Here is a 72,089-nt window from a genome sequence, read left to right on the forward strand (position 1 = left end):
ACATCTCAGATAATCCCACTCAATAGCAGATGTCTGGTTAAATAATACTTTTAACCTCTTATTGTTTGGAGAGTTATCTAGTTGTGACTTTTGTATTAGTCTAAAACTTTAAGTTAAGACTAAGTCATCAACATAGCAGACTAGTATTTGAAGTGAAAAATACATGCCAGAGATTAAGTAATCAAAATTAAGATACCATAAAATTTTATGAGGATTAAGAATTCTTGGTTCAAGTCATTCGAATAGACTGAACTAGAGTTCTTTATCTTATTCTCATAATTCTGATAAGTTATACCTATCCATGTGAATGGTTAGATTTGCTTTTCAGTAGTGTTCTTAAGTACCTATCACAAGTGTCAACGTGATGAAGATGGGTATAGAATTTTTAAAAATTCTCCCACTCAATTAAGGTAGTGTGAAACTTTATCAAAGAACTTTTATAGGTATCAAACTTTTACTACAATAGTAAAACAAAATGGAACATACAATCAAGATCAAGGATTTATATTGATAATAGCTAAGTCATTAGATTACTTCCATGTTTAAAGAAGATATGTGTTATATAGGGAATTGTGGAATAGACTCCACCCCTTAGTATATACATATAGGGTATTGTGGATAAACTCCACCCCTAAGTATATAGAGATTATGATCCAACCCTAAAGGTTGTAAAGATCATGATTCTCTAAGTGTGATAGAGTTTATGTGGAGTTGAATACTATCCAGAGTTCATTAAATATAAAAGATCGTTGAACTGCATAGTTTTCTTAACTTTTCTCCACCCCTATCAGATCAAAAGATCCTTTTATTAAACAAATTCTTAATAATTTTAGTAGAATTAACAATTATTAATAAACATAGAATTAGTTTCTAGTGTTTATTTAATATAACTCTATGAAGAGTTGTAAATATTATAGAATTTGCATCAATAATAAAAACACTTACACATACAAACATATAAATATAATGTGGTAATTGTTGATGAAGATAAAATAAATGAAGCTCAATCTCATAAATTGCAATTGGGTTTGAATTCAAAAATTAAAATAAACTTTATTAATAATAAAAAAAATATTGCAACAATATGAGAAAAACAGGGATAAATATCCCTAACTAAATTTTGAAATCCAAATTGTCTTTAAACTAAAACAATTAATTCAAAAAAAATAGATAGAAGAGTTTCATCTTCATCTGGACGATTTCACCCTTGGTCCAGCTTTCCGATCCAACTCATCTGAGTTCAAGTAGCTTGGCCTATAAGAAGAAGAAACAAGTAAACAAAGTTAGTCCAGAATCATAGATCCAAGTGGATAATAATTCACTAAAACTCTTAAAGTTTATAGATAGAAATACCTTGTTTCTTTGTAAGAAGTTTAGGACACTCGGGTTTCCAATGACCTTTCTCATTGCAGTAGAAACACTTTCCTTTGAGTGTAGCATCACCAGAAGCAGCATCCTTTTTATTTTTCATGGCTTTTGCACGCTTCTTGGTGTTCTTCCACTTCTTCTTCGATTTGGGTTTCGAAGCAGAGGCAACATTTGCTTTAGGTTTTACCGTCTCATTACCATTTCTAGGATTGTGAGGTTTACTCCCTTTCTTCTTGGATCCTCCAATCAAATTTTCATAAGTTTGAAGGTCATTGACTAACTCATGAAAGTCTATGTCCTTCTTATTCATGACATAATTTGATGTGTATGGTAGAAATACTGGAGTCAGACTATTCAAGATAAGGCTTACTTGAGTAGTACTATCCATTTTAGCACCATGATCCTGGGCTTCTTGGAAATAACTTGCCATTAGGAGAACATGATCACACACGTTTTGATGGGGTTCTATCCGTGCATTGATGTACTTCTTAGTCGCGTCAAAGCGAGACTGAAGTGATGCCTTACCGAATAGCTCATTTAACTTCGTCATAACTTCAGTAGCCTTTTCGGTTTTAGAAAACTGAGTTTTGAGGGTGTCTACCATGCTGGAAAGCATAAAGTATATAGCTTTGTCATTTGCTTTCTGCCAACGCTCATACTTTTCTTTCACAGCTTTGGATGCATTATCCCCAGGCACTTCAGGCGACGGCTCAGTTAAACAAACAAGGCACTTTCTCCTATGAGAGCAATATTAATGTTCTCATTCCATTTAGGAAAGTTAGATCCATTTAGCTTATTTTCAGTCAACAGTGATAACATGGAATTCATCATGCTTATACAGGATACTACAAAATAATAGAAATCAACAAATAGAAATCAATAATGGTTTAACACAAAATAAATTCAGAAATTATAAGCACATAGCAAGTAGGAATGATATGAGAAAATACTTAAAAAAAATTCAATCCTAAATAATTTCCAAGGTTTTTCAACAAAGTGATATCAGTGTCCCGTTTAGGCGAGAGTCAAAGCTATCATCCATTGAATAGAGTTGTCAGCTCATCTAAAATGTTAAACATTCTAGCAACCTTTTATTCGATCAAGATTGGAATCCAGCGTTGTCCCGTTTAGGCGAGAGTCAAGGCTATTCTATCTTATGAGCTTCTACCATTGTTTCACAATTTGCAAGTCAAATATGGTCGCCTCCATTAGGGTGATCCATACCATATAAAATACTTACAAACTACTTATCTTTCGAGATTAAACAGTGCGAAATTGCTAATGAACATTCCTCCATTAGGGAGGATTACTCACTAAAACAAACGCAATGTAAAACCAACAATGGAGATCGAATATCTTAATAATAATAAAGCTCATTCTTTAAAATGTATTTTCTTTATTATTCTAATAAATATATTCATTAAATATCGAATTTTAGAATTAAAAAAAAATTCAAAAATAAGAATTTAATATAATATTTATAAAATTATACTTTAGATGGTGATTGAAATAAAATGAATTATTTCCATCTTAGTAGTAATTTTAAATATAAATATTAAGGAAATTAATTTAAGTTGTATTAATTTAAATTAATTAGCAACTTATAATTAAAAATTTCAATAAGAATATATTTATTGTATTCGAAAAATAAAGTATAAAAACTATACAAATTTTCGAAAAATAATAAATACTTAGAAAAAATACTTCAAGCAAAAATATCACCTATCTAGATTTTCTTTTGACTAATTAATGCAATTTCTAATAATATATATTTTAAATTTCATTTATTTTAAATTAATCAATAGATGAAAAAATTATTGATTTAAGTTTGTCCAAGAATTAATTAAAATAAATAATTAATTTACAACTCAATTTATTTTTCAAGATAAATTCAAAAATATTGCATAATTAAAATGCAATTTTTTGAAATTGATTAATAAAATAAAGAAAAAATATATTTTGAAAATTATTTAAATTTAAGTTGAAAAATTAAATCTCAACATAAAAAATAATTTTCTATTTAATTAAGTGTCATGAAAAATAAATATTTAAGTATCATGATAAGAAACAACTTAGATATTTAAATTTTTCAATTTAATTAAATGTATTAAATTCAAGAAATAAATAATTAAGTGTAGAGAAGGCTTAATTATTAATTTCTAGTTTAATACTAGGAAAAATATACTTAAATAAAATTGTACCAAAATAAATTATTTAAATAATTAATTTCATAATGTATAATATTTTTCCTATTTAGATATTAGAAATAATAAGTAGTCTAGAAATTAACTATCTAGAAAATATCTTATTTGACTAAGTATCTTTTCAACAAAAATTTGAAAATCTAGAACTTAAATAATTTCAAATTTAGATTTAATTAAATATCAAAAATTAAGTTGTAACCACTTAATTTGAAAATATTCCATTTTAAATTTAAAACTAACTCAAAAAATATCTTAAGAATCTTTAATAACTAATGCCTAGGATTCCTCAACTTAATTTAAAATTTAAATAAAATATTCAAATTTAAGTTAGATAAGAAAAATCAGTTGATACAACTAATTTATGACTTAAATAAGAATATTTAATTAAATAAGCTCCAGAAAGAATCTAGTTAGTTAAAATTCTAAATTTAATTAAATACAAGAAAAATACAAATAGTTTTGTCTAGAAATAATATCTAAAACTAAAGGTGTTTTTCTTAAAATTAACTTTAAAATATTAAAATGAAAATAAATTTTCATATATTTTAAAAGTTAATTATGTTGCTAATTCAATTTTATTAGGTCAAACTAATATAATTAACCTAGTACAGTTATTCAAATCAGGCAAATGGGCCTTCACAATTGGGGTAGTTCATGTGAGGGGGTGCTGGGTTCAGTATGTCGTACCCACTTCTATGGCTCCCAACTCTCACACAAGGCCCAAAAGAGAGGAATTTAACCTTAAAATAAATAACTGTTATTAATTGAATAGGTCCAAAAACTAAATGGACCTGAATAAAATCTATCATGGTGTGACATTTTATTTAGCAACAACCTATATGCATCTATATAATAAAATAAACACATAGGCTCACACAGGCACACATTTGGATGGGTCCTATCATGTTGCTAGGTCATACACAGATGAAAGAAAATTATAAAATTTACCTGTTACAAATTATTAACTTGACCAAGGGAGCCATGAGTTAAAATCAGATCATTGGATCTGTCAACAAGTTAACCATGGCTATTTCCAATCAAGTAATAATAGGTTTTAAAAACTTACAAACAAGCTAAAACCATATACTCCTGCAACAAGGTTAGCTGGATATTTGAAAGTAGGATTTATTTAATTTTAAATAAATAAATTTTGAAAATTAAATAATTAAATAAATGAATCAATAAATAAATATTCATTTATTTTCGAAAATAAAAATAAAATAATATTAATTTAATTTCAAAATTATTTTGAAAAAATTTAAAATTAAACCTACAATTTTGAAAAATTAGGTTTCAACTAACCTAAATATCATTTCAAAATTTGCTAACTAGTTTTAAAAATTAAATGTTATTTTATAAATAAAAAAAATTAAATAAAAAATTAAAAAAGATAAATTAAATATCTTTTTCAGATTTTAAATTTAATTTAAATAAATAAAATAACAAAATTTAAAAAGTTAGAAAAATATCTTACATCTATTTAAAATTACATGATTATAGTTATCTTATTTTAAATTTAAATAAGGTCAAATAATTTAAAAAAAAATTAAATTAAAAAAATTTAATATCTGACCCTAAATTTAAAAATAAGATAAAATATAATCAAATTTAAAAATAAGATAGATAATTAAGCAAAAAGATAGATATTTACTATTTTTGAATTCAAATTACACTAATATCATTAATTAAATTAAAAAAAAATATTAAATAATTTAATTATGATAATTAGAATTGAAATAGGAATAGTAAATGTCTAAATACAAAACTACACAAAAAATCGGAAGTTAAATCCATGAAAAAGCATGAAAAAACGAAGAAAAACGAAAAACGTGCGAGCTGTACGGACGGTATGCATCGCATACACGTCCGCGCGCGCATGGAGGGGAGCCTGCCGAGAAACCTCGACGCTAAAGGGGACTTGCAGCATTTCCGCGCGCGGAGGGGGGTGTCATCAGACACCCGCACGTGTTGCTCGGACAAGATGCTATCCGAACACGCGTGTGACCGAGGTGCACTCGGTTCCACGCGCGCGTGGGTGATGTGCAGCATCCCTATCTTTTTTTGAATCTTCAAAAAAACATAACTAATTCAAATTAAATCGAAATTGAGTTCTGTAAAAAAGTAACTTGCTTAATGTTTTCCATACTATCCAATAAAAATAAATCTAGAAAAAAAATTTCAATTATTTTTCACGAAAATTCATAAACATCAACCAATCATCATATAACACTCAATACAACATGAAACCATCCAAATAACAAATAATCATTTTAAAGTCCAAATTTCTTGCAAGAAAATCAATTACCATGGCTCTGAGGCCAGTTGTTAGATATTATTTTACCAGGATCTTAGATCTGCTCACAAGTATGTTGTTTAACACCCTAAATATGAACTTTCTAAAACGATAAAATAAACACATATAAAGTTAAAAAAAACCTTACATTGATGCAACAGAATTAATGTCTCCTTCCACTTAGATCTCTAACCCTTGTATCCTTTCTGTCGCAGAGTATAATCAAGATCTGAGCCCAAATGTCCTTCTGTTTGAGTTTGATCCTTCACAGTCTTCCAATCTATGATTGAGTGACTACTTGTTGTGTGTGGGCACTTACTCTATCACTAGGGTCTAAATTTAGGAAGAGAAAAGAGAGAGAGGGGTTTCGGCCAAGGTATAGAAAAGGGGAAGGCTCAATTTTTCTGAAGATAGAAATTTCTATAAGAAGATGTTATGAAAGCATGTGATTTGACTGAGCCATCACTTTCGATTTATAGGCAACTACTAGGTTTAGGTTAGGAATTATTTGGCATTAAAATAATGAAAATATCAATTTGAAAAACCTCAATAAGTGGCCGGCCAAGGTGTAAGTAATGGGCCCCACTTGATTTTGCAGTTTTAACAAATTTTATTTCTATTTTCTCAAAAATGCCAATTTTCCAATTCTAACCATTTAAATGCCAAAACTAATTATTTAATAACTAAAATAGATTATTAAATAATATTGTCATTTAATTTAATTATTAACTAGACATATAAAGTCCATTAATAAATAAATAAACCTAGAATCTCTTTTCTTTACAATTTCGCCCCTACTTAGTGAAAATTCACAAATTAGACATAGTCTAACTTTATAATTATAATTGACTAATCACGAATCAATTATTGAGTCTTACAAGCAGTATGTTCTCAACTGGAATGGGGACCGTGGATCTATATGCTGAGCTTCCAATAAGTGAACCGAATTTACCAAGTAAATTCCAACTTATTAATTCTTCGTTGAATCCACTCTTAGAACTTAGAATTGCACTCTCTGACTTATATAGAGCATATTATATGTTCCACGATATAGATATGCTATCTCATTTAACCATTGTTATAATCTTATTGTGATCAAAGATCCTCTATATAGATGATTTACATCGAGATGGGATAATTTTACCGTTCTCACCCCTCAATGTATTTTGCCCCTTAAAACACTTAGCTTCCTGTAAATGGTGTTTAGTGATCTAATAATTAGTCAGTTAAACAAGAGCTCATCCATTTATTTCTATTTGCTAAGCTCGAAGGGAATCATCACTTGACTTCTATACACTAGTAGAAGCTATAGATTCCATATTTATGTTCAGCACTCCCACTCAATCATACTATCATGTTCCCAAAATATACGTATCACCCTGACCCAAAAGTAGGCTTAACTAGTAAATCAAAGAACATGAATAGTACTCCTGAGTTGAGCCTAAGCATATCATGATTTAGATTCTTTTAATCTTAAGATCAACTACTGATATTGACTTAGAAAGATATAACGGTAAGTTTATAATATCTTAACTAAGTTACAGTATCGGTCCAGTCCAATGTATACTCCATACATTCGAAACTAGTATACTTTACTAATGTTCTGGAAAAAACATAACACTTACTCCAAGTGTAAGTACACATCATCGCTGATTATCACATTAGTGTAAATCCCCAAAACTGATGAAACAGGGACTTAGTCTTTTGATTCATATGATCACAATCACATTCCATTGTGTTGACGATACTGTAATTGTGAATAAACATATGATCTGGATTTAACTAATTTTATATATAAATGTAATAAACATATTAAACCATTAGAATGTAAAATTCATGCAAACATAAATCACTTCAAATTTCTTATATTGATAACTAATCAGATTATAAAGGGTTTTATTTAGGGCACAAAACCCAACAGTCACGGCCAAGACTTTGGTAAATGGATCAGCTAGGTTGTCCTCTGTGTCAACTTTCTCAACTAGTACATCCCCTCTTGCCACGTATTCTCTGATAATGTGATACTTCCTTTTAATGTGTTTGCTTCTCTTGTGGCTTCGAGGTTCTTTACTGTTTGCTATTGCTCCATTGTTATCACAAAGTAGGACCAGAGGTTTTTCCATTCCAGGAACGACACCTATACTGGTGAAGAACTTTCTTAGCCAGACAAGTTCTTTAGCAGCTTCGGCTGCAGCTATGTATTCAGCTTCCATAGTCGAGTCCGATATCGCGGTTTGTTTTGCACTTCTCCAAACCACTGCTCCACCCCCAAGAGTAAACACCATCCCAGATGTAGATTTCCTGTCTTCAAGACTTGCCTAGAAATCTGAATCAGTGTAACCTATGGGATTTAAAGCACCACCCTTGTAGACTAACACAAGATTCCTTATACTCTTTAAGTATTTCAGAATATACTTAACTGCATTCCAATGTTCATGTCCTGGATTAGACTGATACCTGCTCACGATTCCAACTGCATAGCAGATGTCAGGTCTAGTGCATAACATTGCATACATTAGACTTCCAACTGCAGAAGCATAAGGAATTTTTGCCATGTCCTCTATCTCTTAAGGATCAGTCGGAGACTGTTCCTTAGATAGACGAATACCATATCTAGAAGGCATGTTTGCCCCATTGGTGTTATTCATGGAGAATCTCTCTAAAACTTTGTCAATGTAGGTTGTTTGAGAGAGAGCAAGATATCTGTTCTTCTGGTTTCTAATAATCTGAATACCAAGAACATAGGCTGCTTCACCCAAATCTTTCATATCGAATTGAGTGTTGAGCCATTCCTTGATGTGAGTCATTTTCTTGACATTGTTCCCAATAATCAAAATGTCATCAACATAAAGGACCATGAATACTACTACTTGGTCTTCCTTGAGTTGGTAAACACAAGGTTCATCTTCATTCTGAAGAAAGCCGTAGGTCTTGATGATTTCATCAAACCTTTTGTTCCATGTGGGAGAAGCTTGCTTAAGTCCATAGATAGACCTATTTAATTTGCAAACTTTCTTTTCCTGCCCTGGAAGAACATAACCTTCTGGTTGCTCCATATAGATGGTTTCTTTAAGTACCCCATTAAGGAAGGCAATCTTGACATCCATTTGCCAGATTTCATAATCGAAAGTAGCAGCTATGGAGAGAAGAATTCGGATGGATTTGAGCATGGCAACAGGACTAAAAGTTTCCTCATAGTCCATGCCTTGTCTTTGGGTATAACCCTTGGCTACAAGTCTAGCTTTAAAAGTTTCGACTTCGCCTCCAGCTCCTCTTTTCTTCTTGTAAACCCACTTGCATCCTATCAGATGATAGTTGTCAGGTGCGTCTACATATTCCCAGACTTTGTTCTTTTTCATGGAATCCATTTTTGAATCCATGCCGGCCGACCATCGTTTCCATTGCGGACTAGCCATTGCCTGTTTATAGGTTAATGCGTCGTCTTCAATACCATCACCAACGACCATATTGATTTCACCATCCAAGCCATAAAGAGCTGGTTTTGTTGAAACCCTCCCACTACGACGAGGTGCGGTGATCTTCTGAACAGAAACTTTATTAGTAGATTTCTCAGTTGGTTCAACTGAGGGAGTGGGATTGTCTTCTTCACGAGTGGAAGAGGACGGAACATTGGAAAGACTTATATCTGAAAGCAATTCCTCTAGAACAATTTTACTTTTCGGTTTGTTGTCTTTAATATGGTTCTCTTCAAGGAAAGTAGCATTTGTAGAAACAATCACTTTGTTATCCTTGTGACTATAAAATAGTCCACCCCTAGTCTCTTTAGAATTTCCGACAAACATGCATACTTCGGTACGTGATTCAAGTTTGCCTTCTTTCTTTCTTAAGACATGAGCAGGGCACCCCCAAATTCTGTAGTGGCGTAAACTAGGTGTACGACCATTCCAAAGTTTGACGGGTGTCTTAGGGACTGCTTTAGATGGAACAACATTTAAAATGTCATTTGCCATCTGTATAGCATATTCCCAGAAGGACGTAGACAGAGTTGAATAACTAAGCATAGACCTAAGCATTTCCAAAAGAGTGCGATTTCTTCTTTCTGCAACTCCATTTTGTTGTGGAGTGCTTGGGGCAGTGTATTGGGATTCAATTCCAAGTTCAATTAAATGATCTTTGAACTGCATATCCATATATTCTCCACCCCTATCAGTTCGCAAGAAATTTAATGATTTACCTAATTGGTTTTGAGCCAAAGCATGAAACTCTTGAAACTTTTCAAACGTTTCAGATTTCTTTTGCATTAGGTAAAGAAAACTGTATCTAGAGAAATCGTCAATGAAAGTGACAAAATACTCATAACCACCTCGGGCTTTTACATTCAAAGGTCCGCAGACATCGGAATGTACTAATTATAGAGGGATTTTTGCACGCTCTCCCTTTGCAGAGAAAGAACATTTAGTCATTTTTTCTTCTAGGCAGGACTCGCATACTGGCAGTTCACCTAAGACGACATTTTTCAATGGACCCCCTTTGGTTAGCCTATTGAGTCTATCAAAGCCTATATGACCTAAACGTAAATGCCATAGATAAGTTTGATCATCATTATCAATCTCTTTTCTTTTGAGGTTTCTAGGTTTAGCTACATTGAAAAGTTCACTGTTTAGTGAGATTTGTGTATTCGGTCCTAAAACATAAAGCCCTTGTTCCATGGTAGCAACACATATTTGAAATTCATTACGAGAAATTGAACAATTTGTACTCGAAAAATTCAATATATAAGATTGTGTTTGCAAACATGAGACACTAATCAAGTTTCTACTAAAGTTTGGAATAAATAAAACATTTTCTTAAATTAAAAAGCTTTGTTGAAACTTGATGAGGGCTTTTCCTCTAGCTTTGACCGACACTAACTCGCCATTGCCAACTTTAAGCTTTAACTCTCCTGGAAGCAGATTTTCCCAAGTTTCAAGCAACTGCAATGAAGAACATACATGGTTAGTAGACCCAGAATCAACAATCCAGACGGATTTGTCGTTCTCTAAAACACATGATTCAAAGACAAAAGCATTACCTTCGTTTGAATTGTTTAGAAGCCTGGGACATTGTTCTTCTTGATGTCCCTTTTCATTACAATTCGAACATAGAAGATTATATCTGATAATTAAACTTGAAGAAGCAGCTTTGTAAGAGCCTTCATACTTAGTCCTTTTCCTCTGATTATGAATTGCAAACCCAGGGGGACCCATTGCAATCAGATTCCGTTCATGGGCTCGTAATTCTGCTTCCAGCTTATCCATGTCGGAGGAGTTGAAATTGTTGATCATATAAGAAATAACAAATTTATTATACTCCGGAGGAAGACTATTAAGAATGAGTTGGACCAATTGTTCTCTTGATAAATCAATTCCTAGTAGATTTGCCTTTTGGAACTTCAGATTCATCATCAACAGGTGCGAGTTTATGCAACTACCAGGATGCATGTTCACACTATAGAGTTCTTTTGCTAAGATATTAACTAGGAGAGGATCGGGGTGAGGGTTGTTCATAAAATCATATACATGATCAGAAAATAACAAATAATCACATATGTTATAGAAATACTAAATCTAACATAGTTTATTTTCCAAGGTCTTTCAACAAACTGATACAGTGTCCCGTTTAGGCGAGAGTCAAAGCATCATCCATTGAATAGAGTTGTCAACTCATCTAAAATGATAATCATTCTAGCAACCTTTTATTCGATCAAGATTGGAATTCAGCGTTGTCCCGTTTAGGCGAGAGTCAAGGCAATTCTATCTTATGAGCTTCCACCATTGTTTCATAATTTGTAAGTCAAGTATGGTCGCCAACATTAGGGTGATCCATACCATACAAAACACTTACAAACTACTTATCTTTCGAGATTAAACGGTGCAAAATTGCTAATGAACGTTCCTCCATTAGGGAGGATTACTCACTAAAACAAACGCGATGTAAAACCAACAATGGAGATCGAATGTCTCTTGATTAAAAGCTCATTATTTAAAAAAAATATATGTATTTTGTATAATCATTTTATTCGATATTATAATAATGAAAAATTACAAATTAAAGTTGGTTTAAATAAAAAATCAACTTTAATTAATTTTCAATTATTATTTAATTCGAAAAATAAATTCGAATAAATATCGAATAAGTTCCATATTATAATAATGAAAAATTACAAATCAAAGTTGGTTTAAATAAAAAAAATCAACTTTAATTAAATTTCAATTATTATTTAAATTCGAAAAAGAAATTCAAATATAATGGAACAAATTTGAAAATATCTTATTTAAGTTGTTTTTAGAAGAATCTAAAAAAAAATCAACTTAAATATCTTTCAAATTAAAATTTAATTAAATTAAAATTAAGTTATAACCACTTAATTTGAAAATACTCCATTTTAAGTTAATATTCGAAAAGATATTAACTTAAAAAATATCTAAAATATTCCATTTTAAGTTAATATTCGAAAAGATATTAACTTGAAAAATATCTAAAGAATCCTAATAACCAATGCCTAAAATTCCTTAACTTAATTCGGAAATTTTAAATCCAATAGATATTCAGATTTAAGCTGGTTAGTTATAGATAACTAAAAATCAACTTAAATAGGAATATTTAATGAAAAACTTAAATTAAGCTTTAGAAAGAATCTAGATGATTATAATTCTATATTTAATTAAATACAAGAAAATACATATAGTTTAGCTTAGAATATAAAATTCTTTAAACTATGGTTTTCTTAAATTAATTTCAAAATAAATGAAATTAATTATGTTGCTAATCAATTTTATTAGGTTATACTAATTTAATTAACCTAGTACAGTTATTCAAATCAGGCAAATGGGCCTTCACAATTGGGGTGGTTCATGTGAGGGGGTGCTGGGTTCAGTATGTCGTACCCACTACTATGGCTCCCAACTCTCACACAAGGCCCAAAAGAGAGGAATTTAACCTTAAAATGAACAACTGTTATTAATTGACTAAGCCCAAAAACTAAATGGGCCTAAATAAAATCTATCAAGAACTATGACATTTTATTTAGCAACAGCAACCTATATGCATCTATAATGAAATTAAACACATAGGCTCACACAGGCACACTTTGGATGGGTCCTATCATGTTACTAGGTCATACACAGATGAAAGAAGATTGTAAATATACTTGTTACAAATTATTTACTTGACCAAGGGAGCCATGAGTTAAAATCAGATCATTGGATCTGTCAACAAGTTAACCATGGCTATTTGCAATCAAGCAATAATAGGTTTTAAAAACTTACAAACAAGCTAAAACACATACTCCTGCATCAAGGTTAGCTGGATAGTTGGATGTAGGATTTATTTAATTTTAAATAAATAATTTCGAAAAATAATTAAATAAATAAAAAATTATTTTCGAAAATTTAAAAAAAAAAATTGAAAAAATTTAAAATTAAACCTACAATTTTTGAAAAATTAGGTTTCAACCAACCTAAATATCATTTTAAAATATGCTAACTACTTTTAAATATTTAATGTTATTTTATAAATAAAATTAAATAAAAAATTAAAAAAGATAAATAAATATCTTTTTCAGATTTTAAATATAATTTAAATAAATAAAATAACAAAATTTAAAAGTTAGCAAAATATGTTACATCTATTTAAAATTACATGATTATAGTTATCTTATTTTAAATTTAAATAAGGTCAAATTATTTTCAATAAATTTAATTTAAAAAAAAAAATAATATCTGACCTTAAATTTAAAAATAAGATAAGATATAATCAAATTTAAAAATAAGATAGATAATTAAGCAAAAAAAGATAGATATTTACTATTTTCAAATTCAAATTACACTAATATCATAAATTAAATTTAAAAAATATTAATTAATTTAATTATGATAATTAGAATTGAATTAGGAATAGTAAATGTATAAATACAGAACTACACAAAAAATCGAAAGTTAAATCCATGAAAAAGCATGAAAAATCGAAGAAAAACAAAAAAATTGTGAGCTGTACGGACGGGATGCTGTGCATATCCGTCTGCGCGCGCAGGTGGGGAGCTAGGCCGAGAAACCTCAGCGGAATGGGTGTCACGCAGGATTTCCGAGCGCGTGGGTGCCCTGCTGCTCAACCCAGATTTTTTTCGAAACTTCAAAAAATCATAACTAATTCAAATTAAATTGAAATTGAGTTCTGTAAAAAAGTAACTTGCTTAATTTTTTCCATACTATCCAATAAAAATAATTCCAGAAACAGATATTCAATTATTTTTCATGAAAATTCACAAACATCAATCAATCATCAAATAACACTCAATACAACATGATACCATCCAAAACATCAAACAATCGTTTTAAAGTCCAAATTTCTTGCACGCAAATAAATTACCATGGCTTTGATACCAGTTGTTGGAAATTATTTTACCAGGATCTTAGATCTACTCACAGGTATGTTGATTAACACCCTAAAAATGAACTTTCTAAAACGATGAAATAAACACATATAAAGTTTAGGAAACCTTACATTGGGTGCAGCGGAATTAAATGACTCCTTCCGTTCAAATCTCTAACCCTTGTATCCTTTCTGTCGCAGAGTATTATCAAGATCTGAACCTGGATCTCTTTCTCTGAATCTTTGATGCTGAAACTCCTTTTGCTGAAAATCTTTCTTCACGATCTTCCTCACTATGATTGAGGTATTCCTCGCTGTGTCTGGGCACTACTCTAATCACTAAGGGTTTCAAAATATTAAGGAAGAAGAGAGAGAGAGAGTGGCGGCCAAAGGTAGAGAGAGAGGCTCAGTTTTTTTTGAATGAGAAGTGTGTTATTTTCCTGAAGCCTTCACTACCTATTTATAGCATTCCACTAGGGTTAGGTTTGAATTATTTGGCATTAAAATAATGAAAATATTAGAGGATAATACCTAAAAAAGTGGCCGGCCATGGCTTATTGGATTTGGGCCTCACGTTTTGCAATTTTGTAGTTTTATCACTTTTGTATCTGATTTTCTCAAAAACGTCAATTTTCTAATTCAACCATTTAAATGCCAATTCTAACTATTTAATAACTATAAATAATTATTAAATAATATTGTCATTTATCATATTTATTAATTGAACCATACAAAGTATCATAATTAACAAATATGCCCCTAATAACTCTTTCTTTACAATTTCGCCCTTAGTGAAAAATTCACAAATAGACATAGTCTAACTTGAGAATTATAATTGATTAATCAAAACCAATTACATGAGTCTTACAAGCAATATTATCTCAACTAGTGGGGGGACCATGGGTCTATATAACCGAGCTTCCAATAAGTAGATCAAGAATTTATTACTAAAATTCACTAACTTATTAATTCTTCGTTGAATCCACGCATAGAACTTAGAATTGCACTCTCAGTATATAGAATGCTCTATATGTTCCACCATATAGACAAATCATTAGTCATCTATTGTTATAATCCTAATTTGATCAATGATCCTCTATATGAATGATCTACACTGTAAAGGGATTAGATTACCTTTACACCCTACTATGTATTTTATCCTTAAAACACTTGACCCCGTATAAATGATATTTCAGCTTATGTGAAATGAGTACTCCACCATTTATGTTCATTTGGTCAAGTTCGAAGGAGATCATCCTTTGCTTACTATTCGCCAGATAGAAGCTATAGATTCCATGTTTATGTTAGCGCTCCCACTCAATTGCACTACCGTGTTCCCAAAATGTACATATCACCCTGACCTAAAAGTAGGCTTAACTAACAAATCAAAGAACACGAATAGCCTCCTGAGATTGAGCCTAATCATAACAAGATTAAGAACATTTGATCTAGGATCAACTAGGCGATATTGACTTGAATAGATTTTACGGTAAGTTTAATAAATCTAAGTCAAAGTTCAATATCGGTCCCTTCCGATGCATACTCCATGCATCCAACCTGAGCTTTACTTTAACCAATATTCTGGAAAGAACATCGCATTTCTCCAAATGCAAGTAAACTCTTGTTGTAGATTATCATATCAGTAAAACCCTGTGTCTGATAAATCTAGGAAACTTTATTCACATAGTCATGTTTACTTTTCAAAGTGTTGACAACACAATAAACAGGATCAAGTATGTGAAAAGGGTTTAAGATGAATTTATAAATCAAATAGACAAGCTATTGATAAAGTGAACCAAAACATACACAAATGAATGAAAAATACTTCTGTTTCTATATTGATGTTGAATAAAATAGATTACATTGAAATGGAGTTTTATTTAGGGCATAAAACCCTACACTTCTTATGTTCCAACAAATGTTACTTAACTATATGTTGGAAAGTTTTTACGATTGTTATTATCCTTTTTTTATAAAATTTAAATGCTCTACAACTCTATACATAAAAGGCTCTATAATTTTATTAACTACAAACTATACATATAAATATAGCGTAAAAAAATAAAAACCATAAACCAGATATCGCATCCCTCTCATCCTTCTGCTTGGCTAGGATGTTGTCAGAGGTTTGCAGGTAAGTTTCTGTTGGCTTGCCGGTATGCCGCTTACACGGGATGTGGCCTAAACCTCCAAGAGTTATTGTGGTGCGCCTTGGCCATGAGTCTCAACATGAGATGACACAAGTAGTCATTCGTGGGCTAGTTTGCATACGCGCGTGGGATGGATGCGCCATGCTGGAAAGAGACAGAGGTCTAACATATGCTACTAGTTTGGTGGCTTATCTTGAAAGCCTGCCAAAATGCGTAGAGGCATGGTGCCTTAAGGATCAGACCATGAACGTATGGGGGTCGTTGGTTGATGAGGGAAACGGTTCAGACAATATTAAATGGGGCATAATTAATAGCGTTGGCACGTCAGCTTAGTGTTGGCATCTTGCCACACATGCTACCTTGGTCACGAGAGACTAGGTGATCGACGGTGTCGAGATTTGATTTATCATAGTAAGAACCTATGGACAGTGCAGGTATCTTGGCTAGAGAGTCTCGATGCATGAATGTACTCATGGATGCTTGCAAGCATCACTCGACGGGAGTTGTTTGAGAGATGGAAGTGTGCACGAGGCACAAAAAAATGAACCAATTATTACTAGGATGGTCGGAAGGTTGACCTTGGCTTAGAGAAGTCAAGGTGCCGCACGGGTATTCCCCTGCCTAAAAAGTTGATCCCGTGACAATCAGTAGTTTCATAAAATATCAAGCCATTATTGATTTGCCATGACCCGATCTATTTCTGAGCAGATTCCATCCTCTTCTTGCTGCTTGTTGCTCCATGTAAGAAAATTGCATGTATACTTTCTATAGCACGTGATTCTACACAATTTGAAAAAGCCACCGAATTTCGATATTGCACTTTTACTCCTATTCTCTCTTCTTTGTTAAGGATATCATTAAAATCTCTTAATACCAACAAATGTATTTGAGTCTTGCAACCTACTAAATCCTTCCACAAAATTGCTCTTCCTTCATCATCATTCATTCCATAAACAAACGTGACATAGAACCCATCTCTATTATCAAATGGTTTAACCAATAGATGCATTAGTTGGCTAGTACATTTGACAATTGAGATTGTAAACATAAAAAGGATTCCAACCAATGATAATTTTGCCACGTTTTATGTCAAGCAATATTGGAGGAAAAACACCAACTTGAAAATAGTTGAACATATAAGGCTTTCAACTTCTGAGCCTTCACCCTCATCTCAAGAAGCCCAACTAAAATAACCTTATGATTATAGATCAAGAGCTTGACCTCATTCTTTTTTGTTGGCTATTGAGCCCCATGACATTGCATGCTAATATTTTATCCATTAAGTAAAGTAGGAGCTCCCCCTCCTTCAATGTTGTCCTCTGTATCTAGTGCCTTTGGGAGACCTTCAGTAGCCTTTTTAACTTTTGAAATTCCCCTTCTATATCAACCAGTATTTGGAAGCTATTTACAACTTTAGTAACTTGTATTTGAGCTTCTCTTTCATTTTTAGGCCTCTGTTTACTGGTTGGAAGCCATCCTTATCCACCTCTTGTTGTTGTCCATTATCGCATTTGGATTCTTTTTCTTCACCACCCATTGCTACTTCATCACCTCTTTTTTTGACACTATAATCTTATGGCCCAAACCCTTACAATGTTTGCAAGCTATTGGCATCCATTCATAGTTTACACTCATTGTAATTTTTTGACCATATTCATTACCAAAATCAATAAGGTATGAAAATTCCTATTCAAAATCAACTTCGATCATAACCCAAGCAAAATTTAGTTTCTCTCGATTTTTAGTAACCAGGTCTACCATTAAAGGTTTCCCCAATTGACTAATAATCTTGGAAAGGGATCGTTCACCCCAATATTTTATTTCTAAATCTTAGAGCTGGGTCCAAATAGGAACTCGAGAAACATTCTCTTTCGCAAAATTCGTGTTAAACTCCCATGGCTTGAGTACCATTGGCTTCCAATAAAAAAATGTATCCTCCCTTCAAAACTTCATCTCGCTCCCTAGTTGTTCCAAATCTAATTATAAAGATCCATGGGGCTATTAATCCAACTCGATCATATACTTTCTAACCCCACGTACGCCGAGCAAAACCTTCTAATATACGTAATGGAGGATTGGTCCCAAAAACATAACAATTGATGAACTTAAAAATTCCACCTCCTCCACTATAACATCCATTTCTATCTTAATTTTCCTCAACTTAGGCTTTCCACTATCTCCAATTGTCTCATCATTGTTATCGAATTTAGCAGAAAATTTTTAAACAATTGAAGCAGATCTTAAAATTGGAATACAGGGATTGGTCATTCTATGGCCTTTTCTGGTGGCAAAGATTCCACAGAGGTGATAGTGGTGCCAGTGCCTTCCTGAAGGGATGCCTAACAAGCCTGACATAGCCATGGACAACCTGCTTTCGAGAACTCCTAACCTTTTGGTTCTGGATGAAGATGGTGTTGGAATTTTATGCCCTAAATAAAAACCATTTCAATCTAATCTGATTTGTTATCAATGAAATATTAGAAGTCATTTATGTTTACATGTAGTTTTCATGTTTATGGTTTAATATATACAGAATCTGGTAAGTCTAAAACATATAGTCATTAACAATTACAGTGATGTTAATACAATGTCATGTGATTGTGATTATATGCTTCAAAAGACAAAGTCCCTGATCCATCAGTGCACTGGATTTACACTGATGTGATAATCAGCGATGAAGTATACTTACACCTTTGATAAGTGTTATGTTCTTTCTAGAACATTGGCAAAGTATGCTAGGTTCGGATGTATGGAGTATACATTGACTGGGACCGATATTGATCTTGGTAAAGATATTATAATCCTACCGTTGTATCTTTCTAAGTCAATATCACTAGTTGATCTTAGATCAAAAGATCTTAATCCTGACATGCTTAGGTTCAATCTCAGGAGTGTTATTCATGTTCTTTGATTTGTTAGTTAAGCTTACTTTTTGGTCAGGGTGATACGTAGATTTTGGGAACATGATAGTATAATTGAGTGGGAGCGCTAAACATAGATATGGAATCTATAGCTTCTATCAGGACATAGAAGTGAAACGATGATTTCCTTCGAGCTTGGCTTAATAGAGATAAATGGAAGAGCTCTTATTTTAGTGATTATATTTGCTCACTGAAATATCATTTATAGGAAGCTAAGTGTTTTAAGGATAAAATACATTGAGGGGTGAAACGGTAAATTTATCCCCACTCAGTGTAAATCATCTATAGAGGATCTTTGATTATTGAGATTAGAACAATGGTTAAATGTTTATAGCGTATCTATATCGTTAAACTGTTGGAAATTATTTTACCAGGATCTTAGATCTACTCACAAGTATGTTGATTAACACCATAAATATGAACTTCTAAAACGATTATGAAATAAACACATATAAAGTATTAGAAACCTTACATTGGGTGCAGCGGAATAATATGACTCCTTCCGTTCAGATCTCTAACCCTTGTATCCTTTCTGTCGCAGAGTATTATCAAGATCTGAACCTGGATCTCTTTCTCTCCTTCTTTAGTGTTGAAACTCCTTCTTGCTGAAAGTCTTTCTTCACGATCTTCCTCACTATGATTGAGGTATCACTTGCTATGTGTGGGCACTACTCTAACACTTAGAAATTTCGAAATTGAAGAGGGAAGAAAGAGAAGGAGGTGGCGGCTAGGTATATAGAGAGAAGGCTCAGGTTTTTCTCAGAAGGAAAAAGTAGAAAATTTAGTGTAAATTTCCTGAAGCATTCACTATCTATTTATAGCATTCCACAAGGGTTAGGTTTGAAATATTTGGCATTAAAATAATGAAAATATAAGTTTGAAAAACCATCCCAAGTGGCCGGCCATGTTGTGTAATGGGCCTTACTTGGATTTTGCAGTTTTCACAAATTTTATTTCTATTTTCTCAAAAATGCCAATTTTTAAATTCAACCATTTAAATGCTAATTCTAACTATTTAATAACTATAAATAATTATTAAATAATATTGTCATTTATCATATTTATTAATTGAACCATACAAAGTATCATATTTAACAAATATGCCCCTAAAACTCTTTCTTTACAATTTTTCCCTTAGTGAAAAATTCACAAATAAACATAGTCTAAATTGAGAATTATAATTGATTAATCAAAACAAATTATATGAGTCTTACAAGCAATGTTATCTCAACTAGTGGGGGGACCATGGGTCTATATAACCGAGCTTCCAATAAGCAGATCAAGAATTTATAACCTAAATTCACTGACTTATTAACTCTTCGTTGAATCCACGCATAGAACTTAGAATTGCACTCTCAGTATATAGAATGCTCTATATGTTCCACCATATAGACACATCATTATTAGTTATCCATTGTTATAATCCTAATTTGATCAATGATCCTCTATATGAATGATGTACATTGTAAAAGGATTAGATTACCGTTACACCCTACAATGTATTTTATGCTTAAAACACTTAACCCCGTATAAATGATATTTCAGCTTATGTGAAATGAGTACTCCACCATTTATTTTCGTTTGGTCAAGCTCGAAGGAGATCATCCTTTACTTACTATTCGCCAGATAGAAGCTATAGATTCCATGTTTATGTTAGCGCTCCCACTCAATTGCACTACCGTGTTCCCAAAATGTACGTATAACCCTCACCCGAAAGTAGGCTTAACTAACAAATCAAAGAACACGAATAGCCTCTTGAGATTGAGCCTAATCATAACAGGATTAAGATCATTTGATCTAGGATTAACTAGGCGATATTGACTTGAATAGATATTACGGTAAGTTTAATAAATCTAAGTCAAAGTTCAATATCGGTCCCTTCTGATGCATACTCCATGCATCCAACCTGAGCTTTACTTTAACCAATGCTCTGGAAAGAACATAGCATTTCTCCAAATTCAAGTAAACTCTGTTGTAGATTATCATATCAGTAAAACCCTATGTCTGATAAATCAAGGAATCGTTATTCACATAGTCATGTTTACTTTCCAATGTGTTGACGACACAATAAACATGATCCAGTATGTGAAAAGGGTTTCAGATGAATTCATACATTATGTACATATAATCATGAAATAAATCATGGGAACCATGCAACATTAAATGTTATTTCTGATCTATATTAAGAAGTAATCTGATTATATTGAAATGAGTTTTATTTAGGGCATAAAACCCAACAAACTCCCACTTACACTAATATAAAACAAAAAGTGCATTTCAAATAATCTCAACACCTTGATATACAAATCAAGTGTAGTAGTAGTAAACTCCTCGTAATAGGATCTGAAAGGTTGAATTAAACACAACCTTTTTTCCACCATTACTCTTCCTTTAATCACAAAATCATTGATAATGTAAAATTCCTCTCTATATGTCTACTCTTTTTGGGATACTGGATTCTATACCTTTGGCAACTACTTTTGGTTAATCAGGAAATAACACTAGTAGTTTAGGCAATTTGGAATGGTGCCAAAAATGTATAGAACTTTTCTTAGACTGAATAAGTACCTTTCCTGCAACTTTAACATTCAGTCCTTTTCTGGTAGACCTAGAGACTTCAGATAGGTTTTTAAACTTCTCCAAAATCACTATTCCAACCCCAGAGTAATCACCATCTTATCAGAAAGATTTTCTAGCACAAAGGAAAATCTCGAAATCTGATGTGGTGTAGTCTAAGAGTTTTAAATACACCCTTATTGACTAACATATAGTTCCTCTTCTTAATCTTAAGATTTACTTGATTGTCTTCCAATGTTTCTCTCCTGGATTAATATGATACTTATGTTAGCCCAAGATATGTTTCCAAGAGGGGGGGTGAATTGGAAATTTAAACTAATTTCGGGAAATTAAAACTTTTAACACAAAGTTATGCAATTAGTCAATTAATCAAGTAAAAGCAAGTAGTATGGCAAGCAATATATTAAGACAAATAATTAAACTTGTAAAGTAAAGAGTTTAAGGATTAGAAAATGCAAACTCTCGATTTTTACAAGGTTCGGTAGAGCCATGCCACCTACGTCCTTGGTCTTCAAAGCTATGGACCTAGCTTTGAGTTCCAATATCGAGCCAAGTTAACGGGCTTGACTAACCCTTACAATCGGGAAATTTTTACCAAGGTATTTCCAAACCTCTTACAATAGTTTCGCACCCCCGAGGACTATTAACCTCTTTCTCGGATTGTTAAAGTGCCAATCTCACTATTTCCGGGTTGTTTACAAAACCGGTGCCAACCTCACCTCAATCACAATATGGAAATGTGTTTGATATACAAGCTAAAATCACTCTAGAAATATGATGATACAATGGAAACCTAGAGTGAAAAGCAAGCACACTTAAGATGAATAAAATCAAATTTTGGCTCAAAGTGTGTGAAATGTGTTGGTTTGGATTTCAAACTTAGAAGCTCCTTAATCTCACTTAGATAGGTTAGATATATGTAATAAATGCTCAACCAACTTGATTTTTTGAGTGAAAAACAAGTTTATATAGTGTAGGAACAAAAACTAGCCGTTTATAGCCGTTAGCACATTTTTCAAAAAGAGTCCTGGGAAAAACGGACTACCTATTTTAAAACGGACTACCTTTCTGCGAAAAACGGACTACCTATTTTGAATAGGTAGGCCGAAAATCAGGCAGGTTCAAAACTTGCATTTTTTGGCACTAAAACGTGCATAACTCTTTACTCGATTATCCGATTTCAAAAATTCCAATTTTGTTCTCTTAGTTAAACAAAATGTGATTTAGAAATTCAATCAAAAAAAATTTTGGACTATCATGTGAGAAAACTTGTTGCACAAGTTAGTGAATGGGCCAAAATTTAAATTTATAAAATTTTGTGTGCTATGCAAATCACTTTAACAAGACTAAAGTAAATTTATACCATTTGATTTTTAGTAGTCTTGATGTAGATGAGCCTCCTAGCTTGATTTGCATGTTTTTGATCCCATGTTGACTTTTCTCGAGAGTTGACTCTTGACTTTGACTTTGACTTTGACTTTCGGGTTGACTTTTGACTTTGGCCTTTTGAAGACCTCTTTTGAATAGGGTCTTGAGTTGTTGATCTCTTGATGAATCTTTTGCTCTTGATATGCTTGTTGAATCCATTTAGGGTTGCTTTAAAAAGTTTGGTAAAAATACCAATTTATTTATTTTCTCTTTTAATTTTGCTACAAAATCAACAAATCATTAATAACAAATAATAATCAAATATTTGTTAATCATCAAAACAAGGAGATATAAAAGTTTGAGTTAACAACTTACTCATTACTCCCACTCAACAGCAGGTGTCTGGTCTAAGGCATACTAAAGTATATCTGAGACCTCTCACTGTTGATATAAGAAATTCTTTCATGGCTTTATCTTTTCTGGAATAGTTGAGACTTTTCCTTAGATAAATAAAATCTATGCCTAGAAGTCGAGAAGCTTCTATAGATTGCCATTAGAAAGAAAATGCTTCAGCATCTTACTAAAGTAAGTTGCTTGCATTAGGGTAACTAATTACCAGGTATACCACAAGCCATAGGTTTAGATTAACTTAAACCTATAATACTAGGAACAGGAAGTTTTGTTAAGTCCATTGAATAGACTTATACATGAAATTTCCTTTTATGTCCTTGTAATAGAAAACTTTAGGTTATTCCATGTGAATGGATCAAACTATAGTTCTCTTGGCTTTCTTCTTAGTTTCTTATCTTGACAATCCATTACTTGTTTAAACTCACAATGGATTTTAATCACTAGTGTCTTCCAAGTCATAAGAAGGTGAGTTCCTAGAAACTCTCCCACTACGACAAGGTACCATGAATTATGTCTAAGAAAACTAAATGGTATTGATCTCTTCGGTTGTGACAAGACAACAGAGGCAGTGGGCTCATCATATGTTAAATAAGATGATAGAACACTTTTGGAATCAAGAAATAGATATCTCCTTTATTTGCTACTTTGTTTTCAGACTTAGTCATTTTCTTAGAAAAGTAGTATTTGTTTAAACAAACACTTTCTTATCTATTGACTATGGGATGGTCCACCCCTAATCACTTAGAATAGCTAACAAACCATGGTTAACAGTTCTAGCTTTTCTTAAGATTTTGATTAGGTCATCCATGAATCTAGTAATGATTTACATTAAGTATACAACCATTGAATCATTCTGAAATTGTATTACCATAGAAGGACTTAGGCAACAACTAGTAACTAATCATCAATATGTGAATCGAATTTCTGGGGAGGTAAGTTTGGATATAATTCAAAAATCAATTTAATGATCTTTGAACTGCATATCTACTAACTATTTCTCCACCCCTATCAGTTCGCAAGATCTTTAACCACTTACCTTAATGGTAGAAATCAGAAATCTTTCAAACATTTCAAATTTCCTTGCTTAAGGTATAATCTAGAGTGATCGTTTTAAGAATACAACGAAAAACTCATATCCACCCCTGAATGTGCATCCATCTGCGAATGAGATGAACTTACTTTCAGTGGATATAGGCATATTAACTCTTTATAGAAATTGATCTTGTCAAAACCACTATGAATAAGATACAAATGCCATAGATTAAAAAAGTGTGGTAGTGTCTTTTGATGACTTAGGTTTAGTTACATCAAAGAGTTATTAGAATAGTGCAAGTGGATCCTAGTCACAGAATACTAAACTCATATTCCATACAGTTTGAATCCATTAATAGAAGATGGATATTAAACACTTGTGAAAGTGTAACTGTATTGTATCCTGAAATTAGAAATATAAGAAAATTTCTGTTTGGATTCTAAAATTAAAGTCAAAGACTTAAATTTATACCAAATATAATGAGTAATTCTTTCTTGGACCACCACTGCTAATTTAAACTCTAAGTCAGATTTTCCCATACAAGTAGGAGATATCTAAGATTGAGGACTTATATCATTGTGGAATAGAATTTCGGGTTATAATCATATGTCATTTAATTTCTTAAGAGAAAATAGAATGACATGAAATGATTTATAGACCATTCATCCAATGATATGTTATTGAGCTAATTCGAAATGAATAAGCTAAGAGGAATTAGGATAATTTCGTTGTTTAAATAAGAATCCAACTATGCTTCAATTAGCGAAAGTCAAAGTAATCTTATTTACACAATCTTCTTGTTTCATATTGTAAAAATACTAGTCTAAGGTGTCATCTATTGATGAACAGCTAGATGTCGCATATACAATATTTATCTTTCGAGATCTAACACTATTATGTATGTCTAATGGTGAAAATCCATTAGGGATTTATCTCATTAGATAAACAAACCAAGTTAGACCAACAATGAAGATTCAAAATTAAACTACAACTTAATAACAGAAAATAACATGGTTCAATATAAATTCATACACAATTAAGAAATTATTAAACATATAGCAAGTAGGAATGACAAGTGAAAATACTAAAAAATACAATCCTAAATAATTTCCAAGGTTTTCGACAAACTGATATCAGTGTCCCGTTTAGGCGAGAGTCAAAGCTACCATTCATTGAATAGAGTTTTCAACTCATCTAAAATGTTAAACATTCTAGCAACCTTTTATTCGATCAAGATTGGAATTCAGCGTTGTCCCGTCTAGGCGAGAGTCAAGGCAATTCTATCTTATGAGCTTCCACCATTGTTTCATATTTTGCAAGTCAAATATGGTCGCCACCATTAGCGTGATCCATATCATATGAAACACTTACAAACTATTATCTTTCGAGATTAAACAGTGCGAAATTGCTAATGAACGTTCCTCCATTAGGGAGGATTACTCACTAAAACAAACGCTATGTAAAACCAACAATGGAGATCGAATATCTTAATAATAAAGCTCATTCTTTTAAATGTATTTTCATTATTATTTATAATAAAATATATTCATTAAATATCAAATTTAGAATTAAAATTCTAAATTAGAATTTAATTTAATATTTATAAAATTATACTTAGATGGTGATTGAAATAAGTTGAATTATTTCCATCTCAGTAGTAATTTTGATATATAAATATTAAAAAAATTATTTAAGTTGTATTAATTTAAATTAATTTGCAACTCAAAATAAATTTTCATGAGAATATATTTATTGTATTTTGAAAAAAGAAAGTATAAAAACTTTATATTTTCGAAATACTTAAATAATAATTACTTAGAAAAATACTTCAAGCAAAAATATCACCTATCTAGATTTTCCTTTGACTAATTAATTCAATTTCTAATAATATACTTTAATTCATTTATTTTAAATTAATCAATAAATGAAAAAATCATTGATTTAAGTTGGTCCAAGAATTAATTAAAATAAATAATTAATTTACAACTTAATCTATTTTTCAAGATAAATTCAAAATCATCTTGCATTATGAAATGCAATTTCAAAAATTGATTAATAAAATAAAGAAAAAATATATTTTGAGAATTATTTAAATTTAGTTAAAAAAAAAAATTTCAACTAAAAAAAAAATTTATTTAATTAAGTGTCATGAAAAAGAAATATTTAAGTATCATGATGAAAATCAACTTAGATATTTAATTTTCAATTTAATTAAATGTATTAAATACAAGAAATAAATAATTAAGTGTAGAGAAGGCTTAATTATTAATTTCTAGTTTAATACTAGGAAAAAAAATATACTTAAAATAAATTGTACCAAAATTAATTATTTAAATAATTAATTTCACAATGTATAATATTTTCTTATTTAATATTAGAAATAATAAGTAGTCTAGAAATAACTATCTAGAAAATATCTTATTTGACTATGTATCTTTTGCACAAAATTTGAAAAAATATCTAATTTAAGTTGTATTAGAAAAAATCTAGAACTTAAATATTTTCAAATTTAAATTTAATTAAATATCAAAAAAATTAAGTTGTAACAACTTAATTTGAAAATATTCCATTTTAAGTTAATATTTGAAAAAATATCAACTTAAAAAATATCTTAAGAATCTTAATAACCAATTCCTAAAATTCCTCAACTTAATTTTGAAATTTGAAATTCAAAAGATATTCAGATTTAAGTTGATTAGTTAGAGATAACTAATTTTCAACTTAAATAGGAATATTTAATGAAAAATTTAAATTAAACTTCAGAAAGAATCTAGATGGTTATAATTCTATATTTAATTAAATACAAGAAAATACATATAGTTTAGCTTAGAATAAAATTCTTTAAACTATGGTTTTCTTAAATTAATTTCAAAATAAATGAAATTAATTATGTTGCTAATCAATTTTATTAGGTTAAACTAATTTAATTAACCTAGTACAGTTATTCAAATCAGGCAAATGAGCCTTCACAATTGGGGCGGTTCATGTAAGGGGGTGCTGGGTTCAGTATGTCGTACCCACTACTATGGCTCCCAACTCTCACACAAGGCCCAAAAGAGAGGAATTTAACCTTAAAATGAACAACTGTTATTAATTGAATAGGCCCAAAAACTAAATGGGCCTAAATAAAATCTATCAAAAACTATGATATTTTATTTACAACAACAACCTATATGCATCTATAACAAAATTAAACATATAGGCTCACACAGGCACACAATTTGGATAGATCCTATCATGTTGCTAGGTCATACACAGATGAAAGAAGATTGTGAAAATTACATGTTACAAATTATTTACTTAACCAAGGGAGCCATGAGTTAAAATCAGATCATTGGATCTGTCAACAAGTTCACCATGGCTATTTGCAATCAAGCAATAATAGGTTTTAAAAACTTACAAACAAGCTAAAACACATACTCCTGCAACAAGGTTAGCTGCATAGTTGGATGTAGGATTTATTTAATTTTAAATAATTAAATTTCGAAAAAAAATTAAATAAAAAAATATTTATTTTCAAAAAAAAATAATAAAATAAAATATATATATATTCGAAAGTCATTAAAATAATATTTAAAATTAAACCTACAATTTTGAAAAATTAGGTTTCAACTAAACTAAATATCATTTCAAAATTTGCTAACTACTTTTAAAAATTTAATGTTATTTTATAAATTAAATATTCAATAAAAATAAAAAAGATAAATAAATATCTTTTTCAGATTTTATGATTTAATTTAAATAAATAAAATAACAAAATTTAAAAGTTAGTAAAATATCTTACTTCTATTTAAAATTACATGATTATAGCTATCTTATTTTAAATTTAAATAAGGTCAAATTATTAAAAAAAAAATATTTAATTTAAAATATAAAATCTGACCTTAAATTTAAAAATAAGATAAGATATAATCAAATTTAAAAATAAGATAGATAATTAAGCAAAAAAGATAGATATTTTCTATTTTCAAATTCAAATTACACTAATATCATGAATTAATTTTAAAAAAAATTAATTAATTTAATTATGATATATAGAATTGAATTAGGAATAGTAAATGTCTAAATACAAAACTACACAAAAAATCGGAAGTTAAATCCATGAAATTGCATGAAAAATCGAAGAAAAATGAAAAAATTGCGAGCTGTACGGACAGTATGCTGAGCATACTATCAGCATACTGTCCGCGCGCGCTCTAAGGGTTGCATGGGCGAGGAAACACGGCGCAAGGAGAGGCTGCATGATTTCCGCACGCGCGCGTGGTGCAGTGACACTATCCCGATATTTTTGAAACTTCAAAAAATCATAACTAATTCAAATTAAATCGAAATTGAGTTCTGTAAAAAGATAAATTGCATACGTTTTTCCATACTATCCAATAAAAATAATTTCAGGAACAGAATTTTAATTATTTTTTATAAAAATTCACAAACATCAATCAATCATCATATAACACTCAACACAACATGATACCATCCAAAACATCAAACAAATCGTTTTAAGTCAAAATTTCTTGCAAGAAAATCAATTACCATAGCTCTGAGGCCAGTTGTTGGAAATTATTTTACCAGGATCTTTGATCTACTCACAAGTATGTTGATTAACCACCTAAATATGAACTTCTAAAACGATTATGAAATAAACACATATAAAGTATTAGAAAACCTTACATTGGGTACATCGGAATAATATGACTCCTTCCGTTCAGATCTCTAACCCTTGTATCCTTTCTGTCGCAGAGTATTATCAAGATCTAAACCTGGATCTCTTTCTCTCCTTCTTTAGTGTTGAAACTCCTTCTTGCTGAAAGTCTTTCTTCACGATCTTCCTCACTATGATTGAGGTATCACTTGCTGTGTGTGGGCACTACTCTAACACTAAGAAATTTTGAAATTAAAGAGGGAAGAAAGAGAAGAAGGTGGCGGCTAGGTATAGAGAGAGAATGCTCAGGTTTTTCTCTGAAGGAAAAAGTAGAAAATTTAGTGTAAATTTCCTGAAGCTTTCACTATCTATTTATAGCATTCCACTAGGGTTAGGTTTGAATTATTTGGCATTAAAGTAATGAAAATATCAGTTTGAAAAACCATTTCAAGTGGCCGGCCAAGTTGTGTAATGGGCCTTACTTGGATTTTACAGTTTTCACAAATTTTATTTCTATTTTCTCAAAAACGCCAATTTTTAAATTCAACCATTTAAATGCCAATTCTAATTATTTAATAACTATAAATAATTATTAAACAATATTGTAATTTATCATATTTATTAATTGAACCATACAAAGTATCATAATTAACAAATATGCCCCTAAAACTCTTTCTTTACAATTTTGCCCTTACTTAGTGAAAAATTCACAAATAGACATAGTCTAAATTGAGAATTATAATTGATTAATCAAAACCAATTATATGAGTCTTACAAGCAATATTATCTCAACTAGTGGGGGGACCATGGGTCTATATAACCGAGCTTCCAATAAGCAGATCAAGAATTTATAACCTAAATTCACTGACTTATTAATTCTTCGTTAAATCAACGCATAGAACTTAGAATTGTACTCTCAGTATATAGAATGCTCTATATGTTCCACCATATAGACACATCAGTAGTTATCCATTGTTATAATCCTAATTTGATCAATGATCCTCTATATGAATGATCTACATTGTAAAGGGATTAGATTACCGTTACACCTTACAATGTATCCTTAAAACACTTAACCCCGTATAAATGATATTTCAGCTTATGTGAAATGAGTACTCCACCATTTATTTTCGTTTGGTCAACCTCGAAGGAGATCATCCTTTACTTACTATTCGCCAGATAGAAGCTATAGATTCCATGTTTATGTTAGCGCTCCCACTCAATTGCACTACCGTGTTCCCAAAATGTACGTATCACCCTGACCCGAAAGTAGGCTTAACTAACAAATCAAAGAACACGAATAGCCTCTTGAGATTGAGCCTAATCATAACAGGATTAAGATCATTTGATCTAGGATCAACTAGGCGATATTGACTTGAATAGATATTACGGTAAGTTTAATAAATCTAAGTCAAAGTTCAATATCGGTCCCTTCCGATGCATACTCCATGCATCCAACCATAGCTTTACTTTAACCAATGCTCTGGAACGAACATAGCATTTCTCCAAATGCAAGTAAACTCTGTTGTAGATTATCAAATCAGTAAAACCCTATGTCTGATAAATCTAGGAATCTTTATTCACATAGTCATGTTTACTTTCCAATGTGTTGACGACACAATAAACAGGATCAAGTATGTGAAAAGGGTTTCAGATGAATTCATACATTATGTACATATAATCATGAAATAAATCATGTGAACCATGCAACATTAAATGTTATTTCTGATCTATATTAATAAGTAATCTGATTATATTGAAATGAGTTTTATTTAGAGTATAAAATCCAACAGAAACATATAGAGCATTCTATATGACTGAGAATGCAATTCCAAGTTCTATGGTGGATGCAATAAGGAATTAATAAGTTAGGGAATTTACTTGGTATTCTAGTTCTGCTTATTGGAAGATCGATTGTATAGGCCCATGGTCCCCATACTAGTTGATACCATACTTCTTGTAAGACTCAGATAATAGATTTTAATTAATCAATTATAATTCTAAAATTAGACTATAAATATATTAAATAGAAAATTCATTTAATAATTAATTTTAATTATTAAATAAATAGTTTTGGCATTTAAGTGGTTAGAATTGGAAAAATAGCAATTTTGAGAAAGTAAGGAAAAATTGTCAAAAGTGGAAAAATTCTAAGTGGGGCCCACATATCGTTGGCCAACCACTTGAAGAGTATTTTCCATTTAATTTTTCTATTATTTTGATGCCTAATAAATCCTAACTTAAACTTAGGTAGTTTCCTATAAATAGATAGTGATAGCTCACACTTAAAGATAATGAAAATTCACCTTTAGTAAAAAAATTCCTGAGTCTTCTTCTTCTATTGAATTCGAACCAGCCCCTCTCTTTCCTTCTTCATATTTTTATACCTTGAGTTATAGAGTGAGTGCCCACACACATCAAGTGGTATCTCAATCATAGTGTGTAAGGCTGTGAAGAATCCAGAATCAAGAGAAGGACATTCGACTCAGATCTTGGTGATACTCTGCTACAGATAAGATACAAGGGTTAGAGATCTGAGTGGAAGGAGTCATTAATATTTTGCTGCACCCACTGTAAGGTTTCCTAAACTTTATATGTGTTTGTTTACATTATTTTAGAATTTCATATTTAGGATGTTAAATAACATACATGGTAGTAAATCTAGATCCTGGTAAAACATATTCCAATAGATGGGTGGGAAATTAATGAATATGGGGGTGTTGAGGTTGGAAAGCTGTGTGCGATTGGACGTCTATTCTCCAATCGTTCAATGAGTCATTCTTTACTGAAGATGATTCTTGGCCGAGTATGGGGGATTTTAGACAGGAGTTGGGGAGTTGAGATTAAACTCATCGGTAAGGACTCTATGTTCTTTGTCTTTTCCTTTAAATCAACTCAAGACTTGAACAGAATTTTATCCAAGAATCATTAGTTTCTCAACAATGGTACTCTAATCTTGGAAAGAATGGATATGATTGTCGCAAGATTTGGCTCCCTTTCAGGTACGATTGCTTACCCTTTATGTGCTTTAATTGTGGTCGGTTGGGGCATGAGGCTCGGGTGTGTTTGAAGCCAATTCAAACAATTGAAGATGGCACTGGGAATAGAATGCCAAGCTTTAGGACATGGCTTAAAGTTAACGATAAATTAGACTCCCCCTCTTCTTTGAAACATGATTTCATTGATATAGACAAACCCCATATTTTGTCTAAGTTTGGTTCCAGGAATATAAGAATTGGTCATTCTATGGCCTTTTCTGGTGGCAAAGATTGCACAAAAATGATAGAGCAGGTGGTGTCAGTGCCGTCTGATGTTAGTTTTGATAATGAACCAAGTAACAGGAATCTTCAGCTTAAACAGAAAGAGAAAGTGGTGGTGGAGCTCGATAATGCATGGGTTGTTCACATTGATACTGAGGCTGATTTTTTGGGAGGTTCTGGGTCTTGTAATCGGGTAGGAAAAATTCAGGAGCAGCAGGGTCAATGTTCTAATAAACGAAGAAATTCTTGGAGGGATGAGATGTTCGTGGGTCTTTACCGTGATTCCAAGCCTAATACTACCATTCAAGATTCCATGATTTTGGGGTCTATTCAGGATGGTCCTTTGACTACTGCTCTCAATTTGGTTGATGTTCCTATAAGTTATGATAATGGTAATAATCTTCAGACCCAGGAAGAAGGTATGGAAATTTAGAATGATAAAGATGGTGGTATGATTTCAGGGGGAATTTCTACATTGTCAGATTTAATCCTTGACGCATTATAGGAAATAGCGAACTCTAATTTTTTGGGTCATCAAGCGCCATGATTGCTTTATTTTGGAATGTCCAAGGTCTGGGGAACCCTTGGGCATTGAATACCCTCAATTCCCACATCAAGGATTATCATATCGAGATGATTCTCTTGTTTGAAACTCGTTTCTCTAGTGTTGCCATGGAATTTGTTCAGGTGAAGCTGGGGTATGCTGGCTGTTTTATCGTGGATGCTAAGGGGAAAAGTGGTGGTTTGGTGCTCCTTGGGTTTGATACTTTCAATTTCCAGGTCAAGTCCTTTACGGTTTCACATATTGATACTACTGTTGAAAACTATATGGGGTTCTTATGGCGTTTCACTAGTTTTTAAGAAAGTCCGGATCCGAGAGGACGAACAGAAAGTTATAAGCTTCTAAAGAGACTGCAACTGATGTTTAATGGAGCTTGGGTTTGTGGAGGTGACTTCAATGAAATTACTAATCATACAGAATAGAAGGGGCAGTCCTAAACCTGGGTATTTGATGTGTAATTTCCGTACGGTGATCTCGGAATGCTTGTTGTGTGAAATTTAAACTAATGGTGGAGAGTTTACGTGTAATGGAAGATCATGGAATTTGGTCTTTGAAAAGCTGGACAGAATTCTTTGCAACTCGGATTGTTTGGATAAATTTCAAGTAAATAAAGTCACTCTTTTGAATTGGTGGAATTCAGATCATCGTCCATTATTACTTTCAGCTCATACTGGGAATGGTTGCAAGGCCATGGAACACAGATGGGGTACTCGCTTCCATTTTGAACAAGCCTGGGCCAAGAATGAGGAATGCTGAAAGATTATCAAAGAAATATGGGGGAGTAAGGAGATTAATAGCCATTTGCGTACTCTTTCTCAGCTTATTAACAGTAGTGGTAAGGAGCTCCAAGTATGGAATGTTCAACATAAAAAAGATCTTAATGCTCAAACCAAGGATCTCAAGGCAAAGATTGAGGTGTTGTCCAAATCGATTTGTCAAGATGATTGGCTCACACTTCATAAATTAGAACATGATCTTAATTGTGTGGAAGAAAAAAGGGAGATTTATTGGAAACAAAGGAGCCGTGAACTCTGGTTACAGCATGGGGATCGAAAAACTAAGTACTTTCATTTTAAAGCCTCGCACTGGCGAAAAAAAAAACACTATTTTTGGGCTATTTAATGAGAAGCTTCAATGGTGCACAAAAGAAGAGGATATCTCTGCTATTGCTATATAGTATTTTTTCCATCTTAATTTATTCGAAATCCAATCGGGGATTTAGCATCAAAGCCATACTTCTTTGTTGTGTCCCAATCCGTATAAGCCTTCCTGAAAAAAGATGCCTTTTGGAGCCTTTCAAGGGTGAGGATGTAAAAATGGCTTTGTTTCAAATTCACCCATTAAAAGCTCCTGGCAAAGATTGTCTCCCAAGCCTTTTCTTTCAAACAAAATTGGGACCTGGTTAGCCCTGATGTGATTGCAGCCTGTTTGAAAGTCCTAAACAATTCGGATTGTAGTACAGTCAATGAGACTCTCATATGTCTCATCCCAAAAGTTCACAAACCTTCAAAGATGTTCAAATTTTGTCCCATTAGTCTCTATTCAGTCATTTACAAAGTAATTTCGAAGTGTCTTGCTAGCCGAATGAAGAGGAGTCTTAATTCTGCAATATAAGAAAATTAGAGTGCCTTTATTGGTGGTCATACCATTCATGATAATGGTATCTTTGGATATGAGAGCCTCCACAGTATGAGAAAAGGGCGATTTAGTAATTATCAAAAATGGCATTGAAACTTGATATGTCAAAAGCTTATGACAGGGTGGAATGGACTTCCGTGAAGTAATGATGTCATGTTTGGGGTATGAAGATGCATGAATTTCTAAAGTCATGAATTGTGTTCGCTCTGTTTCATTCTCCATTCTTATTAAGGATCGATTAGGGGAAATTTTAATCCCAAAAGGGATTTACGCCAAGGCGATCCCCTATCACCCCTCCTCTTTCTTCTTTTCTCTGAAGGGTTATCTTGTTTAATCCATGAGGCTGAAAGGGCAAGAAGAATCCATGGCCTGAAATTTGGTTTAATGGAACAACGACTGTCTCATCCCCTATTTGCATATGACCGTCTTGTTTTTCTATAGGCCAGTTTGGTGGAAGGGCGTGCCTTACAAGAAGTGTTAGTATGCTATGCTAAGTTATCAGGTCAATGTATAAGTCTGGATAAATTAGACCTGTCTGTGGGCTGAAAGATAAGAGAGGATAAGGTGGAGGAGTTGGCTGGCCAACTTGGGGTAAAATTGGTTAAACGTCACACTAAGTACCTGGGCATGCCTACCTTTGTCGGAAAAAACAAAAAATAGGTCTTTGGCAAACTTAGGGATCGAGTTGAGGCTAAACTTCAAGGTTGGAAGATAGGCCTCTTTTCTCAAGCGGGAACAGAAGTTTTAATCAAGCTTGTGATCCAAGCGCTTCCTTGTTATGTGATGAGTTGTTTTCAAATCACTAAAGGGATCCTTTATGATATTGAGAGTCTGGTTTCTCGCTTTTGGTGGGGCTCTTCTTCAAAAAGACACCAGCTTCATTGGGTGAATTAGAGAAAATTATGTAAGCTGAAAGAACATGGTGGCATCGGGTTCCGTGATTTAGAAGACTTCAATCAAGCATTCTCGGAAGTTAATCTCTATGCCCGAGTGTCTTTTAGCTCGGGTGATGAAAGCGCTCTACTATCCTAGTGGTAATTTTGTTGAGGCTAAATTGGGTCATTATGGTTCAGATATATGAAGGGGCATCTTATGGTGTAAGGAGCTCTTGGTCAAAGGCTCTCGGTGGTGTGTGGGCGATGGTCACACTATCTGAATTAATGAAGATCTTTGGATTCCTAGAGGATATTCTTTTACCCTTCGCACAAAGGTTAGGATTCCTGAGGGTGTCACTCTTCATACTTTGCTGAATGAAGATGGAAGTTGGAAAACTAATGAGATTCTTAGTTGGTTTCACCAAGATGACATTCATTGGGTTCTTGGCACTCTTCCTAATATTCATAGTTCGGATTCGATGACTTGGAACCTCACTCCTACTGGTCAGTATACAGTGGCTAGTGGATATAAGTTGAGATTCAGCAATCCAGATATTGCTATTTCTTCTCTGATAATTCAACTTTGAAAACTTGGTGGTCGTTTATTTGGGGATCTGGTCTCACTCCAAAAATGAAGAGCTTTATTTGGCGAGTATTCAATCATTGGATACCAGTCAAAGTGGAGCTATTTAGGCGCAGTGTGACCATCGATGCTCACTGTGACTTGTGTAAATTGCAGGAAGAACCTCTGTGCCATGCCCTTTGGCTTTGCCCTGCTGTTCACAACATATGGCGGCAGGTTAGTTTCTCTCAATATATCTCTCCATCCTTCAATAAGGCTCCAGATTTCCTCTGGCTGAGCGTCTCTCAAAAGATGAAATGATCCAATTTATTGGTGTATCTTGGCTGATTTGGAAATGGCGAAACCAATTTGTTCTCTAAAAAAAAACCCCTGCTGATGTTTATTAGATTCCCTAGGCGCTGGAGGTTTTGGACACCCATCTGCGGAGAGAGCCAACGAAAATTAATTTGCAGAAAAACCAGCAGCCGTGTTCTTGGCAACCCCCTCCTCTTGGTTATAAATTCTTAATAAACACTCATGCATCTATCTTGCCGGGTAATTTGGGGTGTGGTATAAGTGCGATTAGGGCTGAGCATAAAATCTAAAAAATCGAAAAAATCGTTCAAACTGACCTACCGAACACCGCCAAAACCGAAACTGCCAAAATCGAAAACCGAAAACCGAAAAAACCACCAACGATTTAAACCGCCATTAGATGGTCAGTTTTTTTTGGCAACAAACCGACCAAATAAACCGAAACCGACCATTATGTTTTATATATATATATATTTATTTTATACATTATATAATACAGATATTTATACGACTATGGAGGTTAGATTCAAATCAAGGAAAATCAATAGATTATGCTTCCAGTTCCAATTGGGTCTGGCATTTGTGAGATATGGAGACTAGTTCTATTTTATTTGTCTTTTTTTTCTTTTCAGCTTGATTCTTTTTGCTATAATGTTTAACCCATGAGTTAGCTTGAACTATTTTATTACAAATGTCGTAGTTATATCATATACAATGATTGCAATAACATTTTATCATCTTATAAATATAAACTCTTGACATTACTCTTTTTTTTTTTTTTTTTTTGAGATAAGACATTACTCTTTTATGTCTAAATATGCTCACTTTCATTATTTTTATTTTTTCAGTTCTATTATTTTATTTTTGGTGAACAACATTTGTTATTACTTTGCTCATCATAACGTATTATAAGTTCATGCATGTAACATGTACAAAGTACCTTAAATAATTTTTCAGTTATTATAACCACCCACAGGTAAAGCATCTTATAGTAAAATTTTGGTTGACAGCAATCCAATAAAGCTTCTATAAAAAAAAAATTGACAACAAATAAAAAAAAACCCTTATTTTATAATTTTTTTTTTTTTAAAAAAAAAACAAAGTTTGGTTTTAGGCGGTTTGAACAGACCAAACTGCGGTTTACATCGGTCGGTTCTAAGGAAGTTTTTGGATTGGTGGGTTGATTTCCGGATTGCACGAATCCGGACCGAAAACTGAAATTTGGATTTTTTATATGGAAAAAAACAGACCAAACCGACCGATGTTCAGCCCTAGGTGCGATAATAAGGGATCATAATGGAGCTTTAGTTGCGGCTGAAACTCGGTTTATCCCTAGGCTTCTTTCAGTGATGTTGGCGAAAATTGATGCTATTCAGTTGGGCATTGATCTGGCTTTGCATTGGTCTTGCTTGGATGTTCGGGTTGGAGCTCACTGTCAATCGGTTGTGAAAGCTCTAAAGAACGGAGAGAGTTTACCAACGGACTGGGGCAACTTGGTTCATAATATCCTAAGGATATCAGTAGCAATTTTAATACCATGGACTTTATTTTTTATCTTAGAAATTGTAATAAAGTGGCTATAATTGTTTAGTTAGGTGGGCTAGATTTACCCAAGTGTGACAGATGTTTCACCTTCTTGTGCTACTAGCATCTAGTTTGTAATTGTTGTTTTCTTTAAAAAAAAAAAAACCAACAAAAATATCTTGTCTATGATATTTTTTTTTTTCAATTTTATTAGGAGGATATTGTCGCAGAAAAGTCGGCCCACATACTTACAAACCTGCAGATTTCTGTAGGGGTACAGTCAGCTTTATTACATTAGGGACCACTTTTTATCACCTCTGAAACTCGACCTTACTTCCCAACAACCAATACAAGACTATTGTTTATCTCGTATTATAAACCATTAACAATATGTAACGAAGAAAATTGGAATTTTAACAATAAAAATAACTATATTTAAACGTTGGTAGAAATATAAAAGAAACTTTTATTATTCGTATAAAATATAACTTGGCAATGTAATCAAACATACATGATCAACATTGTTATCAATTATTCTTTTGTTCTATGATATAATTATAAAATATGTTTCATGGGCAGAAAGTGATGAGATAATTTGGTCCACCGAAGCAAGTAAAAGTGCTGGTCTTATCATCATAAGCATAGCTGTAAGCTTCAGGGCATTGTGCCTTGAAGAACCTAGAAAAGTCACTTGGAGGACAAGTTTCCGGCTTATCATGAGCACCTCTACAACAGTACTTGTCCTCATTAAACTTGGCGCAAGCACTAAAACACCCAACGACGTCGTTTCCAGATTTGAACTGGAGCTGACCCGGGCAGGCAGCGTTGATGTTCGCCGGGCAAGATGATTGCTTGCATTCACCTCTACCGCCTTGTGGCACAACCGAAACCGGCAAGTTGAACCCATCCACGTTGCTGACATCATAGAAATCCTGTCCTCCGTTTCCTTCCACGGTCAGTTCGACCAGAGTGGTCGGTGGGGCTCCGCCTGCGCCGTTGCACTCAACCTTGCCGGACCCACACTCGCCGCTGGCACACGTGAACCTGCCAGAATTGGTTGAGCAACGGTCTCGGCCCCAGAAGCGGCCTGTCCAACGTCCAGCTGGGATGTCCACGGAACGGCTAGCTCCCGGTGCTAACTCGAAACCAGTGGTTGAGAGTTGGGGTTTTTGGTCTCCGGTTAGGGTTGCTGGCCAGATGGGTCTTTGGCAGTTGTTTTTTATGGTAATGGTAGTCGCATTTGCCCCTGTGATATATATCCATGCAATGCATATTATAACGTATAATTTATAAGTGTATATAAAACTATTTCTGAAAAAATATATGTATATATATGCTTCAACTTCAAGAAATATATGTAATCAGCAAGCACGCACATGTGCTACATTTTTAACCAAGAGAAAACTGATCAGCAAGGACTATATGTATTATTATAGATGGTTTATCATTATTATTACCTGCAAAGAAGAGTGCAAAAGCGAGCATGAAGAACACTCGAGTATTCATAGTGACCAAATTTAGAGGATACTTAGAATATTTTTGTTTGATGAGGTGTGAGAATGATTATTGATGGAATTGGGAGAAAGCAAGGGGTGGTATTTATAGGCTCTATGAGCCCTTTCTAAGTTTGGTATTTTAATTTTTTTATTATATATAAATTTAATTTGTTGCGGGTCTAATTTGCTATCTTGAAGAAAATTACAAACACCATATGTTGGAAAAAATAACAGCACATATATATTCAGTTATTCACGAAGTGGTCGATACTCAATAATTAATGGACAATTTAATCGTCAAATATATATATAGTTTTCTGTGCAAAAAAACAAGCTACTCTCACGTGAATTTATTAGAACATTCAGCGCCATTAATGTTATCTGGTAATATTATGAATTCAATTGTATTCTTATGTGCGAATTTGAGAGTCTTGATCTCTTAAATTAAGGGAGAATTTTCAACTAAAAACTGATTTTGGTATCCAACCTCGTTCATATTATTATTGTATTTACACTACGTAGTACATCTTCATCTTTTTTATTTATTTTTCTATCTTTATTTGTAAATAAATCCCGATGCACAATATTACATAAAATAATATTAATTTAAAATTATCTTATTAAAATCACAAAACAAAATCATAAATTGTGGAACAGAAAAAATAGCTAAGAGGGTAGAGAGCCACTTAAATTCTTTTTCGTTGTTTTCAGTCAACATTTACATATAGAGAGAGCCATCATATATTTTAGTTTAAAATATTAAAACCAGATCTAATATATTTCTACTCATAGTGATTTTTTTCCAGCACTATAGACGATCATGATTATTTTTATTTTAGTTTGGGAAATGGAACGGATAGTGATGATTCGTAAATCAAATCAAAGAACTTATTACAACATGATTAATGACTTATTATATATAATAAGAAGAAACGAGATCAATATATATTTGCCGGAAAATAAATATATGTCAATAGTAAGTTCACAACCATAAATAAATAAATAACATATACATTTCAAAATAAATAAATAAATAAAAAAATATGTGTCCACCGTGAGTGACGGGCTTGCATGTTGCGTATAATAGGGGGCGACTAAATTGCCGCCTTAGACTTCCGTCTACGCTTGTACATATTGGCCTTATAATATCTACTAAGAAACAAATTTGTTTGGGAGATTGTATTTTTATTTAGTGGTAATTTTTTTTTTTTTTTATAAAATGATTATAATCACTCATGAATTTACGACGCAGACGCCCGCCACCGGCGCTGGAACCTCCTCGAACCAGGATAGCTCATCGTCTAACCGCAGAGCATGCTTTGCCAAGCCATGGGTTGCTAAATTCTCAGAGCAAACCACATGGGGCAAAACTGCCCCTGAAAATTTAGACAATAAAGCTAAAACATCTTCAAACAAACGCTCCAAACTTGTTGAAATACATTTTTTCGTTGTTGATGGCCGTCACCAAAGCTAACAAATATGAATAAATTGCATGAATCAGAAAACCACACATATGAGACCAATTGAGTCCAACCAACAGGGCTAAAGTTTCAACCTGTAACACTGAAATTTCACCTAAAAAAATCAAAAAACCAGAAAAAAAAATGATAATTAGAAAATTATTAAGCTGATCAAAATCAATCAAACACAAAAACTAAACAACTAGACCCCCTATAAAATTACTAGAACTAGCCAAAGGGAATACCCTTTGGCTAGTAGCAGCTAAACTCTTTCAATTTACTTCATAATCATCTTAGGATCCCTAACCCTTATTGAGACCCTAAGACCTAAAAAAGATTTTGATATGTAATCTAATAACAACAAATAAGCTCTGCAATGCTCCTATAACTTAGAAAATCAAAATTTCCTTTAGAAATAAACAAAATAATGAAATAAGCAACGAATAATATTTTTAATATACCCACTATGATTAACTTTTAAGGGGTTTACTCAACAATATAACAGCACATAATCCAACTAAGCTCGTGGGGCTCAATAACGCAAAAATTTCTTTGAAAACTTTTATTTCTCATGAAAACATAGAACAATTAATCATATTACCCTAAATAATTAGGGGCAAGCTATAAAAATATGCGCAAAAGCCTTGAAAGGCATCAAAGCCAACAAAATTGTGACGCAACAAATCTTCACAATGTATAAAATATTAATTCGCTAACTAATTGACCAATAATAAATTTTTACAAAAATAATAATAGAAATAAATATAAAGACTATTATAACTTAATGTAAAATTAAATAAATACATAAATAAATATATATAATAATATAATAAAGTATAAAATTAGTAATAAAATCACGTAATTAATGGACTTAATAAATTTTAATAAATGTCGTTTCAAACCACCAAATATAATCAATATATAGTATAAAGAAAAGCACAAAACATCTTAAGTGACATCCTAATCTTCTTCTATTCTCTATTCTCTATTTTTTTTCAATTTCTATTTTTTAATACATATATTTTTTATTTTAAGTAATTAATTCATTTCAAATTGATGTCTAGCCTTAATACTATTGGCCATTTGATTATTATGTATTTTATTCTTAATTATATGTGTTATTTGAAAAGACCATCTATCATTAATTATGTAGATATTATTTTTTTTCAATTATATATTACTGATAATTTCACACTAATGTTTATATAGATATTCTTTATTTTATTTTTTCATTTTTTTTTAACTTTTTTAATTATTTATTTTTAATTAATAAAAAAACAAAATAATAAATCAATACTTTTTCTATAAAATATAAATAATTAATAATCAAAATCAATCAATATAGCTATATCTATATATAAAGAAAAACTTTGAAAAAGTGATGTGGCATCTTCTACATCTAGGATTTTAATCTTTCAATTTTGTAGTCTTTTCACAATATTATTCATATTATTTACTTTTATTATACGTCTATCTATCTATACATAAATATAATAAAATGTACCTGAATTTAATTTAAACTCCATAACCTCTCATATTAAAAACATTATTTATTCTTATAATTAACATAACATTAACGTGATAAAATAGAATAAGTTACTTTTTATAGTTTGAACTCCATAACCTCTCATATTAAAAACATTATTTATTCTTATAATTAACTACAACAGATATCATTATTATCGGCGGAAGCATCCGCCGGTAATAAGTAACTGGACCGCCGGTAATAATTAATACCGGCGGAATCCGCCGGTAATTATCCGCCGGCATTAATTGGTCGATAAAAATGGTTATTACCGACGAAAGGGGGAATCCGCCGGTAATAATATTAATACCGGCGGATTAATAGTGGTGGGGTCCGCCGGTATTAATATTTTTAAATATTAAAAAATATATATTATAATGATAAATACCGGCGGACCCATCCGCCGGTAATATTAATTTTAAATATTAAAAAAAAATAGTATTCTGATTATTTAATATAATTAAATTAATTATAATAATTATTTTATAAATAAATATATTAATTAGAAATAAAATATCAAAATTAAGAAATTAAGCATTAAACATTAATTAAGAAATTAAGTATTAAAATTAATTTGTCCATTACAATAAAAATTATATTATCTTAAATAAAATTAAGAAATTGTCTTTAAATAAACTTTAAAACATAACACATAATTAAAAAAAACCTAACTATCATTGTTCAAATCAGTAAATTCTAAAAATTCGTCTGCATTTGAGCTAAGTCTTGAACCATCAATATTCTCACGGGATTGAGCCGGCGGGGCAGGGTAATAAGGTTGTCCAGTCTGCGGCGTAGGCAAGATCTCCACATATTGTCGAGGGTGGGGGCGAACCAAAATTGGTTGTTGCTGTTGTTGCTGACTCTGAGCACTGAAAAAGCCTCATACATAGGCTGTTGTGGAGATCCTCCCATTTGACCATACACAGGTTGTTGCTGCAACAATGACCCAAATTGACCGTACACAGGGTATGGTTGTTGGGATGAGCCTCCAATATTACCAACCATAGGTTGTGTCTGAGATCCTCCAGCGGCTTCCGAAAAAAATATAGGAGGAGACTGCGAGGGAAGCCCGAACATGTAATGCAACTGAGGCGATTGTGAAGAGCCACCAGACATGTTGGGAGAATGTTGTTGTTGTTGTTGAAAAAACTGGGGCTGCTGAGGCGATCGTGGTTGTTGTTGTTGTTGTTGTTGTTGTTGTTGTGGCATTGACGTTGGAGGGGGGGCTGAACTGGACGCGCTACCTTGCGGTTGTGATGGTAAAAATTTTTCTAAAAAATTATTAAACCGCGGGTCATGCAGAGACGGGTCACTGGAGGTGCCAGACTGATCAATCTTATCACGCATTTTTTAACATAAACTCGGCGAAGACTCCCATATCTTCCGGAGTAATGGATGAGGTCGGTACTTGTGATTGAGCTCGACTTTGAGTACTAGAACTTGATGTCGAGCTGCCTTTCAATTTATAACCCAATCCTCTTAGATAGTCCGACCGGCTCCCAAGAACTTTATTCATAGCTTTCAATTGCTTGTATTTGCTAGCAGACCCATCGCTGGAATCATCTTCTGTATCCGTCATGCTAGCAACCTCTTCAAGCATTTTCTCCTGATCAAATAAAATATTAGAAATACAATAACAACAACATGCATTAGTTGTAAAAAATTATTAAAAAACATATTGAAACTTACATGTAGTTCTTTGCATGTCTCGCTGATCCAAGTGTCTTCTGTTCCTTTTTTGAGGTGGCCTTTCTTCCAAGTATCAATTACGTAGTCTTCGGAGACGTCCTGTTTAAAAATAGAGTTAGTTTGTGCTTAGTAAAAGAAATTTCTAATAGAAAGTTGATAATTTTACTTACATGTTCATTTCGAGACGCTGCCATCGACCTTGAGCCTTGCGTTGACAAATACTGCATTTCTCCTCTATTTTTCTTGTTTTAATTTGAACGCGCCCTGAATTTTGGGCTCAAAAATAAGTCAATGATTTGCTTCCAACTCTCGGTAGTGCAGTGATCAGGTACTGCTTCAATAACACTTGCCAAATCATTTGGATCCCCGGAATAATGTTCCCGAAACCACGTGTGCCTGATATTCTTTCTCTCAGAATATCTTCTCTTCATCTCATGATAAAGAGTGTTCATCACTTTTTCAGGCTCAGGATGGCCATCAATATCGTACAAATACTACAAACAAATAGTATTTGTTAAAAAATTATGTGTTAATTGAAATTAATTATTTGAAACATTAAACTTGTTAATGTGTTTTACCTTCATTTTTTGTACAATTTGGTCTTTAAAGTGTTGAGGAATTTCACTAAAATTCAAGTAGTGTCCTGGCAACGTAATTGTGACCTCAACACCCATTTGACGTACAAAAGCTGAACTCTCCTTACCAACCACTTTGCCTGTCACGGCATCAAGTTTTAGTGGTAATGGTTTCCCTGCATCACGCCTTCTTTGCTCAACATCCAAGTTGGTAGCAAGGCCACGCCCCTTTCTTCTTGGCGGTGGAGCAGTCTGACAAGTAGGCGGTACCCTACTAGGGTCCGGTGGATCGGTACCGCCCCCGTCTCCACCATGATAAGTGGATACATCAGCTGACATTACTTTTTTTTTAAAAAAAAAAAATATTTCATTTATAAGTAATAGTAAAAATAATTTAAAATTAATAAAGTTAACTTGAAATAAGAAATATTAACTTGCAATTAATAATTGTATGATTTACAAAATAAAGTGATTGAAAATTAATCATCAATATCACTATCATTATTAACTAAATGATCATTCACATCATCTTCACAAAGGTCAACTAAAATTTCTTCGTCAGATTCTTCAGTAGCATCTTCGTCGTCCACGTTGCGGTCATCTTCGTTGACAGGCGAACTAGGTTCAGTGCCAATGTCTATAGGAGGTTGATTAGGTAGCAAAATTAACTCCCCAAGATCAATTTTGACGTTAGGATCATCATCCACGATATCCCAAATTTGTCGGTGATTTACATTCTCAACTATTTTCCAATTTTTCCCTCTCAATAAATCATCGAGATAAAACACTTGCTTTGCTTGACTAGCAAGTATGTATGGGTCATCTTTATACCATACACCACTGACATTAATACTAGTGATAAGGTTCTCGACGATTGTTTTCTTCCGTCTTGGATTTGTATTGTACCACTTGCACTTAAATAATGTGACAGAGTAAACACCAGTGAAGGTTAACTTTAGCACTTCAGTGAGTGTGCCGTAATAATTAAAACCTTCTGTTCCTGCCACAAATACTCCACTATTTTGTGTGCTCCTCTTCTCATCTCTTTTGGTAGCCATAAATCGAACTCCATTCACAATACAACCTTCATAGTAAGTGCCTAAGTGATCAGACCCGGATGCTAAAGCTAGCAACTCTTTGCCATTGTCTAATGATCCAGACTTGTGCAAGTCATATATCTATAAAAATAAATACATCATTAGAAAATGACAAACACCACTTAGATAATAAATGTTTACAACACTTATGCATTCACCTTCTTGTGAAACCACGGACGAAAATATTTTTTGTGTAGGACATTATGATCTCCATTCGGGTAATTTTGTCGGATCACTTCCAAGTGTTCACTGTAAAATAAAATAAATTTGAATTGATTGATTGAAATTTAAGTTGTAAAAAATAGAAAAATAACTACGGAAAAAAACTCACTCTAAGTAAGCTTGAATTTCAGGTGAATTGTTGAATATATACCACTCTACTTGTTCACGAGATGCGCGATCAAGTGGCCGGAGATTGCCTTTTGTGATGGGTCGACATTGAGATTGAAACACAGAAAGCTTACGTGGGACAACCTCATCTTCATTACGATCAAGACGGTTAAACCTTGTTTCAACCCCCTTGAAATACATTGAACAAAATGTCAAAGCCTCATCAATCACGTAACTTTCTGCTATCGACCCTTCAGGACGTGCTTTATTTCCTACGTAGTTCTTCAATTTTTTCATGTATCTTTCAAATGGATACATCCATCTCATAAAAACAGGTCCACCCAAAATTGCTTCTTCAGGCAAATGAAGGACCAAATGAATCATAATGTCAAAAAATGCAGGAGGAAATATGGACTCCATTTTACACAAGATTAAAATAAGATCTTGTTGAGCAACCTCCATGTCTTTAACATTTATAGTCCTTGAACAAATTTGCCTGAAAAAGTTGCACAGTTCAGAGATGGTGGTCGATATAGCGTTCGGGAGAAACTTGCGAACACCAACAGACAGTAATCGTTGCATTATTACATGGCAGTCGTGTGACTTCAATCCGATGCCATTTGTTAAATTTTCATTTACTTTTTTTTTCAAATTCGAACAAAAGCCATCGGGAAATTTCACATCCTTAATAAATTTACAAAATTGGATCCTGCCATCAGGTTTAAGCACGTAAGGTGCACGAGGCTTCAACAACTTTCCCCTCTCGTCTTCCTAAATCCACAACGATTCTCTGACGCCTAGCTTCTTTAAATCATGTCTTGCATTGGTAGTGTCCTTGGATTTCTCATTGTCCAATATTGTGCCCAATAAACTATCACAAACATTCTTCTCAACATGCATGACATCAATATTGTGTTTAAGAATATTTGAACACCAATAGTCAAGCTCGTAGAAGATGCTTTTTTTCCGCCAATTATGATTTTCTGCAACTCGCCTACGTTTCACACCACCAAAGAGCTCATGATTTCCAGGGAGGTGGGGTGGGAGTTTGTTTACTTGTTCTAATACTTCTTCACAAGTAAAACGTTTTGGAGGAGGTATTCTCTCAATTTGTCCGTCAAATTGAGTATCCCTTCTCATTCGATGGTTATTTGGCAGAAATCTTCTATGACCCACGTAAGATGTCTTACCAATTACTCGAATAGAAGATGTATCTTCATTGCAAGTAGGACAAGCTTTATATCCCTGACCACTCCAACCAGACAAATAACTACGAGCAAGAAAATCATTCACTGTCCACAAAAGAGCTGCACGCAACTTGAAGACAGTGTTGGTTCGACAATCTCTCGTATCTACTCCATTAACCCACAACTCCTTCAACTCATCCACCAAGGGTCTTAAAAATATGTCTATGTCCATTCCGGGTGATTTATCTCCAGGAATTAGAATGGTCAACATAAAATTATTATCTTTCATACATAACCAAGGTGGAAGATTATAGTTCGCCAAAACTACAGGCCACATACTGTAAGCTTGGCTCATATTGCCAAATGGATTAAAGCCATCAGCAGCTAAACCGAGACGAACATTTCGAGGTTCACTAGCAAAATCAGGGTGTTTGGCATCAAAGTCCTTCCACGCTGCACCATCCACAGGGTGTCGCATCACACCCTCATCTTTTGATTTACCACTGTGGTGCCATACCATGTATTTAGCCGTATGCCTTGAAGTATACAATCTCTTCAGTCGCGGAATTAATGGAAAGTAACGCATCACCTTATGAGGCACCTTTTTTGCTCCTAAATTTTCTGAAGTTATCCATCTACTAGTGCCACAGACTGGACATGAATCTTCATTTGCATGTTCATTGTAAAATAAACAGCAATTGTGCTTGCACACATGAATAGACTCATACCCCAATCCTAATTTTTTCAATTTTTTCTTGGCATCATAATAGTTTGATGGAATTTTATTTTCCTTTGGAAAAGCAAATTTTAATAACTTCAGTAATTCATCAAATATGTTGTTAGGAATCTTTCCCCTAACTTTCAAATGCAATAACTTTACCAAAAAGTTAAGAGAAGATATCCAATCACAACCAGGATACAACTCGGCCTCAATTTCTTCAAATAATTCGTCGCGCCATTGATTTGCAACTGGATTATCATCCATTTCGAATGACGGCTGAAGGAAGTCATCCACTATTGGAATCATCTCGTCTATTTCAGTATCATCATCAGCGTCATCATGGTCGTTCATTGCATTAGTGGCACTAGATTCTGCTTCCCCGTGGTATGTCCACTTTTCGTAACCAGTAAAAAAACCCCAATCGAATACATGTGCTTTCACAACAGGTAAAGTTTGAAGCCTATTGTTCACACATCTTACACATGGGCACCTAATTCTACCATCACAATCTTTACATTTCGAGGCCATCTCCAAAAATGCATTTAGACCATCCCAATATTGTGGACATCTACGATTTCGCAAAGTGGTCCAAGACTTGTCGATTGTCATCTAAAATTTTATGAAGACATAAGATTTAATAGTATAAAGAAAAATTTAATGATAAAATTTTATGCAATTTTATGCAATTTTATGATATTTTATGCTATTTTATTAAAAACAATTATTATTATTTTAGTACTTTCACAATTATTTATATATTATTAAAATAAACATTCTTTATTAAATATATTTTCTATTTTTAATTTTTAAAGAAATATTATTTAATATTATTTAAAAAATATTTTCCTATATTGAATCTTTTTCTTAAAAAAATTATAATTAAAATTGTGAAAGAAATTTTAATATATTACATCTAAATATTATTTTTTTTGAGTTTATATTTTTTTCAAGTATATATTACAATAAAATTTTTATTTATTAAATTTTTTTATATTAAAAAGATTATTATTTTATTAATATTTTCTTTTATATATTTTAATGTTAAAATTATATTATTTAATTAATTTTTTAAAGAAATATTATTTAAAAATATTTTCCTATATTAAATCATTTTTTTAAAAAAAACTTATAATTAAAATCATAAAAAAGTTTAATTCTTTACATTAAAATATTTTTTTTTTGTTTTTATATTTATTTTTCAAGTATATATTATATTAAAATTGGTTTTTATTAATTTTTTTTAAATTAAAGAAATTATTATTTTATTAATATTTATTCTTTACATATTTTAATGTTAAAATTTCATAAATTTTTTGTTGTTAAATTTTAAGTATTAAAAAAATAAAATTTAGATTTTAAAATCTTATTTAATATTTACATGAAAAAGTTTATTTTTTTATGTGATAAAATATTTAACTTATGAGTATTTTTTTTTTCAAAAATTTAGATTTATCTTAATTTTTTTATTACATTTTTTAAAAATAGTCAATTGTATATAAATTTTATACATATTTAAAAGTTGTTTATTATTGTAAAATATTAATGACACAAAATTTTTACAAAAAATTTAATACAAAACTCTATAAATTACATTTATTTTTTACATAATATATATAACAATATATTAACTATACAGTATATACAGTGTATATACACTATATAAAACAGTATATACAGTGTATATACTGTATATATACTGTGTATATTATATATACAGTGTATACACTGTACTATATACACAGTATATAAACTGTATATACCGTATATAATGTGTGTACAAATTGACAATATCTACAAATTTTTCATTCACAACACACAGCATATATACAAAATATATAATTTACAGTACACAGTATACACAAAACAGCAATTAAAAATACACTAAACTAAAATTTTTCAAATATAACACATTTTCCATTCACAATACACAGTATACATACATATATAATATTTTTTACAGAAAAAAATTATTTTTATGAGATATATATACAAATATTGTAAGAACTAACCTCCAAATATTTAGTACACCAACCGATCCCGACGTTTTACTCAGAAATTTCTTCCCCACAGATTATTTATCCCAAACTTTAAAGATGGAGAAAAAAATTAGATATTAAGAAAAAAAATAATATATGTAAAACAGAGAAAAAAGAAAAACGAAATCATTACCGATGCACTGGCGGTGGTAGATGGGCGGCGCACTGGCGGTGTCGGGGAAATGATGCCGGAGAACGGGGCGGATTGTGTTTGAAAACGGAGAGGGGAGGTGGAATGGAGAAGGTGGGGGGGAGTGAAAATGGAAAAAATGGTATTCTTGAAATGGGGAGGGGTTTATATAGATTTTTAATACCGGCGGGACCCGCCGGTATTAATTGGGTTCCGCCGGTATTAATAAAAACGGTCAGAATCCCAGATTAGTACCGGCGGGTCCCGCCGGTATTAATCCGCCGGTAAAACTAAATTCAAAAAGTTGGGCGGTAAAAATCCCGCCCACTTTTTTCGAGGCGAGATTCCGCCGGTATTAATACAAACCCGCAGGTAATAATAAATTTAAAATAATTTTTTTTATTTATTTAATAGAATATTAATTATATAGTTATTACCGGCGGATGGCTATTTCCGCCGGTAATACCCCTATTAATACCGGCGGGTGAGTTCCGCCGGCAATAAACCCGCCGGTAATAACTATATTTGTTGCATGAATTTACGACGCAGACGCCCGCCACCGGCGCTGGAACCTCCTCGAACCAGGATAGCTCATCGTCTAACCGCAGAGCATGCTTTGCCAAGCCATGGGTTGCTAAATTCTCAGAGCAAACCACATGGGGCAAAACTGCCCCCGAAAATTTAGACAATAAAGCTAAAACATCTTCAAACAACGCTCCAAACTTGTTGAAATACATTTTTTCGTTGTTGATGGCCGTCACCAAAGCTAACAAATATGAATAAATTGCATGAATCAGAAAACCACACATATGAGACCAATTGAGTCCAACCAACAGGGCTAAAGTTTCAACCTGTAACACTGAAATTTCACCTAAAAAAAATCAAAAAACCAGAAAAAAAATGATAATTAGAAAATTATTAAGCTGATCAAAATCAATCAAACACAAAAACTAAACAACTAGTCCCCCTATAAAATTACTAGAACTAGCCAAAGGGAATACCCTTTGGCTAGTAGCAGCTAAACTCTTTCAATTTACTTCATAATCATCTTAGGATCCCTAACCCTTATTGAGATCCTAAGACCTAAAAAAGATTTTGATATGTAATCTAATAACAACAAATAAGCTCTGCAATGCTCCTATAACTTAGAAAATCAAAATTTCCTTTAGAAATAAACAAAATAATGAAATAAGCAACGAATAATATTTTTAATATACCAACTATGATTAACTTTTAAGGGGTTTACTCAACAATATAATAGCACATAATCCAACTAAGCTCGTGGGGCTCAATAACGCAAAAATTTCTTTGAAAACTTTTATTTCTCATGAAAACATAGAACAATTAATCATATTGCCCTAAATAATTAGGGGCAAGCTATAAAAATATGCGCAAAAGCCTTGAAAGGCATCAAAGCCAACAAAATTGTGATGCAACAAATCTTCACAATGTATAAAATATTAATTCGCTAACTAATTGACCAATAATAAATTCTTACAAAAATAATAATAGAAATAAATATAAAGACTATTATAACTTAATGTAAAATTAAATAAATACATAAATAAATATATATAATAATATAGTAAAGTATAAAATTAGTAATAAAATCACGTAATTAATGGACTTAATAAATTTTAATAAATGTCATTTCAAACCACCAAATATAATCAATATATAATATAAAGAAAAGCACAAAACATCTTAAGTGACATCCTAATCTTCTTCTATTCTCTATTCTCTATTTTTTTCAATTTCTATTTTTTAATACATATATTTTTTATTTTAAGTAATTAATTCATTTCAAATTGATGTCTAGCCTTAATACTATTGGCCCTTTGATTATTATGTATTTTATTCTTAATTATATGTGTTATTTGAAAAGACCATCTATCATTAATTATGTAGATATTATTTTTTTTTTCAATTATATATTACTGATAATTTCACACTAATGTTTAAATAGATATTCTTTATTTTATTTTTTCATTTTTTTTAACTTTTTTAATTATTTATTTTTAATTAATAAAAAAACAAAATAATAAATCAACACTTTTTCTATAAAATATAAATAATTAATAATCAAAATCAATCAATATAGCTATATCTATATATAAAGAAAAACTTTGAAAAAGTGATGTGGCATCTTCTACATCTAGGATTTTAATCTTTCAATTTTGTAGTCTTTTCACAATATTATTCATATTATTTACTTTTATTATACGTCTATCTATCTATACATAAATATAATAAAATGTACCTGAATTTAATTTGAACTCCATAACCTCTCATATTAAAAACATTATTTATTCTTATAATTAACATAACATTAACGTGATAAAATAGAATAAGTCACTTTTTATTTTATAGTTTTTTACATTATTTATTTTAATTATATATCTATACATTATTAATAAAATGTAACTTAGCTTTAATTATTAATTTTAATCATAATCTCTAAAATTAAAAATATACTATTCACTATTGTAATCAACATCAATATTATTGTAGAATATAGTAGGTCTCTTTTTTCATATTAATTGATATCTATCATGAAATTGATTTCTATAATGTTTAACATTAATTATAATTATAATATTTTATGTTTCTCTTCCTCATTATGTATATAAATATATTTTACGTTTTATTTATTGCTATTGTTATTTTAGTATTATTTTTATTGTTATGGTTAATTTATACATGTAATTGTAAAATTGTTAATATATAATCAATAATATATCACTAATATAATACAAGTAACTCTTAAAATTCTCCCTAAACAAAACTTACTTAGTAGTTAATAATGACAATGTTTGTGCTCATAATTTCTACTTTAACGATTTTTTACTTTTAACAGATAAGTATTTCAAATATTTTTAAGTCCTTATATTTAATACTAGAAAACTGAGCCGCGCTTCGCGCGGTGTTGTTCAACTTTTGTAAATATTTTATAATTTTTTTTACTTATTTAATGATATAATCTAAAATATAATATTTTTATGTGTGCATTATAAATAAAGTAATACTATTGAAATAAAAAAAAAATTGTTATTTTTATAATACACAAAAAGATGACAAAATTGTGATAAATATTAAATAGTGGAATTAACAAAGAAATGACATGTATTTTTATAATAAAATAAAGGAAAAAAAAAACAGTCCTTGAATTGAATACTCTAGGCTTGTGACTGATGATGTAGTTATTTTTGAATTATTATTTAAATGTTTTTTTAACATACTATTTATAAAAGCTTTAACATTTTATTTTGTTGTGTCACCGAAATACTTTTTTTTTTTTTACAAAATTGAATGTAGGATGACAACTGTAAAATGGGCTATCACAACATTATATATTTTTTAAAACTAAAAAGAATAAGGATTTTATATAAAAAAATATTAGTGATAGATTTTTTTAATATGAAATGTTTAATAAGAGGATTAATTTTAATAAATTATGTAAATATGAAATTTCTACCTTAAATTGTAATAATAAAAAGAAAATTATGATTCATATGACTAATTATTTCTATAAACATATTATGTCTCATGCGATTGTTATAATTATTGAAAAATAAAATTTAATTTATGATTATTTTACTATTTTAGAAATCCATATATATACATATATTAAGTAAGTGTTAATATTTTTATTAAATAAGTAAAATATTATAAATCATTCTTTTGCTATTATTCAATTATTTTTAAATGAAAAATAGAATAATTTTTTATTATTTTATATATGTAATAGTATTATATATATTGAACTAAATTAACAATTTAAAATAAAAAAAATATATTTTTTTATTTGTTAAAAAAATTAAAGGATTTTTTTTTTTAATTTTTAATATTTGACGTGTACCGAATGAGTGTAATATAATATTCATTATTTTTTATACAGAATGAGTGCAATATAAAATATACTATTGTGTTATAAAAATTATGATAATTGTTGAAATTATGAATTTTTTGAAAGAAGTTTGTAATAATAAATACTTGGGTCAACTAAACCACATGACACATGATGCTAAAATATCATTTTTTATTAATATATTTATTATTATTAGCTTTATTACATAGGTTGTTAAAATTTATTTATTATTGATTATATAAGAAAAATATATGTTAATTATTAAATTATTAGAGTGTCTATCTTCATACTAATAGACTGCAATATTTTATATTAAACTAAATAATTTTAAAATTTTTATAATAGATGATATTAAATTGAGAGATTTTCTTTTATATATTTCAACAGTGTTATAACCGCCACCATCAACTATCATTTTAGCTATTATCGATGTCAATCCCCATATATAATCCAAGTTGGTATTGTCACGATATTTTGTATCATCTACCATACTATTTGGAGTGGCCACCACTATTAAATGGTTATGTTAGAAATTTAAGAAGAAATTTCTAGTAATATTAATACCAATTTTAAAAATGTTGCTTTTTTTTTTTCAAATATTACTACAGATAAAGTATATAACAAAATTTATACACAATACAAACAATTAGTTTATTTATAAAAGACTTATAAATAATCAAGAATCAATCTCTATGAGATTATTTATTATTATTATTATTATTATTATTATTATTATTATTATTATTATTATTATTATTATTATTATTATTACATTCTCATAATATTCTACTATTTTAATAATACCTAATCTCATATCTATATATATATATACATATTTCTATCACGAAAAAATCTATTTCACTATTTTAATAATACCTAATCTCATATCTATGTATATACATATTTCTATCACGAAAAAATCTCATTCTAAAATAATAATAATAATAATAATAATGTGTAAGTTATAAAAAGTAAAAAGACACTATTAATTTTATTAATAAGAAATGATTTGATGATATATATATTATTTTTATTTTATTTTGATAATATATATTTATATATAATTGTCAAATAAAAATGAAAGATAGTTGATATAAGTTTGCTTAAATATGTGTCGCTTTGAAAGCTTAAATAAGTTAATGGTATGTATACATTTATTATGTTAAAATAAGTTATTTAGGAAAAAAGTAAAAAAAAAATGCTATATACCTATTTATACAACAATATATTGTTAGACATTTATATGTATAAACTGAAACATATGTATGTGTATATAACATGCGGAATAAATAAACATATACACTATATGAATATAGGATCGAAATACCTCCAGCCATTGAATCTTTGAGCTTTAGTCCCACATAAGCTTGATCTGCAAAAGAAACCGATTGATGTGGGTAATCGGGCTTCCTCGCTCTCTCAACTCTCTTTAGATGGAATTTGCTGTTATGAACAGAATGAGTGAGGAGCTTGGGGACCGAGACCCTATATTTATAGGTGAGATACTCCATCAGTATCTGTGCCACATTAATTGTCAGAATATTTTGACAATTAATTCAGGAAATCAAATCAGGTAATGAATATGAAATCTGACCATGTATAGAATATTACACAATTGATTTTGTCCAGATTCAATGAATATAAAATATTCATTTATCAGAAAATCAATTATTTATTTATTTCTTTAAATGGAAATTTATTTCTTTAAATAGAAATATATTTCCTTAAATAAAAATATTCTTATATTCTCCCACTTGGTCAGCATTTAGACTAAAACATTCAAACCCAAACGTTCCTCATTATATAATAAACATACGAATCATAGCGATATGTCCTCTTTATAAGTCGAGTATTATCTTCCATGTATTACGATATATTTATTATATAACAATGTACTTAATGTAGCAATGTACTTAAGTGAATAAACCCTAAACCTTATGTTTATTCAGGTCTTCTTACGATAATTTTCTCAGATGAAAATAAGGTGTACATAAATATGAGAAAATATCAAAATTAGAGTTTCATTGAATAATTTTTGGTTGTACAAATAAAAAACTGCATATGGGTTAACTGAATCCCATATTTACTTTATGATCCTTGAATTTGTGTTGCGGCATGCCTTTAGTCAAGGAGGTGCGATCACCCAATTCAGTTTGCGTGATTAATGACCACTTATCACGTCTTTTTATGGCTAAATACTTAATGTCGATATGCTAGCTTCGACCAGTACTCTTATAGTTATTAGCCATAAATATTGTAGCTGAATTTATCGCAAAATTTTCTTAATGGCCTAATGAAACTGTAATTCTGAACTGTAGGCCTAGTATGAAACTCTATAATACATCATACGGGATGTATCCTCAAAACAATAAATGAATCTGACTACTATAGTGGAAATAACAATCAAGATTCTCTACAATATAACTTACTGGTAATCTTAATTAAGGACGTAATAAAATATTGATTTACGTGAATCAATGCAACCAGTGAAGTACGTTAGAATCTAATTGGTTAACTATATTTCCAGATGGTCAATTTATCTTAACAAAATATGAATGAATATAATTTTTAGTATCTTAAAGACACCTCATCACTTTGTATGAAGAATAAAATGGTCTGAACTTTAGTTATTCTGATACTACTTAACGATCCTGAAACAAATGTAATGCAAAGTCTTATTCAGACTCATAGGCATACATTAGGCTTCTAAAATAGAAGCAAATGAATGTTCTTAATTTATTCTCATTCCAAATTATTTTTCAGATAATGGTTTGAGTTGAATTATCACACTTAAAGATAAAAGTTATATCAGATGAATAATATATAATTTTATTTAATCAGAGATGCTGTGGCTACTCTCTAATTAATTAAAATTATATATGTTATTTATATGCATTATCTCAAAATAATAATTTGAGATATGAATTATTTCAACTTATATAGAAAACTTTTATCATCATTTGCAAGTAACGTATTGTCTACGTATAAAACAAATATTACTCCCACTAACCTTCTGGTATATAATTATTTCCATAATTCTCTTTTCAAACCTAAAGGAAAAGATAATTTAATACCAATTTGTGAGATGTTGGTTGTAATCTACAGGTAGACACCTTAAGCTTGCATATGTTCACCACTATTAGAGGAAAAAATTTATGGCAGTCTGTATACCTTCTCCTCTAGTTGACTGTTTGGAATTGATTAATAAATTGAAACGAGCAACAAATGCCAAGGTCTATAATAGAATCATTTATAAAAATAAGTGAGAATGTAAATCTCCTTTGTTATTGATTCTTATTTCAAAATGAACTTCTTAGCAATGAATATTCTTTTATATCTTTATGTTTCTCAATGTTGCCTAATGAATATTATTGGTGAAAAAACTTATGCTTAATTAATGTTCTCCACCCCATTAGGCAACTTTACTAAAGATAAACTTTATTGCTCTTTAAGATATTCATTTCTTCATTCATGGCATGTTGTACTACAACTTCAATTCTTTATCATCCTATAATTTAATTTGTGTCTCAGATTAATATTGTAGTTGAACTCTTATTGTACAAAATGTACTCACTAGAAAACATTGATCTTATTGTTCTAATAAGTCATCTTAAGGATGGACCAACAAACTCTTAAAGAGCAAATGGTTCAATATGCATGTTATTTTAGCAATTGTAAGCAATTACTAAATAACATAACTTATTAGAAATTTATCAATGACTTATGGATTATTAATGATTAGTTATGAATTCTGAATAACCATTAACCTTAAGGGTTGTTGTGAATCATAAGTAATCTAACACTTGAGGTGGAAGTTTGTGAAAATATGAATGATCTTTCTTAGAAACTAGATTCCTAGATTGATCACTCCCACTGATCAAGTCAATTCTTAATTCCACAGTTCTAGTGTTGTGAGATGGATAATAAAATATGTAACCCTTAAACCTTATAGCTTTTCAAATGAAATATGCTCATTTATGGTTTTGGGCCCAGATCTTTTCTTTGACAATTGTACTCTAACTATATATGGGTATTTATAAAATGTGTACATGTCATCAAGTCGGTTTTCAACCTTATCACAACTCAAAATATGTTTAAGAAACAACTTTGGTTAGAACACGATTCGATATGTACACCCCATTGAAGAGTATCAATAGACAAAGATTTAGCAAGGTTTGGAGTTTGCTATGTAGGCTCCACCCCATGTCCAAAAAATGCTTAGTTTCTTAAATCTGTCACACACTTTGATTTAGGTGTACCAGGCATATGTATTGGGCAATGAACCCATACTTTTAAAGAAACTTTAAAAATGGAATAGGAGTTTATCCATACTCACGAATTTTAATGTAGTATTCTCCATTTTATATTTGATCTCACTATCTTAATATGCAAAATGCACTATTTCTCTACTTAAGATCTAAATGTCTTTGAAACATACAAATCTATACTTTTGTAGAAAAATAATTTATGTGAGTATTCGTTAAAAATGAGATGTAAAATTTGAGTCCATGTCTTCAAAATTAATTGACTTGTATGATTTCTAATATGATAGAATTCTAATGTGCACCGATTTTGACTTGTTGGAATACAAATTCTTTATGAATTTCACACAAGTTCTAAATAAAGTTAGTAAAATCAAGTGTAATGAATATCCCCACCATTTACTAATATTTATTCTATTTATGGATATACGTTTCATAATTTTTGGTGCTATAATGTAGAAGAATTCTTATTAACAACACATTTTTTTTATTGTCAAATTGAACTTGCATATCTTTATGAGTGACATCATTTTGTAGTAAAGACCTCTAAATGTGTCTAAATCAAGTTTCAATAGAATCTTGGAACATAAAGGTCTTTGCTAATTTTAAAACAAAGTCACTACTATATTGCTTGTTCCTTAAACTTCTAAATGTGAGAACTTATCTTGTCTGTGGATAAGATTTGCTCACAGTTACTGACTTTCTCAGGTTTATTTGTAAACCTTGCAAGAAATTATGAATGTGGAATAACAATCTAAAATAATTCACTGTGTGTTAATGATAATCACATCAACTATATTAGAATGAATTCATACACAATGAATTAAAATTTATTGGTGATAATAGAGTGTGATTTGTTTTTCTTAATTATACAGTGAAGACTGTACATGTTAGATGAAGTTATCAGAATAAATTTTAGAAATTTTTACTAGTATAGAAGAAATTTATGAATAGTGATGTAATAAAATTACATATATAGTTTTGAGGTTTAAATGAATCATGTTTTTACCAATGAATAAACATGCTTAAATATGAAATCTTATTAAACAAAAATTGTCTGTGGGATAAATTTTTAATTTAATAAGATTAAATTTAGATGTAGATTATGATAGATTTACACAATTTATGAAAAAACTTAAAGTTTAATATTTCTATCTCAATGAAAGGTATGAAACACTTATAAATTTTTCAAAATTTTATACTTTATGATAAAATTATTAAATTAAATCTACATAATTCCCTGTGGGATAAATTAAGAGAATTTAATTTAATATATTAATTATGTAAATATAATAAAATCCCTGTAGGGTAAGATTATTATCTTCACATAATTTATGTCCATTATGTGATCTTGATCCACTTAATATATATAATTTTATATAATTAAGGATGCTGTGGGTACTCCCTAATTATTTAAAATTATGTGGTTCACTAGATACCAAAGTATAAACTGAAGATTAAAATTTTACTAAATCTAAAATTTCATGTGGGCTAAATTTTAAATTTAATAAAATTAGATAAACCTTATGATAGATTTAATTAAAAATTAGTTTAGGAAAATGAAGGTTTATTATCTATCTTTATTAAATTTGTGATAACACTATTAAATTAAATCCCCATAACTTCCTATGGGGTAAATTAAGAGAATTTAATTTAACATATTATCCTAATTAATTATACAAATATAATAAAATCCCTGTGGGGTAAAATTATTATACTTATATAATAAATTACAAGTTATGCCCATTAAGGTGAATTTTAATTAATATATAATTTATACAAATAAGGATGCTGTGGCTACTCCCTAATTATATAAAATTATATTTTCACTTTGACATTAGGTATTGGGCTCTACCTAAAAGTAATTTCGTTATTATTATAGTAGACAATCACTTAGATTAGTGCTCCTAGTGTGGTCGTCCGAAGATCATTAAAAACCGTTCTAGATATGAGCATTTGTCCCAAGTTCATGTTTTCTTATGTCAAACCACAAAATTACTTACATTTTATTTATATTTTATTCATTTTAGGAAGTTTTATGAATATTTTATGAATAATTTTATGAAGTTTTATGAAACTTAACGTGCTATATAAAATATTCAACCTATCTTAATGTTTGAACATTTCTAAATATATCTAGCACTATAAAAGGAATTTATGTATAGCATTTAAATCATATAAATCAAAATTAATTGTATTAAAAATAAATTTTCCAAATAAATACAAATTAAAATAATTATTGTATGATAATAAATTAAATGCTTAATTCCATGATATGTAATTAATTATGCATTTATAACCATATAATATCTTAAATATTTGTACTAATAATTAATTTGTATAAATAAGGTAAATATACAAATTAGTACAATTAATTATATGAAATGAATTAAATGCAAAATTAAAGAATATATTTAATGGCAAATTATCAATTAATTTAATCAATAAATTACTTAATTGGTAAATAAATATAATAATTGCGCACTTAATTGTAGAATAATTAAATATTCACATTCTTAAAATATCACAATTATTGTAATTACATGTAAAAAATTAAGCATGTAATTAATTTACCAAATTAAAAACTTTCCATAATAATTTATTACTAAATAACATATAATATATGAAGATATATGTTAAATAAGAATGGAAAGTTTAAACAAATGTAATTTAATTGACTAAATAAACAAAAATAAGGAAATAAAATAAAATTTCAAAAATAAATCAAAATAATAAAATTTCGGAATTTTCTTAAATTTTTCTTAATTTTTTTTTTTTGAAAAATCTGCCCTGAAAAACGACATAATAAATTTTTCTTAAACTTCTAAAAATCATGAAATCAATTCCAAAATGATATAAATGAAAAAAAAAATTAATAGATCTATATTGATTTCAAGCATCGAAAACACGCAAAATGTATACTTTAATTTCAAAAAGTGTTTTCGGGTCTGAATGGATTTTTCCAGTAAAGTTTTCAGATTTTAAGGTATTAAAATTATTTTGATGCACAAAATCGATCTATAATATCTTATGAATATAGTAATGCATATAGAATTCAAAATAAATACCAAAAATGAAAACGGAAAAAATACGGACCGAAGCATAAAACTTTCATGTATATATATACTCGTATACAATATATACTGCATAAAATCATCATTAATGTATGGAAGAGAGTATTACATACAATTTTATGCAATAAAAACATATACAAAAAAATATATATACGTATCAACAATACTTACGTATATATATAATATATATAAACAAAATTAAAATATGAATATATATATGTATATACGTAGATTGAATTAAATGTATATATATGATCGGAATTATATGAATATGAATATATATATATATAAGTTAAGAACTGATCATGTAACACCCCAATTTCCCGAGATGTCACATAGGATAGTCCGTATAAAACATTTTAATAAGATAAAGACAATCAAATACTGCTTTATTAAAAAATATCCAAGCATGAGATCTCATTGTTTAAAACAAAATACTTTTAGTACTGTAAACTTAAATAAGAACTAGTTAAGTCAAAATAATAGTTCCAAAATGTTTAGCAGTTAAAAAAAAAACATTAAGAGCAAAATACTGTGCGAGCCCCCTAACATGCGGTCCACGCCTCGAGCTCTTCATTCTCACTGCTTAGCCTTACCCTTACCTGCACACAGAGTACCCGTGAGCTAACGCCCAGTAAGAAGAGCTATGTAGGACATAACCCTCCTAACTAGTTACTTGACATAATCTGCTCTTTAATATTAATCAACAGTAATTCACATTCCATAAATATATCCACAACGCATGTTGTTCTCACATGCACACATCAAGTCTCATACCGCAAATTATACTCACATACGATAATCAACTATTCTCTCACGTTGATCAGACATGAGGTAACCTACCCTGCCTTGTGTTATATTCTCACACTTGGCATCCAACAGGGCAATTAATTACCATAAGTTGTACTCACCCATGATAATATTATAACCTGCAAGTGTTATGCTCACACAAGCAGCAAGACCCTAAAATTATTCTCATGCTAACGATGCTCACAAAATATAAGGAAATCACAACACAATCAAATTAAATAACAAACCAACCCAAGTTGTATGCATAACATACACCCTGTGTACAGATGTCCACTCTTCTTACCTCAGTTGCTAAGACCACACTTGCTACCTCGAGCACCTCAACGAATTTCCTTGTTGAGAACAAGATCCTAAACATTCATTAACACAACAATACACTCAAAATACATTCAAGTATGAATCTCTAAACTCATACAGAAACTTACGTAAAAATACGTAACACATAGGTCTATTTCACTTGCATGACACACCATACATAAGCATTTATTATTTTGATTCACACAAACATATTGCATGGACTCAAACAAACATTCTTAACGTAAAACATGAATTCATACAACACATTTTTACGTAAAATTTACTAAAATACTATTTATTCCTATTAAAGTCCAAATAAATAGTTAATTAATCACCAATAATTATAATAAATACCTACAGCAACTAATAAATAATAAAACCTATTTCTTTTGATATCATAGGCAGTAAATGGTATTACAAAAATACATTTTACTATTTTAACAATACTTATCTATTTTTCATAATTAACTTAAGCATTAATTAAGTAAATTCATGAAAAATACCAAAATTGATTAAAAACCGAATCTAACTCTTCTAATACACTTTATAATCTGTAATAAGTCATAAATAATTTTCTTTGAATTTTCTAAGCAACCTAGGTATTTTTCATAATTAAAATAAGAAATAATATCAATAATTCATGAAAAATACATAATCGCCTGAAAATTCAATCTACCAATTTTATAACAGTTAATATATCATAGTCCATCATATAAAATAAATCTAGATTTTTCAAAGCAACCTAAGTATTTTTCATAATTAATTTAATAAATAACACAAATAATTCATGAAAAATATAAAATTAAACGAAATTCGAATCTACCAATTTTGCAATAGTTTATATCTCCTAACTAATCATATAAAATATATTTAGATTTTTCTAAGTAATCTAAGTATTTTTCTTAATTAATTTAACAAATAAACCAAATAATTCATAATAAATCAAATAATTGCAAGAAAATTATCAAACTTCATAGTAGGCCTAAGAACACCTAGCACAAGTCAAGAACTAAAAGAAAATCGAAAAATAACCTCCAGAAACCCCTGAACGGAGTGTCGCCGGAGTTCTCGTCGGTTTCGTCGCCGGTAAAGTGTAACTTTGTCTCCGATTTCTCTTGAAGCGTCCTTTCGATTGAGGAAGCTCTCCACAATGCTCAGGACCTCAAAACGATCAAGAAAAGTGGTCCGAGAAGGCAGATCGGGGTTGTCTTCTTCGTTGGCGGTGTACCGTCTTTAATGGAGTCAAAATTTTGGATTTTTGTTTTGGACGTTAAAGCTTCGTTTTCTTACGTCAAAAACAATCCTTAGGGTCCCATGCACTCAAATATAACCTCCATTGACCCAAGAACAAGCTTAAACACGTTCGAATTCGAGTCCGTAACTAAGTCGCACCTTTGAAGCTTCAAAAATGGCGAATCTTAAAACGACGACTTCCGCCCCTTATACCACGTTAAAAAGCTTCCTTAGGTCGTATATAAGTGATCCCAAACCCCCACGTTCACCCAGGTTTCACTCCGCATGAAGAAACGAAAATTTTCGGTATCGTATACGCCGTATACGTGTGCTCTCTCTCTCTCTCTCTCTCGTTGGTTCTCTGTTTTGGGTGTACGAAAATAGAGCTTAAAACCTAATTTCTATCGTGTTTAAACCCAAGTAAGGTATCGCATTGAACCGAAATGGAGCGATTCCCATTCCACCAAAATATGCGTTCGGTTCGGTTGAATCGTTCGTGTATATATCGTGTAACAGTTAAGTTGCTAATAATAATAATAATAATAATGATAACAGTAATACGTATAATAATAATAATAATAATAATAATAATAATAATAATAATAATAATAATAATAATAATAATAATAATAATAGTACGTATAATAATAATAATAATAATAATAATAATAATAATAATAATAATAATAGTAATAATAATATATACGTTAATAATAATAATAATAATAATAATAATAATAATAATAATAATAATAATAATAATAATAATAATATACCCATATAACAATATTCAGACATATATATCTATTAGGCATTATTCACATGCCAATAAAATTAAATATTATATCATCATAAAAAAAATAATTCCATACATATTTAAATCCATAAATATGTAACATAATAAAAAAAAAATACTCTCAACTAAATAAAATTACAAAAATACCCTTTCGGAGTTAGCGGATATTACAGATCATATACATATATATATTATATATACGAAGATGTATATGAATATGAATGTATATATATGTATATATAAAAAATTGAGTATGAATATATATAATCGGGATTATATAATATGAAAGTATATATATATAAAATATATTATATTATAAATGAAGAACCCCTTAAATATATGTATATATATATATATGAAACTCAAAATAAATCAAGGCAGAGATATATATGTAATATCCCCGCTTCAAGCCTCCATTGGGTCCTTACACCCACGGAAATAATGGCTCTTATACACGAGTATGTCACTCTGGCTGCATCATGGGCTGATGACTGACCCTACAGACCAACACGAGTGTTTCCAGCGTGCTTTGTCCTCACTCGCACGCTTCCTGAGAAAACTTCCCAGGAGGTCACCCATCCTTGAAATTGCTCCAGGCCAAGCACGCTTAACTGTGGAGTTCTTTCGAGATGGGCTACCGAAAAACAAGATGCACATTGTTGACATAGGTAGTACCAATCAATCCATTTTAAGCTCTCTTCAACTGTGTAGTCCCATACCTACACAGTCTCAGAATCATCCCACTTGACCTTCCCCAGGCGGTGTGGGATTGTACAGCTTACCCGGTGTTTCCCCTTACGGATCACGGGACTACTGACTGTCACAATATAATCCGCTCTGATACTAACTGTTAGACATTTATATGTATAAACTGAAACATATGTATGTGTATATAACATGCGGAATAAATAAACATATACACTATATGAATATAGGATCGAAATACCTCCAGCCATTGAATCTTTGAGCTTTAGTCCCACATAAGCTTGATCTGCAAAAGAAACCGATTGATGTGGGTAATCGGGCTTCCTCGCTCTCTCAACTCTCTTTAGATGGAATTTGCTGTTATGAACAGAATGAGTGAGGAGCTTGGGGACCGAGACCCTATATTTATAGGTGAGATACTCCATCAGTATCTGTGCCACATTAATTGTCAGAATATTTTGACAATTAATTCAAGAAATCAAATCACGTAATGAATATGAAATCTGACCATATATAGAATATTACATAATTGATTTTGTCCAGATTCAATGAATATAAAATATTCATTTATCAGAAAATTAATTATTTATTTATTTCTTTAAATGGAAATTTATTTCTTTAAATAGAAATATATTTCCTTAAATAAAAATATTCTTATATATATCATATATATTTTATGTTACTTATGAATTATATAAAAATAAATAAAAAGACAGTATATAAATTAATAAATTAATTACATTATTATTACATAATTATGATTATTATAAGAAATGTTCAATAATTAAATAATTAAGAATATGATAATTTTTAGAATAATATATAATTTTATATTTTTAAATTTAAAATATAATATATCATATATATTTATTCTAATTATAATAATAGTAATTAAACATCCAACTTAACATACAATTACACTTTTTTCTTTAAAAAAAAAAAGAAGAAAACATAATTATACATTATAAAAATTACACATAGAATAAAGTCACACATACATGATAGCCAAACAGTTTAGCTTGAAAATTCCTCTAATTTTTTATCGAAAATTCTCTTGTTTGTGAATGAAACTTTATTTAAATATATATACATAGAAGTAAGAGGGTGATTTCTTAAAACAATTCACATGACTAATAAACTAAAAATATGATGATCAATACTAAAAATACTCTTATAATATATTAACTGTTATAAATATTAATAATTATGTGGATGTCCAAATCTTTTATTTATTACCATTAATTGTAATTAACATTCCTCTTTTCTTAGTTTCTTAATATCTCACTCTTGTATTTGTATAAATAGGGGTTCACCGCATTGGAATAAACAACTCAAAAATTCTCATTCACTTTCTCTTTCTCTCTTCATCTTCTACTTCTTTCTTCTCATTTACTTTATATTATTTTATATTATTTTATAACACGTTATTAGCACGAGTCTCTGCCCAAGCTTCAAGCATGAATCTCTGCCTAAGACCCAATGTAAGTATTTTGTTAAAGTTCTTGAATTGTTTCAAAGTCACGATACACTAAATATATATTTATATATATACTCATCTGACTGAAACAATTTCAAGAATCATTTAGTTTCCTTTTTCTTTTTATCTATATATCTATATATTATATATGTATATATATGTTTTATATATTTATTATTAATTTCACATATATATATTATGTTCTTATCATTCATAATATTTACAATATATGTGTGCCTATGATATGATAGAGAAAATCTATATAAATTATACATATATCCAAGAGATTATGTATTATCGATAAAATATTGCATATATCCTAAAGATTATGCATCATCGATAAAATATTGCATATATCCTGAAGATTATGCATCATCAATAAAATATTGCATATATCCTGAAGATTATGCATCATCGATAAAAAATTGTATATATCCTGAAGATTATGTGTAATGACCGCTCTAGTAATGTGGATTAGTAAAGGCAATTAGCACTAATTTTTATTATTTTATTATTATTTGTGAATTAATTTTAATGTGGACCCCAATATTTAGAAATAAATATTAGAGTTATAATTTCTCAATTCCGGAGATTTTATTAAACTCTAGGGGTATTATTTAGCTTATATGTGAAATATGTTAATTTTGTAATTTTTGCTTGGCGATAACGGAAAATGCGATGGATGGCTAGATTGATCTAATGGGTAAGTTTAGAATCCTAATTCATAGTGGAAAATATTTTAGAGAAAATAATTTATCGGGATTGAGCGGGGTTATGGAAATTGACCATTTTACCCCTAGCTTTAGAAATACCCTAGTTTTAAGTCTAAAGGGCATTTTAGTCTTTTGTGTATGGGTGAGTGAGGTGGCTGCCCAAGTAGTTGACACCTAGCAATTTAATTTTCAGCAAGGGATTAACTCAATCCTTTTTCCAAATTTAGAAAATCAAAGAAAAGAAAAGAAATTAGAAGAAATACCTTTCCTCTTGAACTCTCTATCTCTTTCCTTCGGCTGAGGCAAATCAAGGACCAAAACCAGATTTTTCCTTTCATTTCTTTGAATTGAAACAAGGATTCAAAGCTATTGCAGTGAGGTAAAACCAGACCTTTGATTGTGGTGTTTTTAAGCTTTTTATTTAGGTTGAATATGTGAAATTGTAAATTAGGGGCTGTTAAGGTTTGAAGTGCCTAGGGTTCGAATTTTAGGGTTTAGTTGATTTGATTCTAAGTCCTAGCTGCTGGTTTTAATGGGTGTAGATGGTTTTATGCAATTTTAGGTTTAAAGTTCAAAGCTTTGAGATTTAATGGCATAATTTGATTTGTTGGTTTGTTCTGTGATTTATTGGTTGGAAATGGATGTTTATGTATTGTATAGGTATACTGGAGAGTTTGGTAAGGTTTGGGATTGAATTGAATTAAGGGGGATGATTTTTGGGTTCCTAGCAGCAGAACTAGAATTCCGGTTCTGGGAGACCAGTACCAACCGGTCGACCGGTTGGTGACCCAGAATTGGATTGCCGGTTGGGAACCGGTCTGCCTGTTGGGGGAATTTCCAGAACCCTAGTTTTGGCCAATTTTGAGATATTTAGGGTATTGCCATGAGGTTTATCGATAGGGAAACTTGTAGTTTCAAGTTTAAGTCCCGGAAAGTAATTTAGCGAGTCACTCATCTGTGTTGCAATTATTGTGATTAGGGCATCCATCTAGCACGTGAATTCCGTTCAGGTCGGCCAGCAGACTTGAATTCGGAAAAGAGGTAAGAACTGTGTATAATGTATGATGTGATTATCTGAATGTGTGTATATGTGTTTATGTAACACCCTAACTACCTTAGGCGTATTACGTGATTTTTAAACGTACTGTGCAGCTCGTTGCTAATCAACGAGGTTTATGGAAAAACGTGATTAATTAAAATTTTGCTTTTTTAATTAAACTTATAAACCATATTACAAAAGACTCGGGATCCCGATTTATAAAATCATTTACAAAAGTTTAACTGTTTAACTGTTACATCAAAATAAAGTCGTCTAACGACCAGTTACAAAAACTCAGCCTTGCTGTCCCGAGGATCGTACGCTCCAGGCCTAACCGCCCCGACATGTACAATCTCATAAGCTCGCTCACGGTCCATCAGCTATAGCCTTGCCTTTACCTACACATGAACATAAACTGTGAGTCGACAGACTCAGTAAGAAAAGCATAATAATATCATACATAACTCTAACTGCCGTGTCCAACACGATACTGAGTCCCGCTACTGCCATGTCCAACATGGTACTGAGCCACTACTGCCATGTCCAACATGGTACTGAGTTTTGAACGTTCATTGGGACAGTACTATTGACAAGTATCCTCCTGATCGGTCGAACAGGTCATACTCCGGCTGCTGGTCATACTCCAGCCTGTACCGACGGGATAGGTCAATAGCACTGAACCACCAACCAAGTGTCAGCCTGATCGGTCGAACCGGTCATACTCCGGCTGCTGGTCATACTCCAGCCTGTACCGACGCGACAGGGTTGGATGGTTCGAAGCCTATATACATAACTAATGTAATCTAGCAGGCTTCCTACATGCACGCTAAACATGTAATCTACTTATGCATACTGTTATACTAATCTTACCTGGATTCCGATTTCAGGTGTGCCGGTCAACCTGACTGGAACTGAAGCTGAGCGGCGGACATCGGCTCCTAAACCATAAAAATCACAACGCTATAAGTGACACGCTAAATCACTTCCCGGGGACTAAAACTTGGAACTAAAAGTTTCCCTATCGATAAAAAGCATGGCAATACCCCTAAAAACATAAAAACGAGGAAAACTAGGGTCCCTGAATTTTCCCCAACCGGTAGACCGGTTGCCCAACCGGAATTCCGGTTCTGGAAAATTCAGAACCCTCATCTGGAATTCCGGATGCACAACCGGAATTCCGGTTCCTCGCAGGCAGCCAACCAAAATTATCATAACTCGACCAATTCAACCCCAATTGGTTCCAAACTTTCCAGACCTGCTCTAAACACCCCAAAGAACAAATCTAAGGCCTCAAAACCACCCAGAAAACACATAAGCAAAAATCACCATTGGAGCTCAAGCTTTGAGTTCCAAACTCAAGCTTGAGCAAATCCACCTAAACATGCATTCCACTAGCTTAATTCTACTCAATCTAGCATAATATCACCTCTGAAAACTATTAGAAACAACAGCAACATCACAGAACAGATTCACAATATTTTCCTTCCAAAAACCACATTTTTGCATAGAAAACTCAAAGCTTTGAACAACCTAACTAACATGCTTCAAACAACTCAATTAACATCAATTAAACATGCTTTGAACCTCAGAAAATAACAACCAAACACAGCAATAATAACAGCCACAAAAGCATGCATTTTACTCAACTTTTTCATCATTTTTTTTCATAATTTTAAGGAAGAAATCAAGAGAGCTAACCTAGCTTGGAAAAATGCTTAGATTTGGATGAGAATCCACTTGAAAATTTGAGCAAAACCCAGCTCCAAGCACCCACATGCACAGCCGAAATGGAGAGGAAAAAGGGAGCTTTTCTTTTTCAAAGTTTTCCAAATTTTTGATAAGTGTTGAAAATGAAAGAAAATAAAAGAATGAAGCCACTTAACTATTTTATTTCAGCCATTAAAACCCATAAAATAACTATTTAAATTCAAATAAACAATTCACATAAGACAAAACACTAATGGGGCAAAAAGACCATTTTGCCCCTTCACCATAAAATCACATAAATCATACTAAAGGGGTATTTTTGGGAAATTCTAAATTCCCGGCCATTCCCGACATTCCCAATGTCTAAAACCCGTCCCCAAACTACTAACATACTAAGTTGTGATTTCTACTGAGCCAAACGCCGAGTTCCAAAATACCGGGCACCGGAAATGCAAAATATGAAAAACTACTGATAACATAATCATGCATTTCTGAATTCCATAAATAACAGTAATAAATTATTTAAATAGCTATAAATAATTTCATAATTAAACATAAACAACTGCTAATTTCCAAATTAACTAAGCGGGCTTTACAACTATTCCCCCCTTAAAAGGATTTCGTCCCCGAAATCTAACCTGAATAACTCTGGATATTGAGTTCTCATATCTGACTCTAGCTCCCAGGTGGCTTCTTCCACCTTACTGTTTCTCCAGAGAACCTTGACCAATGCTATGGTCTTATTCCGAAGGACTTTATCCTTTCTATCCAGGATCTGCACTGGTTGTTCCTCATATGACATGTCTGGCTGAAGCTGAAGACTCTCATAACTGAGTATATGAGAGGGGTCTGAAACGTATTTTCTCAACATTGAGACATGGAATACGTTGTGCACTGCTGATAAGGCTGGAGGCAATGCTAACCGATATGCCACTTGACCTATCTTCTCGAGAATCTCGAAAGGTCCAGTAAATCTAGGGCATAACTTGCCTCTTTTCCCGAAACGTTTAATCCCCTTCATCGGAGATACTCGTAAAAACACATGGTCCCCTACTCGGAACTCAACATCTCTGCGTTTCGGATCTGCGTAACTCTTCTGTCTGCTCTGTGAGGCAAGCATTCTAGCTTTTATTTTCTCTATCGCCTCATTGGTCCGCTGAACTGACTCTGGACCTAGGTATTTCCTCTCCCCTGTCTCATCCCAGTGGATAGGGGATCTGCATTTCCTACCGTACAGCAGTTCATAGGGAGCCATCCCTATCGTACTCTGATAACTGTTGTTGTAAGAGAATTCTATCAACGGTAGATACTTACTCCATGAGCCTTCAAAGTCCATAACACAGGCTCTCAACATATCCTCCAATATCTGAATTGTCCTTTCGGACTGACCATCTGTCTGAGGATGGAATGCTGTACTGAATTTTAGCTTTGTACCCATTGCCCGTTGCAAACTTTGCCAAAATTTGGAGGTGAACTTCGGATCCCTGTCCGAAACTATAGACTTCGGTACCCCGTGAAGTCTCACTATCTCTTTGACGTACAGTTCTGCCAACTGATCCACTGTGAACGTTGTTCTAACCGGCAGAAAATGAGCAGATTTCGTAAATCGGTCCACCACTACCCAGATGGAATCATACAAACCCGTGGTCCTAGGTAACCCGACCACAAAATCCATCGTGATACCTTCCCATTTCCATTCTGGTAGGGTTAGAGGCTGCAACAACCCTGCTGGTCTCTGATGTTCAGCCTTGATCTGCTGACAAGTGAGGCATCTCGATACGAATTC

General features: G+C 31.2%; 3 protein-coding genes across 3 annotated transcripts; all 3 read right to left on the reverse strand.

Annotated features, from left to right (window-relative positions):
• Positions 1–38,515: 38,515 nt before the first annotated feature.
• LOC115708958 (thaumatin-like protein 1b) lies at positions 38,516–39,692 on the reverse strand. Its single transcript, XM_030636982.2, has 2 exons — positions 39,531–39,692; positions 38,516–39,319 (listed from the first exon to the last, which is right to left on the reverse strand). Exons 1-2 carry the CDS (start codon positions 39,577–39,579, stop codon positions 38,643–38,645), a joined length of 726 nt encoding a protein of 241 aa, XP_030492842.1. The 5' UTR covers positions 39,580–39,692; the 3' UTR covers positions 38,516–38,642.
• Positions 39,693–43,250: 3,558 nt separating this feature from the next.
• Positions 43,251–43,766, reverse strand: LOC133035946 (uncharacterized). Its single transcript, XM_061112396.1, has one exon. It carries the CDS (start codon positions 43,764–43,766, stop codon positions 43,251–43,253), a length of 516 nt encoding a protein of 171 aa, XP_060968379.1.
• A 1,998-nt stretch (positions 43,767–45,764) lies between these two features.
• On the reverse strand, positions 45,765–48,861 carry LOC133035652 (uncharacterized). The gene is made up of 3 exons (XM_061111708.1): positions 46,292–48,861; positions 46,077–46,167; positions 45,765–45,999 (listed from the first exon to the last, which is right to left on the reverse strand). The coding sequence occupies exon 1, from the start codon at positions 48,763–48,765 to the stop codon at positions 47,020–47,022; it is 1,746 nt and encodes a 581-aa protein (XP_060967691.1). The 5' UTR covers positions 48,766–48,861; the 3' UTR covers positions 45,765–45,999; positions 46,077–46,167; positions 46,292–47,019.
• Between the last annotated feature and the right edge of the window lie 23,228 nt (positions 48,862–72,089).

The sequence above is a fragment of the Cannabis sativa genome, chromosome 3 (assembly GCF_029168945.1).
Source record: "Cannabis sativa cultivar Pink pepper isolate KNU-18-1 chromosome 3, ASM2916894v1, whole genome shotgun sequence".
NCBI classification, from domain to species: Eukaryota; Viridiplantae; Streptophyta; class Magnoliopsida; order Rosales; family Cannabaceae; genus Cannabis; species Cannabis sativa.

Coding starts and splice junctions, on each gene's coding strand:
- LOC115708958 (XM_030636982.2), bottom strand. CDS start 39,579: ATGAATACTCGAGTGTTCTTCATGCTCGCTTTTGCACTCTTCTTTGCA. Junction 39,320..39,530: donor TTTTGCACTCTTCTTTGCAG/GTAATAATAATG, acceptor TATATATCACAG/GGGCAAATGCGACTACCATT.
- LOC133035946 (XM_061112396.1), bottom strand. CDS start 43,766: ATGCCACAACAACAACAACAACAACAACAACAACAACCACGATCGCCT.
- LOC133035652 (XM_061111708.1), bottom strand. CDS start 48,765: ATGACAATCGACAAGTCTTGGACCACTTTGCGAAATCGTAGATGTCCA.